The sequence below is a fragment of the Acomys minous genome, assembly GCF_964271855.1.
Source record: "Acomys minous genome assembly, chromosome: 9".
In the NCBI taxonomy this organism is placed as follows: domain Eukaryota; kingdom Metazoa; phylum Chordata; class Mammalia; order Rodentia; family Muridae; genus Acomys; species Acomys minous.
Window position 1 is genome coordinate 69,288,663 of NC_140490.1, and position 61,271 is coordinate 69,349,933.

Here is a 61,271-nt window from a genome sequence, read left to right on the forward strand (position 1 = left end):
AATAGCATCTGATAGGATCTAGAGACTATCGGGATGGCTACAGAAGGAAAACCTTTAAATTGGGAAATTAAAGGTTATTGTTAAAGAAAACATAGGCCAACATTTGAAACATGGAAATGCACCAAAAGTAAAGCAAACAAAATTTACAAACACCAGTGACACTCTTGAAGTCACAATGCTGGCATGCATGATAGCTAAAAAATAAGAATTTTTTTTCTTTTGTCTTGTTATTTTTGAGACACCGTCTCCAATGTGTAAACAGGGCTAGCCTGGAACAATTATCTTGCTCCAGTCTGTCTTGTGCAGATGTTTCAGGACTGTATTCTTATGCTTGTCTCAAACTTTTATAAACATCTAAAAATCTATATCTTACTGATTCCTTCAAAAAAGGCAAGGAGGTAACCTCAGGCAAAGACCTGCCCAGAGCTCTGTCATGATACTCCACCCTGAGGATGGCAGCGATGCCTCAGCATTTCTGTTCTCTTTCCCTATCTCCAGAAAGGAGTCTCTGAGCTCTGCAGGGCCAGGTAATAGCTTTGTCAGGGTCAGAAGGAACATGAGGGACCCAAGGCTCACAGAGCCTCTCAACTACTCCCTGGCTTAGGCAGAGAGAGACTTCAGCTCTAATGAAACTCTCCATGGCACAGCTGAGGGGATGAAGATTTTACTTCCATGGACGCACTTGAAACTCTGTAGTACAGACAGGCTCTGGGGATGCTTTGGGAAGGTGACAGATGCCAGGTCGTATTTGTACTGTCTGGATTTGTGGGGCTCTTGGTGCCAACAGGTATTGCAGATGTCAAGTTTCATGTTGTCACAGTGTCAGGGGAAGCAAGGGCTCTGCAGGGCCTCAGTCCCTGAAGCACAGCTTCCCTCTCTCCCCACAGTTACTACATCTGTTTTGCTCAGAAGTTATTTCAAGTTTCATTAGGGTTTAATTACTCTGAGAGGAAGGATGTGAGGTGAGAAGATAAACAACTAATCAAGTTTCTGTGTACTGAGCATCCTGCATCTCCTAAGGACCTCCTGTTTATGCAGTTAGGCCCTGTGGTTGCTGGTTGAATCCCTGTGAGCTCATATGGACCTTGCTTAGTTCATTCTGAGTGTCTTGTTTTCCTCATGCCCCTTATTCCCTCTGGTTCTTATTCTAAAATATAATCTATCCTTGCATAAAACTTCAAGAACACTTCTCAATTTTGTGCCCAGGAGTGGTCCTTTTACATACTTTCTATTGTACTTTCTTGAAGGCCTTTCCTACCTGGATACAATATAATGTAAACAAATCTGTGTGAATGCCTCAGATTAAGAGCAACAGTCCCATCATTTTGATTTTGGATGCAAAAGGACCATTGGGTCATCATAGGAGATGGGGTTGAGGTCACTTGTATTCCTAGATGTCCTGTGTGTGATTGTATCTCCTTACATGCAGGTGTAGATGAAACATAATAGAAGCATGAGGGTCATGAAGCCATGGGATCCAAATATGGAAATGAGACTAGGTTCATGCAGGTCACATGAGAGATCATCAGGACACAGCCATTTAAGGCAATCCTATGAGTAACAGGAAGGAGAGCAAGGAACAGAACATTCTAAGTCCTCAGTACACACATGAACACATGAAGTCACTGAAATATACAGATTCCCCTTATTCTAGAAAAGGTGGCCAAAGATTATTATAAGTCCTTGAGAAGTGAGAATAGAGATCCCAAACATGAACAATAACATCCTACCCAGGTCTACGTTCTGGAATCAGCTTAGAATGAAGTACAAGAAAGCAGCCTGCCTAACCAACAGCTTTGAGGAAACGTGGGCTGCAAAGCCAACTGACATACCTGCTGCTCAAAGGGCCCTGCCGAGTAAAGGCCACCATGAACTCGAGAATTTCTGCTCACACCAAAAAGCCTCACTGTGCTACATTACACATAGTTGATACTGAGAGCTCATAGCTCATAAACATTTGTATGGAGTGAAGTCACAGATTCACCAACATAAGAACTTTTAAAACATTAAGCTCTAGAAATGGAACTTATAAGTTTTAAAGCCAAACAAATCTAGAAATTGTTGTACCGATCAAGATACAAATAAGAAGGGAGTCCCAGGTTCTAGGAGTTAGGTGAGGAAATATGATGAAATAGAGTGGGAAACAGAGGAAAAATTTTGGTTGGAAATTTTTGAGTTCAATTCAGCTGTACTGAGTGTTAACAATGATATTCCAGGCATGCAGACAGACAGAAAGAGAGACAGACAGAAAGAGAGGCAGACAGAAAAAGAGACAGAAAAAGAGACAGACATACACACAGACACACACACATAGACACAGACACAGACACAGACACACACATACACACACACACACACACACACACACACACACACTTGAACAAGTCAATTTTGCTAGTGTAGAGCTAAAAGGTGCTCCCTTTAAAACTCTATGTTTGAATACCAGTTACCAAACTCATCTGTCATAGCATACAATAGCACAAAGTCCATAGGTAAGAGGAAGAGTTTCAGGGACCTAATCTGCAACACCACATGTGTCCACCATTGCCTCTTGAATACCTGAAAATGCTATTATGCAAAATATATTTTTCAGATATTTGTTTGTCATAACTAATGCTTTCTTGAAAAAGTGGCTGAATACAGGATTTAAGGTTTTCTATCCAAGAAGGAAGAAATGATTTTGAAATTTATTAAGGAAGTAATTTTCCTTTTCATAACTGTGCTTGGCATTCTGGGGAGCATGTTTGTTTCTGTGAATTACATGTTCAGTTGGTGGGGAGGCCCTGAGAAGAAACCCATACACCTTATTCTCATCCACTTGATTTTTACAAACATCAGAATCCTTCTTGCAAGAGGATTGACAAGCACAATAGCAGCTCTTGGTTTGAAAAACTTCCTAGATGACATAGGCTGTAAGATCTTCATTTATCTTGAGAGCGTGGCCGTGGCCTCTCCATCTGCACCAGCAGTCTCCTCACTGTGGTCCAGGCCATCATCACCAGTCCCAGAGCATCTGGGTGGAGGAGGCTCAGGCCAACGTCTGCATGGCACATCCTTCCATTCTTCTCATTCTTCTGGGCACTCAGTTCTTTAATAAGTGTGAACCTAATCCATTCCATAAAAAGTACAAGTCTCAATATATCACAATGTATGGATGATGAGAATTATTGTTATTTTATGCTAGAAAGTCAGACAAAAAGATGGGTTGTTCTCCCTCTCATGGTCCTGAGAGATGCAGTGTTCCAGGGCGCCATGGGAGGGGCCAGTGGCTACATGGTGTTTCTTCTTCACAAGCACCATCACAAGCATGTTCTCTACCTTCAGAACTCCAAGCTTCTCTACAGAACTCCCCCTGAGCTGAGACCTGCTCAGAGTGTCCTCCTTCTGATACTCTGTTTTGTTTTCTTCTACTGGACAGATTGTGCCCTTTCTCTGTTTTAAGTCTCTCTTCAACAGACAATACTTTGATGGCACTCAATTTTGTGTGCCATACTCATGGATTTCTGTCCCTTAGTTATGCAACTTTCAGCCCCCTTGTGCTGATTCAGAGGAATGGACTTCTGACCAAATGTTGGCACACTCAGTGAGAGAAACTGAGAAGATGTCTCTCTTTATCTTTCAATAGATGTGAAAGAACTCCCAGCTCTGCAACATTGTGGGTAAGAAAATATCCCACCAATCAGGTTAGCATATCTTTATTATTATATACTCTTCCTAGTGAGTCTCAGTCTTGAGCTGAGAGAGAAAGATACTTGCAAATTACAATGATATAGAAACCTCATTCTCCATTTTGCCATTCTTTTGAAAGGATTTAAAACAAAACTATTTTTTAAAAAAATATTTGTACTCATTTATTTTGTATGTATAGTTCCCTTTATGTCTGTGTGGCAAGTGAATGCCTAGTGCCTGCAGAGCAGGTGGAGAGATCACCAAACACTCTGTGATGACTGGAGTTAGATTGTTGTGAACTAAATGTGGCTGCTAGGAATTGAACCTGGGTCCTCTGGAAGACCAGATAGTGCTCTTAATGGCTGAACCACGTCTCCAGCACTGAGAAAAGGGTCTTAATTGTGTTTTGGAAAATCTGTTTTACTACTACCATGACAGGAATCACACAGATGAATTTGGAAAATTTTTATCAATTTCATAATTATTTGTGTAGGTTAGTCTAAGAAACTCCATATCCTGTACCTGAAGCTGTTCTTGTTAAATGTTAGTAACATGAGACTGTTTCAGATTCTTCCAAGTGTGTGTGTGTTTTCATATGTTGAAAATTTTTCACAAATTTGTGAAAATTATATGTACTGTGCATTCAGTTTATAGAAGCCCAATACAGCAGTCATAGAAGTTAAATGCATCGAAACATTTCGTTTTTGTTATTTTCATGAAGGCTCTCTGCAGGAATAAACACTGGAGATATGGACTAACCTTCAACACAAACAAACAGTAAAGTTTCATTATACATCTGTCTATAGTTCCTATGTGGATTTCCTCTTTTCCAAGCTGAGCCAGTGAGTGTGACTGAGGCAGACTAAGGCTTGTGTGCAGCTGTCCTTTGTTGATACCCGGTGCTTTCCAGAGCACCATCAGTTCTTTATCACCAAAGAGCTGCAAAAGGATCTAATTATACAATCATTAAATGCAAGATTTGCAGCTTAATTTCTTTTTTTGAAACTGCCAGTTCAACTTTTTAAAAATTTAATTTGTTCAGATCACGCCTCAGTTGTTATCCCCTCACTGTTCCTCCCTCCCTCCCGCTTTCACCCTATTCCCCTCCCCTAGGTCTGTCACCAAAGGAAACCTCCACCCCTACCATATGGTCATAGGCTATCAAGTCTCATTTTGGTAGCTTGCATTTCCTTTCTCTGAGTGCCACCAGGCCTCACCACCAAGGGGAAGTGGTCAAATATGGGGCACCAGAGTTCATGTCAGAGTCAGTCCCCACTCTACACATGACTGTGGAGAATGTCCTGTCATTGGCTAGATCTGAGCAGGGGTTCAATGTTTACTGCATGTACTGTCCTTGTTTGGTATAGTAGTTTGAGCAGATGCCCCTGGGTCCAGATCTGCCCATCATGATGTTCTTTTTGTAGGTTTCTAGGACCCTCTGGATCCTTCTATTTCCCTATTCTCCCATACTTCTCTTACCTAGAGTCCCAATAGGAAGTCCTTACATCTATCCCAATCTCCTGTAAGTGAAGACTTTCATGGGACATCCCTTTTGGGCTAGTGTCCAATTATAAGTGAGGATATACCATGTGAGTCTTCTGCATCTAGGTTAACTCACTCAGTACGATCATTTCTAGTTCCATTCATTTGTTCACAAATTTCAAGGTTTCCTTGTTTTTTAATAGCTGAGTAGTATTCCACAGTGTAAGTGTACCACAGTTTCTTATCCATTCTTCAACTGAGGGACATTTAGGTTGTTTCCAGGTTCTGGCTATTACAAATAAGGCTGCTATGAACATGGTTGAGCATATGTCCTTGTTGTGTGGGGAAGCATCTTATGAGTATATTCCAAGGAGTGGAATAACTGGGTCTTGAGGTAGCCCTCTTCCCAGTTTTCTGAGAAAATGCCAGATTGATTTCCAAAGTGATTTTACAAGTTTGCATTCCCACCAGCAATGAAGGAGTGTTCCCCTTTCTCCACATCCTTGCCAGCATGTGGTGTTGCTTGAATTTTTGATCTTAGCCATTCTGATGGGTGTAAGATGGAATTTCAGAGTAGCTTTTATTTGCATTTCTCTGATGGCTAAGGAGGTTGAGCATTTCTTTAAGTGTTTCTCAGCCATTCAATATTCCTTGGTTGAGAATTCTCTGTTTAATTCTGAGCCCCATTTCTCTATTGGGTTATTTGGTGTGGTGGTGTTTAGTTTGTTGAGTTCTTTTTATATTTTGGATATTAGACTTTGTCAGATGTAGGATTGGTGAAAATCTTTTCCCAGTCTGTAGGCTGTCGCTTTGTTCTGTTGCCAGTGTCTTCTGCCTTACAGAAGAATCTCAGCCTTATGAGTTTATTAATTGTTCACATTAAGGCCTGGGCTTTGGAGTTCTGTTCAGAATGGAAGTTGTCTCCTGTGCCAATATGTTCCAGGCTCTTCCCCACTTTTTCCTCTACCTGCTTTGTTGTTTCTGGTTTTATGTTGAGGTTTTTAATCCACTTGGCTTGAGTTTTGTGCATGGTGATAAGTACTTGCATTTTTCTACATGTAGACATCCAGTTAGACCAGCATCATTTGTTGAATATGCTATCCTTTTTCCATTGAATAGATTTGGCTTCTTTGTAAAAAATCAAGTGTCCATATGTATGTGGATTCATTTCTGGGTTTTCAATTAGATTCTATTGATTAACTAGCCTATTGCTGTGCCAGTACCATACTGTTTTAATTACTATTTCTCTATAGTACAGTTTGAGATCAGGTATGGAGATTCCTCTGGAGGATCTTTTATTGTACATGATTGGTTTTGCTCTTCTGTTTTCTTTTTGTTCCATAATTACTTGAGAATTGATCTTTCAATGTCTTTAAAAATTGTGTAGGTATTTTTTTCATGGGGATTACATTGAATCTATAAATTGCTTTTAGTAAGATGGCCATTTTCAATGTTAATTATCCCAGTCCACAAACAAGGAAGATCTTCCTATCTTCTGATGTCATCTTCATCTCCTTCTTCAGAGCTTTGAAGTTTTTATCAAACATGTCCTTCACTTGCTTAGTTAAAGTTACTCCTAGATATTTTATATTTCCTGTGGCTATCATCAAGGGGGTAGTTTCCCTAATCTCTTCCTCTGCACGGTTGTCATTTGTATATAGGAAAGCTACTGACTTTTTTGAGTTAATTTTGTATCCAGCCATTTTGCTGAATGTATTTATCAGCTCCAGGAGTTCTCTGGTGGAATTTTGGGGGTCATTTATATAAGTATTATATCATCTGCAAATAGGGATAATTTGACTTCCTCCTTTCCCATTTGGATCCCCTTTTGTTGTCTTATTGCTCTGGCTAGAACTTCAAGAACTATATTGAAGATATATGGCGCGAGTGGGCAGCCTTGCCTGGTCCCTGATTTTAGAGGAATTTCCTTGAGTATCTCTCCATTTAATTTGATGTTGGCTATTGGCTTGCTGTATATAGCCTTTATTATATTTAGGTATGTGCCTTGTATTCCTATTCTCTCCAAAACTTTAAACATGAATGGGTGTTGGAGTTTGTCAACTGCTTTTTATGCCTGTAAAGAGATGATCGTGTGGTTTTTGTCTTTTAGTTTGTTTACATGGTGGATTACATTGATGGAGTCTGTATATTAACCATCCCTGCATGCCTGGAATGAAGCTTATTTGGTCATGGTGAATTATATCTTTGATATGTTCTTGTATTCAGTTTGGGAGTATTTTATTGAGTATTTTTGCAGCAATATTCATAAGAGAAATTGTTCTGAAATTCTCTTTCTTTGTTGGATCTTTGTGAGGTTTAGGTATCAAAGTGAATGTGGCCTCAGAAAATGAGTTTGGTAATGTTACATCCATTTCTATCTTTTGGAGTAGCTTAAAGAATATTGGGATTAGCTCCTCTTTGAAAGTCTGATAGAATTCTGCAGTGAAACCATCTGGATCTGGTTTTTTTTGGTTGGGAGACTATTAATGACTGCTTCTATTTCTGTAGGAGAAATAGGACTATTTAATTTGTTTATCTGCACTTGAGTCAATTTTGGCAAGTGGAATTGATCAAGAAAATTGTCCATTTCCCTTAGATTTTCAAATTTTGTGGCATATATGCCTTTGAATTAGGGTCTTATGATTGTTGTAATGTCTCCCTTTTCATTTCTGACTTTGTCAACTAATCTGCCTTTTAGTTAGTTTGGCTAATGGTTTGTCTATCTTGTTGATTTTCTCAAAGAACCAGGTTTTGTTGACTCCTTGAATTGTTCTCTTTGTTTCTAATTGATTGATTTCAGCCCTGAGTTTGATTACTTCCAGACATCTACTCCTCTTGAGTGTTCTGCTTCTTTTTTCCCTAAGACTTCCAGATGTTTCATTAAGTTGTTTATGTGGCATGTTTCCAATTTCTTTATGAAGGCACTTAGTGCTATGAATTTTACTCTTTGCAATGCTTTCAATGTGCCCCACAAATTTGGGTATGTTGTTCCTTCATTTTCATTGAATTTCAGAAAGTCCTTAATTTCTTTCTTTTTTCTTCCCTGACCCAGGTGTCATTAAGTACAGAGTTGTTTAGTTTCCACATATGTTGTTCTTGAAGTCTAGCCTTAGACCATGCTGATCTGATAGGAAACAAAGCATTATTTCAATCTTCTTGTATCTGTTGATTCTTGCTTTGTGACATACTATGTGATTAATTTTGGAGAAGGTTCCATGGGGTGCTGAGAAGAATGTATAATCCTTTGTGTTATGGTGAAAATTTTTGTGGATATCTGTTAGATCCATTTGATTCATGACATTGGTTAATGTTGCTATTTCTCAGCTTAGTTTATGTTTCAATGACTAATCTTTCTGTGAAAGTGGGGGTGTTGAAGTCTCCCGCTCTTAATATGTGGGGATTGATGTGTGGTTTAAGCTTTGTTAATAGTTCTTTTACAAATGTGTGTGCCCTTGTATTGGGAGCGTAGATATTTAGAATTGTGATGCCCTCTTGGTTGACTTTAGCTTTGAAGAGTATGAAGTGACATTCTTCATCTTTTTTGATGAATTTTGGTTAGAAGTCTATTTTATTAGATATTAAAATGGCTATACCATCTTTCTTCTTGTGTCTGTCTTCTTGGAATACCTTTTTCCAGCCTTTTACCTTGAGGTAATGTCTATCCTTGTTGTTGAAACTTATTTCTTGAATGCAGAAGAATGTTGGGTCTTGTTTTGCATCCATTCAGTTAGTCTGTGTCTCTTTATTGGAGAATTGAGACCATTGATATTGAGAGATATTAGTGACCAGTGACTCTTAAGTCCCTTGATTTTGATGTTGGTTGTGGTAGAGTGGTTGTGTGGTTATATTTTTGCAACTGTGCAGTTATCTTTTTCCCATGTAATTTTGCTTATAGCTTGTCACTTTGGTTTAGAGATTTCCTTATAGTAGCTTCTGGAAGGCTGGCTTGTGGATAGGTACTGTTTGAATTTGTTTTTGTCATGGAATATCTTGTTTTCTCCAGCAATCACTATTGATAGTTTTGCTAGGTATAGTAGTCTGGCCTGGCTTCTGTGGTCTCTTAGGCTTTGCAGGACCTCTGTCCAGGCCCTTCTGGCTTTTGTGGTCTCTGCTGAGAAGTCGGGTGTAATTCTAATAGGTTTGCCATTATATGTTACTTGGCCCTTTACCCTTGCTGATTTTAATATTTTTCTTTGTTCTGCACACTTTGTGTTTTGATTATTATGTGGCAGAAAGATTATTTTCATGTGTATTCTATTTGGTGCTCTGTAGGTCTCGTGTATGTTTATATGCATCTTCTTTATATTGGGGAAATTTTCTTCTATGATTTTGTTGAAGATATTTTCTGGGCCTTGGAGTTGGATGTCTTTCTTTTCCTCAATGCCCACCATCCTCATGTTCCATCTTTTCAAGGTGTCCTTGATTTATTGGCATTTTTCAGATTTAGCACTTTCTTTGATGGTTGCTTCAAGTTCTACAATTGTATCTTCTAGTCCTGAAATTTATTCCTCCATCTCTTGGATTCTGTTAGAAAAGCTCACCTCTGTGTTGCTTGCTTTCTTCTCTAGATTCTCTCATTCCCATTTTTCTTCTTTCTGTGCCTTTATCATTGTTTCCATTCTCATCTTCAGATCTTGAACTGTTTTATTGATTCCCTTCATCTGATTACTTGTATATTCCTGATTTTCTTTCAGTGCTTCTTTATAGGCCTTCAGATCTTGAACTGTTTTTATTGATTTCCTCATCTGACTGTCTTTTCCTGAATTTCTTCCAGTGCCTCTCTATAGGCATCTTTTATGTCTTCAACCTGTTTGGCTGTGTCTTCTTGCAGTTGTTTACAGATTTTATTCATTTCTTCCATTACCATCTTCATTACTAAGGATCTGAGGTCGTTTTCTTGTATTTTGATTGTGTTTGAGTTCTCAGGGTTGCTTTATTTGGGATAGCTGGCATCTGGAGATGCCATATTGGTTTGGCTTTTGTTGTTTGCATTCTCATGCTGGCCTTTAATCATCTTGCTATCTCTGGTATTGTGAGGTAGCTTCTGGTGTCCTTCACTGGTTTTGAGAGCAGATTTTTGGTGAGTGATTATAGATTGAGGGTCTTGCCTGTGGAGATCAGGGAGTTCTTTTCAGGAACTGGCAGGTGACCTTGTTTCAGCTCCAGGAGGCTTTGTGCCACAGTTAGGCTCTCCTCTCTACCTCAGCAGAGGTAGGCTTCTGCCTGGTCCAGTTCCGATCATGCAACTGTGGTGATTCAGTCCCCACTGCATTGGGGCTGCTGGTTAGTTTTCTGTTTCAACTCCTCAGGGCTGCTCGGCCTCTCCCAAGGGCATGGGAGACCCTGCTGGGCTGTGGAGCCTGCCTAGGCCAGGTTAGATCTCACCAATTGTGCAGGAACAGTCCACTGTGGTAGCTAGCTAGGTTCCTGCTGGGTCGCATTCAGACTGAGATGCTGTTGCTGGGTAAGGTGTCCAAGATACCTGGGCTTCTGTGTGCCACCTGAGGCTTTCTGTGGACTGGAATGGGGTGGATGGGTGGGGTCTGAGGGCAAATCCACCTGTTTCCCTGAGATTTCCCCAGGCCAGGAGCTCTGGCACTTCACTGCCTGCAGTTCAGTCCCATATACCAAGTTCAGGTTATAAAGCCTGGCTGCAATTTGCAGGTGGGTTCTGGCCCAGAGTCTGGGGACTCGGCTCCCATCCTCTGTAGGCTGTTGGTTGCCTTGCCGCCAGGCCGCCTGTGGTCTGCACTGTGCTGGACCCCACTCACTTAGTGTTCTCCAGTTCTTGAAGTCTGTGGTTCCCAGTCAGGTCTTTGGTCTCCATACAGTAGATCAGATACAGTGCATGATAGGTGCCACCATCTTGGAATCTAGCTTAATTTCTTAAACTGGGCTTGTACAATAAAATATTGATGTGGTTCTAAAATTCTGATGGACATATTCTGAAAAATATTTATTGATCTCATCATAGAAAATAAAATTGTAGAATTGTTAGGGATAGGTTTATGCTTTGTTTAAAAATTATTTGTGATATCTAACTAGAATTCCTGCAAACATTTGGCACATCATGGCTCTACTTAACAATGATGCTGGGCAATTACATTTTGCTTGGTTGTATTGTATATACAAAACAGTTAAGCAAAAAACATTTAAGCAAATGATGTGTGTTGTACTGTGCTATAGACTATTGGATACCATTGTTTAAAAATATGAATATTTATTTTTATTTATGTGTATGTGTTTGTGTAAATGTATGCTGCATTTCTGCAGATGGCCACTCAAGCCAGAAGAGTGATTGCATTGAACCCCAGGCTGTCATGCATCCTATGATATGGGTGCTGGGTAAGGAGCCAGTGTCCTCTGCAAGAGGAGCAGGTCTCTTCACCACCCCTCCAGCTCCTTGTCTTTCTCTTACAGATGTGACCTGTTTATTGATGGAATCATTGCTCATGTTACTCTCACAGCTCTCATGTTAAAGCCTTTTTCTAGTACCTGGCATAAAGAACCAGACCAATCTATGGTAGAAATGAGGACATTTTGCCCAGTGGCTTGTTTGCCACATTTGAAGGCATATCAGGTAATCAAGTTTATTCCTTATCTCTGGTCCAAGTCTCTGATGGAGCTGCAGACCAGGTATCTTAGTTTTACAATTAAACTTAGGTTTTTTTTGTCTAGATAGATGCTTTAAGTAGATAATGACAAGATGTGATGGAGATTGATTTACATTCAGAATTTTAGATGCACCAAGATAGGAAAGATGTTTTCTTCAAGGCTGTCAAATACAAATAGCCAAAAACACTAAGAATATAACATTTATGTAATTTCTGATTGTGTCATGGTTCTTCTTCCTATAGGCAGTTTATTGTATATACATGTAATAATATAAATGTGTATATAAAAAAGATCCAGACAAATCAAGCATCTTCTAAATCAGTCTGTGAAAACTGACACAAAATGAAATGATGTGAGAACATGGAGAAGGGACAAAGAAAGATGTGTTTAATCTGAATGACGATGAGTTTGTTCAGCATTAAGAATAGAGAGGGGATGGAGAGATGACTCAGTGAGTAAAAGCACCTGCTGACACCCAGACAACCTGATCTGTCTCTGAAGAAGAAAACTCCCACCTGCTGTCCTCTGACCTCATATGCATGCTGAGACACATACAAACACACACAGGGACACACACAATACACTTTAAAATTATTTAAAATTTTTAGAAAGGTGGACAGAGATGTACATCTATTGACAAGTCTTGCCCTTGGATGGACTGAACTTGAGTGGCACATGGAGATGCTACTGTCAATTTCTCTCTAAAAGAGTTGATTGGGAAGAAATAAAATAAAAGCTTAGTTAGCACATAATTTAAAAATCTTAATACATGATGCAAGTTATGAATAAGTAGATGATAGTTAAGACAACCTGGAAATGGGATTCAATTATGCCCTTTAGATAATGCATAACTGATTCGACAGATGGTTAAGTATAAACAACTTCATCATTTCCTTATGCTGGATGCACTGCTTGTCACTAGGACAGACCTGTGGGACATTATCCTAAATGAAGTAAGTCAGCTGCATGCAGATAAATAGTGTATGATTTTACCAATAAGTGGAATATAAACAGAAAAAAAAATACAGGCATCAGTGTGTGTTACACTGCCTACAGCCCTCAGAAAGGATCTCCATTATGAACACTGCTGGTGGCTGGTCCCCCAAACAATCAAAGATATGAAGCTGTGGCTACTCAGAGCTTTGCCAGACTTCACCTTCCAAATTCTCTTGTCATGTGACTTTTCTTAGGAAGTCGTTAAAAAAAATCTGTTCACCCCAGTTAGAGTAAACGCTTGACAAAGAACTGGCTCCATCCAAGTTGATTTGAGTGAACCTGTTGGAGGTTGGTCTAATATATTTTGATGCTAATTACTGCTTGCTGTCTCTGTGACCCACCAGTACCTTGCCTAGAGCCTAACCTATTTGACCAATAAAAGGTCATCACACCTGGGCAAGGCAAATGGGATAGGCATGGCTAAGGTTCCTGGGCTTGCGGAGACAGGGAGAATCTTGGGAAGAAGAGAGACTGGAGGAGAGGAGAGGAGAAGAGAAGAAGGAGGCAGCACCATCATGGGTTAGGTGGAGAAGAAGCACATGTGGATGTGGATGGAGACTTGGCCCAGAAGTTGATAATGAGCAAGTATTTGGGATTATGCATGGGAGGTAGCTTGATAGAAATTATTAGAACCAGATGGCATAGGATTGGGACAGGTATTCCATACCTGCCCCATTATGGGAAGTCGTTTAGGGAATTAATATCTGCACTGCCCCAGGTTAACTAAGGCTGTTTTAAAATGTAACAGGTGTCTGTGTCTTGATTGCTAGCAGGTTAGAAAATATTGTTGTAATAATAATAGGCCTAATGATGTTATTAGGCCACAGTAGTAAATTAACCACAACAAATTGATGCCCAACAAAGTTCAAGTACCTACACCCTTAAAAATCATATTTTGTCATAGTCTGGCAGGGGGAATTGCTCCCAGAGTGTTTTCATGGATCACCTGAATACATCGTTTGTAGGAGCAGGGGGAATTGCTCCCAGAGTGTTTTCATGGATCACCTGAATACATCGTTTGTAGGAGCATGAAAGACTCAAACACAGCTCCATGACCAGTCTGTCCTCAATATGGATGACAATGCAAAACCTCAGTCAAGATTCTATCTCTTGTGTATACCCCAGGTCAATATGCAGCTATGGCAAGAAGAAATGGAGACAGGAATATTGAATGAAGCTGGGAAAATAGGCTCTGAATCCCCATGGAACTGTAACTGTCTCATTACCAAGACCACAGGGCAGGCTATCACCCTACTGCTCCACTTACCTCACTGCAGTGACCTTAGCTGAAGTCATTCTGTGAGAAATATTGTCACTGGTTCATGGTGGCATCTGGTCATGTGCTGGCTAGTTTTATGTCAACTTGAAGAGTGCTGGAGTTGTCTGGAAGGAGGGGACCTGAATTGAGAGGATGCCTCCATAAGATCCAGGTGTAGGGCATTTTCTTAATTAGTGATTGATGGGGATTTCCCAACCCACTGTGAGAAGTGCCATTCTTGGGCAGATGGTCCCACATTCTATACAAAAACAGGCTGAGTAGCCATGATGAAGAAGACAGTAAGCAGCACCTCTCCATGGCCTCTGCATCAGCTTGTCTCCACGTTCCTGCCCTGTGTGAGTTACTGTCCTGACATCCTTCGAGGATGAACAGTGATGTGGAGGTGTAAGCAAATTAACCATTTCCTCCATGTCAGAACATGGCCCAGAGATGGTGTGGTTTGAGGAGAATTCTGACTGCTTGTGGAAATATGCCAAGAAAACAGGGGAAAAAACCTTGCGTCGCAGTTTCTTTAAAACACAGACATTTTCTTGGAATATGTTTTTGTACTCCACAAAAGGGAGCAGTAGTTTTATTTCAGATTAGTTATTAGTTATTAGTTATTGGTTATTTTGGATAATCAGTTCAATGTTTTAAAAGTTCCCCGTGTGCTTCTGTAAACATGTTTTTCCATGCTCAGCCTGTCTTTGTCAGTGTATAGTGCTTGAACTGATATAAACTTTCTTACCCTCAGAGTATAAATTGTTCACTGCTCTGAATGATGGTGACAGTTGTGTGAGACTTTAGTCCACCCCATTTCCCAGCTTTATTCTCCCAGGTCACTCCACCTCTAGAGTGGTGACAGGTGGTGCCGTAAAAGGAACTTGCAGTTGGCTGTGAAATCAGAGTGGGAACTTGCACTGAGGGAACTGAGTGAGAATAACGGGTGCAGATCGAGCCCGTCCCCCACACTAAGGCTCTGCAACATGGCTGGGCCTACACCCAAAACAATTGCATCTGTGCCGGCTTCACATTGTAGCCAATCTATGTGTTTATCACAATCTGCTGCTCAAGAGAATGCTGTTATCGATATTCCTTGCCCTAAAGAGATTGCCATTTTCCCTCTTCAATGCCCCTTTAAATTATACATAGGACATTCGGCTCTGTACTGATGGTCACAGTTGTACCAGAGAAATTGTAATCAGGATCATAGTTCCCACTGATTGTCAATTTAGGGCAAGAGAAAAAAATTCCAATTATTATTATTGCCTGATAGAGAATGAGCACATAGAACATTCTTTTACTCCATGGTATTCTGTTTTAAAAATAATCTGGCAGGTGGAGAACATTAGTTGACTTATGCAATGTTAGTGCCACCATGTGGCCAATGGCATCTTTACAGACTGGTTTACCTACACCCAACCCTGGTCCTAAAGATTGACTTTAATAGTTTTGGATTTAAAAGACTGCTTTTATACTAAGCATACTCATCCTGATGATAAGGTGTTCTCCTTTCTTCACATCATTGCCAGCATGTGTTGTCATTTGAGATTTTGATCTTAGCCATTCGGATAGGTGTAAGGTAGAATCTCAGAGTTGTTTTGATTTGCATTTCCCTGATGACTAAGGACATTGAACATTTCTTTTTTAAAATATTTATTTCCTTTTCACAGATACATTTATATTATTCCACATATATACAATAAACTACCTATAGCAAGAATAACCACGACACAATCAGGAATTATATAAATGTTACATTCTTAGTGTTTTGGCTCTTTGTATTTGACAGCCTTGAAGAAACGTCTTTCTTATCATGGTGCATCTAAAATTCTGAATGTAAATCAATCTCCATCACATCTTGTCATTATCAACTTAAAACATCTATCTAGATCTAAAAACATCTGAACTCCTAAACAATTAAGCTTCATTGTAAAACTAGGCTACCTGGTCTTCAACTCCATCAGAGACTTGAGAAGGAATAAACTTGATTACTTGAGTATGATGAGAGTGCAGATTAGTAGCTTTCCAAACGAGAAGACGACAGAGACAGTTTTCTACCTGAAGAGTCATCTATGTTGGAGCATCTTCTTCAGCTTTCTGGTCCAATATATCCGACAGCCATATTTGTGAGATAGGAACTGTTGAGGACTTGCTTACTTTGTCTTGGCAGAGTTTGGCCGTTGACTCTGCCCGCATCCAAGCTTCCTCTTTTTAAGGCAGAATTCTGCCTGTGGTAGAAATGAGGACATTTTTCTCAGTGGCCTGTTTGCCACATTTGAAGCCAACTCCATAAGGAGATTCTTTGATGCTCATCATCCTCTTTGAGGTAGGATGGGTGTTGCCAGGATTTAACTAGTCTCATTGTTAGTGAATTTTTAAAATAATAAAAACATTTTAAAATGCCATATTCTGCATGTCTCTGAGGTTTTTGAAGACCTTAACTATCCTAACTCATCTTTCTATAGAATCATATATATCTACCACACATAAGATGTATATTCTTCTGATAAAAGTAGACTAGTGATTTACATGACCATTATTTGATCAGCTAACAATCAACTTGTATAACTTATTATCCTAAGCAGCCTGCAATAGCATTTTCAAAGTATTGGAAGTAAACCTTGTATAATACTTGAGTTATATGGGTACAATACCTAATATTAGAGTAGAAACATATGTCTATATAATGTGTGTGAAGAATAAACTTACATTTGAATTCTATACCACTGTATCTAGAGTTAAACTTATTTTGCATCTATATACAAATTTGTATACTAGTGAATTAAAAATAACCTGTGACAATTGAGGCATTAAGTCGAGGAGTAGATTCACTAATTGACTTTTTGTTCTGTCTTTCCTAGATATTTCTATATCCCCCCTTCTTTCTTTTCAACCCCTATCTCCAAATCTAAGAATGTAAGATAAGGGAAAAGAGAGACAAGGTTGCATCTAACTTTATTTTTTTTCTAAGTAAGACCAATAATAACTTGTAATCAACTCCCATTGATAATAACCCTCTATTGCACAAGAGAGAGAGAGAGAGAGAGAGAGAGAGAGAGAGAGAGAGAGAGAGAGAGAGAGAAACCCTACTCGACCACACTTAAAGGAAATGGAGTATCATTCTCTTGAGATTTCTTCTGGCTGATTTGGGACAAATAATATCTTTGTAAGGGCCCAGATAAAATGGAGAAAATGGTTAAACAAGCTAGCAATTGCATTTGTGGTCCGGTTTCTAAATGTTGAGAAGTGCCAGGCTTAATTAGAATCCTGTGTAGAACAGTCTGAAATGCTGGACCAATTGGGATTGGAAGCTTTCTTTGAAAGTGTCCTGGGAGCTGTCCTGTTCTGATGAGGAACAGCAATTGAAGCATTTGGTGCTGGAACATGAAGGATACAGGATGTCAGTGTCCAGCATGATGAGAAGAATGAATCCTGTCAGGTCTGATCCAATGTCAGTGTCTGGTTCTTTTGTTCTGAAAGCATATAATTTCTCACAAGCATTATACAGTCCTAAAATGATAAGTGTATAAGGTGGGCATGATGCACGGAACAATTAAGGCTGGTTTTCTGCTTTTTGTATGGGCATTGAGCATTGAGCATTTCTTTAAGTGTTTCTCAGTTTTTCAAGATTCATCTGCTGAAAATTCTCTGTATCCCATTTTTAGTTGGATTATTTGGTTTGAGGCATACACTGTAAGTCAGAGCAGTTTTCAGTTCATCAGCAGTTTTTTTTTCCAGAAGACAATACTTTACAACATAAATGTAGCCAGCTCTTCTGGGGCCTCCCTTTTCTCCACAGTGAGTCCCGTGTGGCTACTGTCAGGATGACAGGCTCCTCACTAGACACCCCCTCCATCTCATTCAATGGACTCTCTCATGCACCACCGCAGCTCTGCTCTCCAAAGCCCTTGCTTCACCACGTGGTCCAATCCCAGTCTTTGATTCCAAACTTTCCCCCCTACTCCATGGCTGGAATCCAAGGCCCATGGCCCATCCTCTATCCCAAAACTATCATGTCATTCACCTCCAACTAGAGATTATGGGGCTACGAGTGTCTCTAGGCCACCAGAGACCTTGATTCTTCGAAGATGTCACTCACCAGCACCAAGTGCACCTTCCCCCACATCTTGTCCTTCTGATCATGTGCCCTGTTCTCCATCGATGCCAGATCACAACATGGCTTCTCCTCAGTGTAACAGGGAAACACCAGTGGGGACCTCACACCCCACACCTCTGACAGGTTTGCCTTCTCCTATTCCAACCACCCACTCAAGAAGGCCCGTGTCAGGCCCCTCATGGTACCAGGTAGCTGCCGAAACCTGGTGCCACTCCAGCTCATCACGGGGTGAGTCCCTGCAAGAGCATCTTTGTCTCAGCCTCTGAAGGGCCTCGTTCTGGGCAAACCCCACATACAGACATCTAGAGGCTGGGGAGCCCTCCTTCATCAACCCTGTTGTCCAGGAGATGCAGGAACTTCAGATTAGGAAGAGGCTTTGAACTCAAAGTTTGGAAGGGGAAAAGAAAGGCTTGAGCATCCTGTGAGCTGCACAGGCAGGATGCTGCAGGCCTGTGGCAGCGAGCCGGCCACTGCCACCCCACGCCCATTCTGGAGCAGACACAGCAAGTCAGAGCAGTGTTCAGGTCATCAGCAGCTTTTTTTTGAGAAGGCAACAATTTACAACATAAATGTAGCCAGCTTTTCCGGGGCCTCCCTTTTGTCCACAGTGAGTCCCTTGTGGCTACTGTCAGGATGATATGCTCCCCACTACATGCCCCCTCCATCTTATTAAATGGACTCACATACAAGTTCAGACTAATGCACCACCACATCTCTTGTCTCCAAAACCCTTGCTTCACCAATCCAAATCTTTGACTTCAAATTTATCCCCGACTTTGTGAGCAGCTGTGGTACCAGGTAGGTAGCAGCCAGCAGGTGATTTATGCAACTTGCAAACAGAATCCACAGTGGCCATGAGGCAAGTGTTGCTACAGCACAAAGCACTACTGCAACATGAGCAACAACCGTTTTTCACTTGGAGACCAAGGAACCAGGCCAATGACTTAGCATCATCCATTCAAAGACACATTCAAGGCCTTAATGTGGGCTTTCAGTGTGACATGAGGTTTGTCACATCAGAGATGAGCATACATTTTGTCCTGATAACAGCATTTTTTACATACAACATAAAGGTAGAGGCCTCCAGAAATGGACTTGAAAATAAGTGATTACTAGGGAATTGTCACAATCTGCACCATCCACAAAACACCACCACTGGCATCTTCCCATAGACACCATGATGGAAGCTGCTGGTGAGGAAAGGGGGTAACCTTGGAGCATACCACACACTGGCCAACAGGATGAGTCCATGTGCCATTCCTGGAACTGACAGCAAAGTGACAGGACCAGGCGGCCATTGTGACACCAAAGTGTTTTCTTTAGCCCATTCAGGGCATAACCAGGGCATAACCAGTAACAGAACAGACTCACAGAATCAAGGTAATGAGTTAGGAAGGCCAGAGACTCCCCACGTTGTGACATGAGCTAGCTGACCCATCAGCTTGTGGACAAGACACTGGAGCCCTCACTGGGTTGCCCAACACCTGGGGCTTAAGGCATTCTGTACCTACAGCTCTGCTCACCTCTCAGCTCTGGCAGTGGCTCATCTGGGTGCAGCTTGCACAGAGTCAGTCTTTGGGGAATCTGCCAGAGGCTCCCGGTGTGCATAAGTTACAGTCGTGTGGAGCTGTTCAATGTTTATGTTTCTACAAGGGCTTCAGCCCAACTGGGCACAATGGGTATCAATCCTGCCGCCTGGGGGTTATGTGGCAGATGAGTGGCATATCACATTGTGCTATCAGGACTAACATCATGGTCTGCGAGATGAGTGCCCTGGTCATTGAGAACCTGCCTGGCACCCATATGACATTAGCCCCACACCTTTGAGTCTTGTTAGCAGATGGCAAAGAGGGGATAAAAATCTATCTTTGAAGGTAGGTTCTGTCTGTCTCTTGTTTTCCCGCGCTTGAGTAGAGAGCCATGTATCAGAAAATGCAAGTGCAGAAGCCAAACAGAGAGGCTGCTGGGAAGGCAATCAGACTAGGGGATACTGTCCAGGTTCTACACTTGGAATGAAGCTGTCCATGGATGATGCTCAGAGAGCGGGATGGAGTCGGGAGTAGAGCCATGCTGCCTGAATTTGGAGGAAGGACAAACTGTTTCACTTCCCTTAGACCTACTCCTCTTTCAAATGACTTCTTCTTACCCACGAAGGGACTTTGGAAGCCACAGAGTCTGATGGAGGAAGCATCCTACAAATGATGGGACCATCAAACCTTTGCAATCACTGTCACTGGTTTGAGTCCCAGGTCACAGGTGCTGGGGCTCCATAGACAATGCTTTCCTGGGCTCCTCTAAAGAACACTGTCCTGCCATGCTGTGGGCCTGGCCTCTGTCTGGTCCCTGAATCCAGCCTGTAGCCATGGCTGTAGTAAAAGAGACCCAGAACCTCCCTTTAACTATGCAAATACAAGGAACTTGCCACGCATCTGCCTAACTCTCACCAGGATCTGTGATGCAACCCCAAGGCCTGGGCCCTACCTTCTAGGGAAAGATAAGATATGGTGAGCTAGGAAATGGTGCATAAGACAGGAGGGTGGTCTGAGATCAGGGCAGTTGTGGGCCTATGAGCAATAGGTGATGACCCTGTTCTGCCCACTAGGCTTCCTATTCCCACCTACCCCTGGCTGAGGACTGCACCTCCATGTTTTCTAAAGCCACCACAAAAGCTCATTACTGGGCCCCAAGTGAGTTTACTGTCCCCTTCTGCAGCATGAAACAGAAAAGCAACTCCCCAGTTCTCAGCAGCCATCTCCCCCCAAGAGCTTGGAGGGTCACTTGGAACAGAAATGCATCCGGTGCTGCTATGCTGTGTGGTGCCTGCTCAGCCAGTCGCTGCTGGCTATGGCCTGCCTCTAGAGACTCTTCCTTTGCATGCCCTAGGGTGGCTGTACTCCAGTCTCTCATTGTTTCCACCTCAACATCAGGCTCCATGACCTCCATTGCTCTCCCAGTGCTGCCACACAGTGAGGCCAACCACAACTGATGGCCTATGGCCAATGTCCAGACTCAGGCCAAACTCCTATACTCTCAGCAAAAACCAGAACCTTCTGCATCCTAGACTAGTCTGCTTAATAACTGCCTTCCATATCAGCATAAGGTGCCAAATAGATGAGCTGTCCTCTCTGGGGATACTGAAATGGACAAAGGTAGGAAGTATCAAGATAAAACCACTGGGCAACCAGGCCACTCAGACCTCCACGTCTGTCTCTGTCATTCTTGCAGATTCCATGATCATCAATGAAGGAGCAGCACAGTCAGGAGAGCAGTCACAGATATGAACAACCGCAGGGTCCCTGTTTCAGATGGAGCAGGCTGCATGGGGGAAGGATAAATGCACAAGGAAGCTTCCATGTCAGGGAGAGACAAGTCGATGCTTGCTTGTGAAGGATGTGCTGACAGCGAGGTCCATGAGCTCTGTAGGAGCCTCTAAGACGGGTCCATGAGGTGAAACAAAACAATGAAAGGAAGAGGCTGGAGGGAGAGGGTGGAAGCAAAGATCTACCTGGGACTGAAGCAAGGGGGCTGAGGTGATAAGAAAGGTTCAGGTTGTACCTGGCGAGGCCTGGCAAGTGTCACTCCAGAATGCTCCTGTCTAGGGACTCGAGCAAGAAACATCTTTAGATCATCTTGCACGTTGGTTATGCCAGGAAGTTGGAGCAGGACACTCAGGGTGATCCCCCATGTGCGTGCTGATCATGGCCTGCTGTTGACCATGCTTACCTCAAGCCCAGCATCCTGACGAGCTTGGCATCTTATGAAAACACAAGGAAGGAGCTTTCTTTCCTTGACCTGGGACCTCACCTAAGGTGCAAACAGACACCCAGCATCTTGTGAGGCTTAGGTGGGGCCCACATCTTTTGAGGCCCTGAAGACAATGGAACCCACACTGAGAAACATCCCAGCCTCATCCCTTCCCTGGCCTACCTTTCCCACCTCTGCCATCTGTGCTTCTTGCTAAGGTTGCCCCGTTCCTGGAAAAACTTCATCAAAAGGTCTAAGAGAGGTGATAAGATCAATGTCAGCTGTCATTTTGCAGAATCCTCTCTTCCTAGTCACCTGCAGGGGGCTTCAGCAGCCTCAGAGAAGGACCTTATTTGCTACTGCCATGGGCCATACAATTGCTAGACAGAACCTGGCAGAGCAAGGCTATCCAGGGAAGTCAGAGAGTTGGCCTGCAGTCAAGTTCAAGCCTTACAAAGATGGTGGGTGACACAGAACAGGTGGGTGAGTCTGTGGTCCCAGAAGACACTGAAAAAGTGTGACCCCCATGAAAGCTGAAATAAAGTTCCTGTCATCAGTGACCAAACCAACACGTCCATGGAGTCACACGGGGTGTGGCAGTGATGTCACTGCTGAGAGCAAATTAACCATGCAGGACAGAAGGGCATCCCTGAATTATCAATGAATCAAAGGAGGTCAGGTTCCACAGAGAGCAGGAAAAGCCCTTCCTCCCCACTATAATGTAGGTATCCGGGCCTAAAAGCACAATAGTGACAGGTATACACTTAACGACATAGTCTCAAGAACAGTCCCCTGGTCTTCCTGCCCCCACACTGCACTCCCCACCTCAGCCATCCTGCCCTCTGCATGGCTCTGATCATCTTTCAGAGCATATCTAGAAGCAACAGGGACACTTTGGTGAACCACCATGCCCTGAATGAGCTGGGGGTACAGCTACGAGGAGCTGGTTGCCAAAGAGAAGATTTCAGAAAGAGTCCCCCAGCAGGACACTTCTACAACCATGGAGAGAGGCAGCCATGGGAAGCCCAGAGGAGGACAGCAAGAAAAAAGCTTGCAGGGATGAAGGCCTCCCAGGCTGTGAGCTGAGCCCTTGCTCAGGTCAGGAAAATAGGCAGGTGCTGTTGGAAGCAAGCCCGCCCCTAACCCTATCAAAGAAGTGACAGTCTCCCCCAGAAAGGCATTTCAAGAGAAGGATTAGGAAATGTTCTGCACTGTGTGACTGTCTAGAGGAGGGAACGCTCTCGGCTCAGTGTGAAGTCGCTGAAGCTGCTGCCCAGAGTGGGGCCCAAGTCCACAGGAATCTCTTCCTATACATGGGGCAATAGGGTGATCCTGCCATCATTAGAGACATCCTGCTGCAGAAGATGCCAAACCCTCTGAGGGCAGCTACCGCTGTCACCAGCAGGGGTCACTATGACCTAGAGCAAAGTAGAGACATGAGCTGCCATCACACCAGCCCACGGGCCACATCCATGCAGTGGAGAACTAGTGGGTAACAGAAAGGGACAGAAGTCAGGTCTTGCTGCCCAGAAAGTCTGTTCCCAGGACATGCCTCCCCCAATAGTCCACAGGGCACAGCTTCTGGGTTACCTTAACCATGTCCATCAGGAGTCATTCAGTAAGATGGCTTGTCTGATCAACCCAATGTTTCTCATGCATGATGGCAGAGAAAAGAACTTTCAGTAAAAATCCATCCCATAAAGGAAAAGCTTTCCTTATGCTCACACACCCATGGTTCACTAAGGGCTGTCTCTTCCCAGGATGAGGACTGCTTCCTGGTGTGTCTCTCTTTCCGTGGAGTGGCTTCTGTCTGCACTGAGCCGGGCACAAGACAGGGTCTGCATTTCATTGTCCTTGAAGCAGCTTCTAGAAGTGAAGGGCACACAGAGACATGACAGTAACACTGAGACTCACACTCATCCATAGTCCCTAGCTGCACCATGAAGCTCGCTATCCCAGCACCTACTAAAGTAGAAAGTAGAATGCCTTCACATATGTGGAGATTCACCAATCCTCCAGCACCCTACTCAGAGTGCTGTTCAACCTGCCCCTCTGGCTGTGGCCTACATTAGGGCAGGTGAAGGTATGGGTGTGCAGAGGCAGGACAAAGCCCAGTATCTTACATGTCACACAGGGGCTTCAGGAATGCTGGGGCTGTGGTGGTCTTGAGCTAAAAGTTAGGAGACTCCTGCACCCTGGGTTTCCTGGGAAGAAATAAAATCCACAGGAGAGACACCCTTGTTCTCTCTGATGGAGCCTTGGGAACCCAGCCCTGCATCCCTTTAGCTCAGCCTGGGTAACGATGTAGTGTCATCCTCCCCAGTCCTTGCTTTTTCTTCCTCCACACCCGCCCTCTTGGAGGTACCATACTGAAGCTGCATCCCTGCAGTGTGGTGGCTGCAGGATGGCATTTAAGGGTGTGCCACCCTGGCCAGGGCTCTCCTGCCTTTTCCTCTGCTCAGGCCTGTGTGTGCAGTCATGGTTGCCATGGTCAGGAAGCCTCTGCTCTCACGTGACATAGCACTAACTGTAGAAAAGAGACCTCTGGCTCTGAGCCACTCTCTCTCTGACTTAGGCTTTTCTCTGGGCAGCAGCTGCAGGGACTTGACACTGACCAGGGACCCTTGCTCTGGCCCTAACCACAAGCCTGGACAGATAGACCCTTCACCTCCATCACAGACTTCCTGCAAGCAGGGAATACTATTTTCAAAGAGTATAGCTGACTACCTTGCCTGTTCTCGCCTCAACTCCAGAAAGAATGAGTCGCTAATTGATGTGAAAGCCAGACCTCTGGATTCTGAATGTGACTCATACTGTGGTGACCTTCATGCACACACATGGCTCTCCCACTGCACTCAGGGCAGAGGAGGGGACCTAACGTGCTCAAGAACATGACCTGAGATCACACAGCAGGGCATTCTGGGTTCCAGCCCTTGTCTTCTCATGAGCCCAGGTTAGCCTACAGAACTGGCTCACACAAAGGAAGGGACCTGTTCAAATTCACTGAACAGGCCAGGAAGGGTCCTGATTGGGCCTCAGTCAACTTCCAGCCAGCCTTCAAGAGCAGCCATTTATTCAAAGTCTTCGACAGCCTTCACTATGAGAACACCATGGACACCTTTTCCCTAGCTGTGTGTGTGTGTGTGTGTGTGTGTGTGTGTGTGTGTTTCTGTCTTTCTGTCTGGCTGTCTATATGTGCACCATACACTTGCAGAGTGAGTGAGTGTGTGTGTGTGTGTGTGTGTGTGTGTGTGTGTGTGTGTGTGTGTGTTTGTCTGTCTATATGTGCACCACACACCTGTATTGACTTTAGAGGTGTCCAATCCCTGAAACTGGAGTTCCAGGCAGTTATGGACCACTTCATCTGAGTGCGGCAAACCAAACCCAGGTCTTCAGTGAGTGCTCTTAACTGATAAGCCATCTCCCCAACCTTTCCATGTTCATCTTTACAGACTCCTATGGTAAAGACCCAAAAGATAAACACCCAAGGTTCCCCTCAGACAGGCCCACCCTAGACTTTTACATTCCCTACACAGCAACCCCAGAAGTTTCCCTTAGACTCTCCCACCTTGACATTTAGGGCCACCCACACAGAGAACCCCAAAGACCCACCTCAAACCCTCTCTTCCATAGACCTTCACAGAGCCTTCCATAAAGTCCTGTGAAGGTCCACACAGACCTTCACAGACACCTCCACAGAGAGCCCCCAGAACTCCCATGGCCTTTTATAAACATCCTCACAGTCACTCCTAACAAGCCCCCATAGACTGGCCACAGACCTCCATAGAAACGCAGAGAATTGTGCCTCACTCCCACTAAGAGAACACAGAGATTTCTTATCAACACAGAAACATCATGCAGTAATACCTGAAGCACCCAGAAGTAGCACTTGAGCTCAAGTCCATGGAGACGTCACAGATACACTTACATACCACCCACAGACACCCCTGACAGAGACATTCTGCAAGACACCTCAGAGACAATACTTCTTCCAGAGTGGCTTCTAAGTGACTCACAGTCCCAAAATGGCATGTTCAGGTCACCATGACAGCCACACTACAGGAGCACTGGAACATGCTAGCATGTCCTTTAGGAAAGGTGGCCAATGGGGCCTCTTGATTCTGAGTTCACTTGGCTTCAGCAATTCGCCTTCATCTGCCATGATGACTCCTGAAGCACTTGCTCCCTTAGTTCAACAACTGGACTCCCCATTACCTCCTCACTGATGCCTTAAAGAGCTTTATCATCCCTTAGCAATGATCACATGACCCCAAGATGCCCCTCAACTTGAGGATCCTTCTGAAGTTTCATTAAAACCTGATGGTAACCGAATGCTAGGACCATTTTACATACCATTTCCAACACCACGGAGAGATCAGAGAGAAGCAGGCTCTGGTTTTGTGCACTGTGATCTGTGGAATGAGGCAAACTTCGCTACGTGTCTTGAAACTTCCCTTTCTTCAGCTACAAAATGGGAAATGAGTGTTAATACTGCATGACGGGAAATGAGTGAAGGTAAAACGCACTGGATTGTATCATAGGGATCACTTTCCAAATTTATTTTATGTGCATAGACTGTGCCTGCATGGCTGCACATACATTACCATGTGCATGCCAGGTGTCTGGGGGGTACGGAGCAGGGACAAGTGTCTGAGGCACCAGTACTGGAGCTAGGAATGGCCATGAGCCACCATGTGGGTGCTAGGAACTGAACCTGGGTCTTCTGCAAGAACAGCCAGTGCTCGTAACATCTGAGCCATCTCTCCAGACCTCAGTTCTTTTTTCTATCATTGCTTTAATTTCTTATGACACTCTCTCTAATGTGATTTTCACTTTGCTAAACTGTACACAATAAAGTCTCCCTGCCTTCCCCCATGCCCAATAAAATCAAGCAATGCCATTTTTAGCACAAAAGTTAGCATAGGTAGTAGAGATTCACAGTCCACATGACAAATAATCTGGATTACTCTTTCAGGTCATTTTTTGAGTCGTTTCCTGGTACATGCCATGCAGAGGGCTTCTGTAATGTCCTCTGGTGGTAAGGGCCTCTTCTGCAGCCCCAAAGCCATTGCAGGTTTGACCATGAAAGCATGGACCTCATGGAGTTTGGTTCCTCCAAACTATCTTTCTTCAGGCAGTCTGTACACATCTGCCCCTCAGGTGGAGTCCAGGGGTCCCCTGACTTACCTGCTGACATCCAAGTAAGGAAAAGTCAGCTGCCAGGACCAGGATCTTACTGCACTGACAACACCACGCCAATTCCAAAATGGCTGAAGGGCCCTGAGGCGCTGAAAGGAAAATGTCTTCCCTGTCCAGAAGTGAATCTTGAAACCTTAGCCTGGCTGGCAGCAGCCGCACACTGCTCCATTCGCTGCCCTGGTATAGCTCACTCTTTCTCCAGACAGGTTCCCTGACCAGGGCCTCCTGCCACCTTGGGATGAAGAGGAAGAGAAGTTGGAGGCCTGGACCTTTCCTGGAGCCCACAGTAGGCAGTGTAGAGCGTGAGTTCCCAGGGGACCCTTCAGTTTTCCCTGCCCCTTTCAGGTCTTGCTCCCCCACTACCCTAGCAACCTTCTCCCTTTTCCTGTTCCCACACTCCCCGTCCAGCACTCCCTTGTGTTGAACTTTGCTGTCACAAGTCTCCGCGACGACCCCCCCCCCCAGCCCCCAATGCCAGGTGTTGCAGGGCTCTCAGGCTGGGCCATATTTACCAATGCGACCTTCAGTGGGAGGCCAGTGGCCCCCGATTCTGCGGCTTTATTATTACCAGGCACTTCAGCTTCCCACCTCTGAATATCCCCCGCCCCCCAAATGCCATGGAGGACACAGAAAGGTTCTCTGCTGGTTCCTGGGTGGAAAGCCTTATAGGAAAGCTGACATCAGCTACAGTAACAAGGTCTCACCGGTTCTACCCGCAGCGGCACTGGGGATACAGCAGTTAAACTGCCAAAGAGCTGCAAACCGGTCAGAAACCGCCCATGTGATCTGTTGCTAGCCTGTGATTGGCTGAGGCTTCAATGCTGTGATTGACGGAACTGATGGTTTGGTTACAAGGTTATCCTGAAATATTAAGCAGAAGTTTATATATTAAGTGAGGTTACAGTTCACTCTGTGTGGTGACCATGTGGATACAAACTTTATCAGCCAGAAAATGGATAAAGGTACAGGCCAAACAAGTTAGAATAATAGCCTCCTTTTGATCATCTTTTTTCCAGGCTTGAGAGACTGATGCAAATCATGGGTTTGGGCAGTGACACCTTCTGCAATGGTCACAATAAATCTCCCCTTGTAGACTTCATGATTCACGTTGTGAACTTACCCTTTCGTTACTCTGAAATAAAAAGCCCCTTCAATAGACAAGGGTACTGGTGTAGAACTGTTTAAATTTGGAAAGAACTTGAACAAAAGTGTCATTCTAAAATCAACTGCTTTGCAGGAAGAAGAAACACTAGTGCTTTTGTTTGTTTGTTAAAAATCTTTGGCATGACTACTAGATAATATAATGTGGAGGAAACATTTTTCACAGAAGCCACCATGAGGCAGTTCAAGCAAAGCACCAGCAGGAGGGTCAGGTCTCAGAGGCAGCTCAGCAGTCTGTGGATGGATGGTGGTGAAGACTGAGAACAAGGCAACATGGCTGGAGAGATGGCTCAGCAGCTAGGAGCTCTTGCCGCCCTTGCAAAGAACCCAGGTTCAGTTCCTGACATCCACATTGCAGTTCACAAGCATTTCTAACTCCAGTTCCAGAGAATCCTGCACCCTCTTCTAGACAAAACATATATACATATACATATACATATACATATACATACATACATACATACATACATACATACATACATACATCCAGCATAGGCTGCAGAGTATCTGTCTTAGTCACTGATCTATTGCTGTGAAGAGACACTATGACCAAGGCAACTCCTAAAAAAGAAATCATTAAATTGGGGCTTTCTTACAGTTTGAAAGCCTTAGTCCATTATCATGGAAAACAGCATGGTGGCAGACAAGCAGGTGTGGTGCTGGAGAAGCAGAGCTCTATCTTGATCTATAATGGAGGGGGGTAAAGGGAGGTGGTAGGGGGTAGGGGTAGGGTGGGAGGGGGGAAAATGGCACTGGCCCACCCCCAGTGCTACACGTGCTCCAACATGGCCACGCCTCCTAATCCTTCTAATCTTTTCAAGAGGTTCTGCTCCCTCGTAACTAAGCATTCAAAATATGAGCCTATGGGGGTTGGGGGGCATGGCATTCTCATTCAACCCGCCATAGTACCTGACCTTGAGAGGTTCTCATTCCTGCAGGCCACCTGGTGAAATCTTCCATAGTGATCTGCAGACCAAGAGACTTGAGGGTTTGGAGCCCCTGGCACAGCCAGGCTTCCATGTCCATGTTATACACTCCGAATTGGATAACAAGTAGCCATCCCACCAACACCTCACAAGCAGAAAATATGAAGGGTTTATGAGGCTGTACATCAAAGAAAAGGGGAGAATACAGAAAAAGAAAGCATTTGTGTTGCCTTCCTGCCTGTTCTTCTTCATCTCTCACACAGGAACATATAACATTCGAGGAACTGATGCAAGCCACACACTCTAGTGGAAGTGGGAAGATATTTGTGGACACAAAGGAAAATCATTTTCTACTTCTGTGAAGTACTTAATCCAGGAACAAAAGTAAAACTCCAACAATGGAGTGGGCCCAAACCTACCATGCTCAGCAAAGCTCTTCTAGGACTCTCCACCCTGTGCCTTTTCATCCTCCAGGGTACTGTGGCCACATAAAGCCCTCAAGCACACCACATCATGTGGGGCAGGTGACAGAAATGAACCATGGCCCCTGCATCTGCATCAAGCATTTCAGCAAATCTAGATGGAGGGAATGGCACACGTCACATGAGGTCTACAAGATATCTTCCTCACCAACAACTCAACATCCTCCTCCAAGTCCTCCACATGGAAGTCAGAATGAGAGTTTCCCCTAGTTACAATGACCCTAGTTTTGCCTGTGCCACACAGCCCGGAATGGTTCTGGGCCCTGGGGACCTCCTATGGCCTCAGTCTATCCAGCCCTCCTTTGGTATACTCTAGCAATGCTGGAGTTTTCCCTTAAGTATTCAGGATGCCTTCCCTTCCAGGAACCCAGCACTGCCATCCTGTCTGGGAAGGCATCTCTACTGATGGCTATGGCTCCTTTACCCTTCAATAAGCTCCTTCCTGAGTCTTCATCCAAATATTTTCCTGTGGCCTCCAGGTGAATTGGCTCTGTTCCTCTTTCTGCTACAGTGCCTACTTGACCCTATTCAACATTGGTTGTGTATTCATTATCAACAGCAGTAGGGGACTGGGAAACTGTGTCCCTAATCAGGAACTTGATGTCTGATCATACAAAGTACATGGGAGCTGGAACTCTGGACAGACCTGACCTGCAGTTGTCCCTGGAAAGCAGGGAGAATGTAGAGCCAGTCCTAGAAGCCTTATCCCTAACCCAGAACCCTCCTCTCCTCTCCTAGCCTGATGCTGGCCCTGGAGGCAGGAGGGTCACATTTCCAGTAGCAGATTTGGAAGGTGCCTTTGCAGAGGCAGGCGAATGTGGGGATCCTGTGTGACTCTCAGATGCACCTTGGAGCATGGGAGGAAATCCTGAGAGCTAAAGGAACTGAATGTCTGGTTTATGCTCAGGAGCCAGGATCCCCACGTCCAGGGGCTAACACCCCACCTTCCCAGCTGAAGCCTCACTAGCCCTCTAGCCCTCTGCATTCCTGTCTTCGTTGTCTGGAGCTCAGAGTCTGTGGGGGGTAGCCTGGAGTCTATTGGGGGCAAGCCTTCCATTGTCCAGGGAATGGGGAAGGACCTAGAGCCTGTCCCGACACAGGACCACTCATGGTAGCCTAAGATCTGGGTGCAAGAGGCCTGTAGTCTTAGGGAAAGACAGGGGTAATGAGGTCAAGGGCATCAGATCTCAGGATATTGCTGCATCAGTCCCACACAGGACTCTGCTGAGTTCCTAGAGCCCTACTTGACTGTCCAACAGTGGCCTGAGCTCTTACCCTGTGCCCTTCTACACTCAATGGCCTGCTCCAGCCCACTGTCTCCCAGCAAGATAAAGGCTGCTCTACCCCAAGGATGCTTCCCAGGGCTGACTTGTTTTAGTCCTGACCTTTCCCATGGAAGTAAACAGAGGATCCAGAGGTGGCCCTGCAGGATTCCTTCCCACCAGACACCAAACCTATAAACATCAAATTCATCTGTGTATGGATTGTGTTATAATGTTTAGTGTCTTTAGGTTTTGTGTTTGTGCTTTTAAGATGGAATTTATCTATTATGTACCTCAGGCTGTCCTGGAACTTGCTATGTAAATCAGGCTGGCATCACAGACATCAGCCCACTTGTACCTCCAGGGTGTTGGAATTAAAGGTGTACACACCATGCCTAGAAATGTTTAGTGTCTTTAAAATGCTGGTTGAGTTGCTCACAAGAGTTTCTTTTTTTCTTTTTTTAAAATTAATTTTGGTACTGAATTTCTGTCAACTTCTGGTTTGACACTAAGCATAGTTCTGCCAAGCTTGTACTCCATGTGTGTGTAGGAAGTTGTATTTTTAACATTGACAATAGTAAAATCTAAATATTTATCAATGCTAAAAAAAAAAAAGGAAAAAAAAACCAGTGAAGATGTTTTAAGTCACAGAGAATTCTCAACACAGGAATATCAAAGGGCTGAGAAACACTTAAAGAAATGCTCAACCTCCTTAGTCATCAGGGAAATGCAAATCAAAACAACTCTGAGATTCCATCTTACACACATCAGAATGGCTAAAATAAAAAATTCAAGTGACACCACATGCTGGTGAGGATGTGGGGAGAGAGGAACACTCCTTCATTGCTGGTGGGAATGCAAACTAGTACAGCCACTTTGGTGCTATCTCAGAAAACTGGGAATAGGGCTTTCTCAAGACCCAGCTATTCCACTCCTTGGAATATACCCAGAAGATGCTCCAGCACACAAGAAGAACATTTGCTCAACCATGTTCATAGCAGCCTTATTCATAATAGCCAGAACATGGAAACAGCCTAAGTGTCCCTCAATAGAAGAATGGATAAAGAAACTGTGGTACATATACACTATGGAATACTACTCAGCTATTAAAAACAAGGAATTCCTGAAATTTGTGGACAAATGGATGGAGCTAGAAATGATCATAATGAGTGAGTTAAGCCAGAAGCAGAAAGACTCAAATGGTATATACTCACTTATATCTGCATACTAGCCCAAGGGGCATGTCCCATGAAAGTCTTCACTTACCAGGAAACTGGGACAGAGGGGAGGACATCCCGTTGAGACTCTGGATGAGAGAAGCATGGGAGAATAGCAAAGTAGAAGGATCCAGAGGGTCCTAGAAACCTACAAGTAGAACATTATGGTAGGCAGATTTGGGCCCAGGGGTCCTGCTCAAACTAAGGCACCATCCAAGGACAATACAGGTGGTAAACTTTAAACCCCTACCCAGATCTAGCCAATGGTCAGAACAGTCTCCACAATTGAGTGGAGAGTGGGATATTACTTTCTCATGTACTCTGGTGCCTCACATTTGACCATGTCCCTTGGAGGGGGAGATCTGGTGGCACTCAGAGGAAGGACAGCAGGTTACCGAGAAGAGACTTGATACCCTATGAGCATATACAGGGGGAGGTAATCCCCCTCAGGAACAGTCATAGGGTAGGGGAATAAGGGGAAAATGGGAGGGAGGGAAGAATGGGAGGATACAAGGGATGGGATAACCATTGAGATGTAACAAGAATAAATAATAAAAAAAGATGTTTTAAGTCCTGTAGTGTCATACACTCAACCCAGACTTAGTTTCATTTGTGTGTTTATTTTATAAACCCATGTTCCTAGAGTTACACAAACTTTTCTTGGAGCAAAAAGAGATCATGAGTAGAAGATGTATAAGAAGCCTTCTTTGGGTTGTGGGACTTCTCCAGACCGTTGGTGAGACTGACACCTCACCAGCTGCCTTCCAATGATGTGCTTGTGAGAAAGGAGAAGCATCCTCCTGTGAGAGTCTTCGCTCGCATCCAGCTGCCCTCAGACTAGGCATGAGATTAGCCCCAGAAACCCCCACTGAATTAAAACATAGGGGTGGTCCCATTGCTTAAAAAAAGGGACAGCATTTGAATGTCATCAATATAACCCTGTACCCTCTACAGCTTCTCTAGATTAACTGTGACATGGAAGCCTGTGTTTTCTAGGTGAGAAGGCAGATGGGCAGTCTGCACATATTCAGCTTTGAGCATGGTGGGCAGCAGCTCTCCACTCAGCTATATTCCCAGTCCATTTTAAAAGCCGTTTTTCTTGAGGCAGGGTCTCTCTGACTTGATTATACTGGCCTTGAACTTGGAGTTCTGCTGATTCTGCGTCAGCATGGCTTCTCTTTCCCTGAGCATCAGCCCTCTGTGGTGTTCGTGTCCTCGTTCCCTTTTAAGGACACTGGCCACCTCACTGGAGACTTCCTTTTCACCAAATTCATCTTTCAAAGTCCTTGTCTCTGAATGAAATCATGGCCTGAAGCACCGGAGGGTTAGGACATCCAAGAATTGTGAAAAACCCAATTCAGTTTGTGATTATGAGCTCACATACAATTTATTAGGCTTAAAGTCTGTCCACTCCCTGGGGACAGTAGAAGTCCACTAATGTCTCTCCTTGACACAGATTTGAACTTCCATGAGGAAAACTTGTTGGGAGGCTCATGGGAGTCATGGTTAACTCCAACACTTCTTGTGAATTCATGACCGTGCCTCCCTTTCCAGACAGCATACATCCTCTACTGGCTACCTCCTACTCCCAAAGTCTGAGCTCACTGAGGAGGGAGCCTTACTGCTTTCTCAACTGCTGGGTTCTCAGAGCCTGGCATGTAGAAGCTTCTCAGCAAACACTGTCAGATAAATAAGTGACATTACCTGTCAGTCTCTCTCGGTCTCTGTCTCTGTCTTTGTCTCTTTCTCTGTCTCTTTCTCACTTTCATTCACACACACACACACACACACACACACACACACACACACACACACACACAGAGTGCAGATGGCATGAGCTTTCTTTTCAAACCTGACTAATTTCCTACATAATGTCCTCATGTGACTTTGGCTATCTGTAATACAGACACTGACAAAATATCTTCAAGGCATCCAGAACCTTAGAAAGGAAGTCATAGTTGGCTTTTTTTTTTGCCTCATCTTGACCCATGACCTCTGCCCCACTTGACAAGCCTGTGCACAGGTCACTTCCTGTCTGGAGTGCCCTTTCTTCCCCTCCGCTCTGCCATCCACTGAAGCTAAGGTCTTATAGGCATTTGGGTAGTTCATGATTTATGTCTGTTTCCCCTGAATGTGATCTTCTACCTTTGGATTGTTTTTACAGTCCTTGTCAATAGTTTTAAATGAATATATACAATTTTTAAACTATGGCAAGTGAACACTAATGTTTCTGTAAGACAATGTGCTTATGAATAGAAACAGAAATCCTTTGAAAACATCTCAGGTCATGCACACCAAAGTGTGTGCAGTGTCTGCTGCGGAGGGGAGTTAGCTGGACATGTGGGTTAACATGGGTTTTCTTCTGTCCCTCATTACACAGCCTTGAGTCTGTCACATGGAGGACGCATGTGATAGTTAAGACAATGGACGTGGCCCCAGAAACAAAGGTGCGCATGCTGTCCCTGCTTCATCACGGCCACAGTGCTCATCTCCCATTCCGTGGAGGGAGGCATCTTAGGGTCATTCTTACTACCTGTTCATTCTCTTGAGTTCCAGAAACCTTGGAATTCCTGTCACCGTAACAATGGTTTAGATTGAAAACAAACAACCCACCTCTTAATCTAACTAGAAATTCAGTTCCAGGATTTAAATCCCCATTTGATTAAGACACAAACTCCTTGATGCTGTTAGGCAAGCCTTCTGTTAGGAAATCCGTGTCAAACAACTGCAGCAAAGAAGAGCGTGGTGTGGCCAAACCTGTCCTGGTCCTGTAGCCCCAGATGTTCTTACAGAAGCCGGCACTTGGTTCTGACAGAGACTTGAGAGGGCCTGTGAGGCTCCTGGGTTTCCTTGTTGTCTTCACTTCCTCCCTTATGCTTGACGAAGGACTCGCTTCCCACACACTTGAGCACTTGGACTCAAGAGATAATGGTAATTAGTAATGGCCCACTAAATGTGACATTAAAAACATGTCCCTGTGAGGGCTTGAGTTTCCAAACACAGAGACTGACAAGAGTTTCAGGTTAAAAAATCTAATTTAGGGGCAGGGGAGATGGCTCAGTGGATAACGGTCTTGTTGAAAGAGCATGAATACTTGGGTTTAGATACCTAGCAACCACATAAAAGATCTAGGTGTGCTGGTACATGTATCCATAACCCCAGTCCTGAAGGGTAGAAGGCGGGCCGATCCTAGCGCTCACTGGCCAGCCAGTGTAGCCAAACTGGCCAGCTACAGAGCCTGAGAAAGACTCTGTCAAAACATATGATGGGAAAGCAATGGAAGGAGACACTCTAATGTCAATCTATGGCCACCACGTGTACCCACTAGGGTGAGCACTCTTGCACACATACACATGCAAACACCAAACGTATAAAATGCAGCTTGATCCAAATCAGTCTAGACTTTGGGTAAAGAATGGATTTCTTGGCTCCATCAGGGAATGGCTAGAACTTGTGCGTGCAGTACTGGGTGAGGACTCGGGGAGGGCATGGTGAGCTTAGCACAGTGGACTCTCTCTTGTTCAGCCTTACCCCCTCTTCTTTGAGCCTTCAGGTCTCTGCCCACTGACGCAGCAATAAGGCAACTTACGATACGCCCTTATTTGTCTTCTTCCTTTGGCACCCCTGACTGCGTGGGCTGCCTCTCTCCAGGGAGGTTCATTTCTTTTTAACCAACCTGAAGCCTTGTCACCAGAGATGGTGATGTCTAAATGGTGAGCCAGAGTAGGCTGTCTTAGGACGCACCTGTCAGAGTCCCTTGGTTCATACTCCAGGAAAGTAAGGTCAAGAGAGGTCGCTTGACTCACCTGGAAGCACCAAGGGCTAAAACAGCAGACAGGGAGGGCAGGACCTAAAGGGTTCTCTGATGAACATCTGTCATGTCACGGTGAACTGTGCCAAAGTTTGCAAGACTTCTCATTAAGGGTGGACTGTTGTTGTGCGTGAAGAAGGGAGCCGAAATCCTCAGTTTATTTTGGATTCCTTTTGTCTCACCAGTGGTGGCCATGTTTGCTCAGGCTAAATGAGAATGCTTCCATCATCTTGAATGACCCAAATGAAGTCATCAAAGGCAAGCCATGCGCTCTCACTACTGGGGATCGTGTTGTGTCAGCAGGAAGGACTCTCCCCAGAACCAGTGACATGTTGAGCTGTCAGGTTGACAAGGAGTGGGCTTGTAGGGGTTAATGTGCATTTCCAATTGGACTGGATTTAGCATTTCCTACTGCACACACCAGAGGGCATCTCTAAGAGCATTTCCGGAGAGGTTTAAGTGAGGCAGAAAGAGCCACCATGAGTGTGGGCAACACTATTCTGTTGGCTGGGATCCTGGACTGAATAGAAAAGAATAAAGGAGAAAGCAAACTGAGCATCAGCTTTTATCTGTTTCCCGGCTGTAGACACAGTGTTGCCAGCCACTTCACACTCCTGTGGCCATGCTCTGCTCTGCTCTGCACCTGGAGAATATCCCTTCAAACTGTGAGCCAAGATAAGCCCTTTTTTTCCTCAAACTACTTCTGCCACATTCTTAGTCACAGCAAGGCGAAAAGTAACTAGCAAACTTCACCCAGGGCTGGGGGAGAGTAGTTTAGAAAAGCAGAGTAATTGGGAATTAATGTAGTCATTCTTTTGCCTACAATTTGTTATAAACATACAACTTTTTGAAAGACTTTTAAAGACTAGTCAAAGGGTTTGGGTGGTTTGATTTAGCTGTATAAGACAATATGAGACACCAAGGCCGGTCTTTGAGAATGCTGGTCTACTTGACAGCTGAGCTAGGCTGCTGTATCCTGTAGAACTTGTCTGTGGTTTCTAACTTAGGTGCTGCTCAGTACGCCAGTCACTAGTGCCACATGACAGTAGGCACTGGCAATTAATTTGTTATTGCATTTTAATGTAAATGCCAGTGACCAGATGACTAGTGGGCACATACTGGGCCACACAGATCTAAAACCTGGAGAACATGCTGTGAGCGAGCAGTTTGATCCCTGTGCATAGAGAGCTCATGTTAATTGAAAGTGAATTTCACTTCTTTTACTGATGTTCCAAAAGTTGATCCTTACTGGAACAGGTAATAATAATACTCCAGGGAGTTCTTTATGAAGAATATCCGAGAGAGAACATATTTGATTTTCCTATTCTATAACGAGGTCCAGTTTTAGGGTAGTTATAGCTACTAAACCATTCAAATTGATTTTTTTTAAAAAAAGAAATGAATAATTTTCTGTACAATATGGCTACCTACTCCATAAAAGGGACCAACACAGACTTGGGAGAATTCTTTTGCATCACATTTCCAAGGGAGAGAGGAAAAAACAAAACACAGCTGGTATTTATGATTATTCAAGTAATTCCTTGACTAGTAGTTTTTCATCTAAGGTAATTTCTTTGCGGGGTTGCCTGTTTATTGAGTTCAACAGATGTTTGCCTGCTGTCATCCAATTATTGAGAAAAGCATGCTTATCTGGAGTTATTTCTAAATTAATTTTGTATAAAAGTGGTCAGCAAAAATGTTAAGTCATCTTAAAGAAAGATTTCTGTTCTTGTTTTTGGTTTCTGTGTATTTTGTAGAATTTGAGGTTTGAATAGTATACTCAAAGAATAAAGATATGTGTGTGTGTGTGTGTGCGTGTGTGCGTGTGTGTGTGTGTGTGTGTGTGTGTTGTGTGTGTGTGCGTGTGTGTGTGTGCGTGTGTGTGTGTGTCTGTGTGTGTGTGTCTTGTAAGCTACAGGAAATCCATCTCTCAGGTCAAATAGAATCCAGATAAGTACTATCAATCCAAAGCCTAAGTTTCTCACCTATCACCTACCTCTAAGGGTGGGATTCCTCCCCTTTCTCACTGGTTTTGGGACTCTCCTCACCTAATTACCTGATTGCCACCTTTCTGCACCCAAGACCAGCTAAATTCCCCCTTCCTAGCTGCATAAATGTTTCCCTTTGTTCAAGAGACTTTGACACCTCTCTGGTTCACTGGGAGTGAAGGTACCCAACTCCAAATCTCTTCCCTGACCTACAACTAGGTTTATTACCATTGGGTGAGCTTTCACATGTAGCTTCCTTCCCACAGCTGTCATTGCCATCCATAGCCGCTGTCCAAATCCCTCCGCACTGGGTAGCTATGTCTCTGGGCCAGCTCAATTCACTGCCAAGCTGTGCTCCTGGTTGCTGGTCAAGGATGACAAGCCACTGACCAGTCTGTACCTGTCCCTTAGGTAGATACCCATTTGGAGGACACCCTAATGGTTACTGACCTCACCTCACCAATGAAAAATGTCCAGATGCCTGTTCCTCTTAGCATTCCTTTTGGATGTCTTTTAGAAAATCTCAAATCCCTACTCCCACATTAAGGGCTTCTAAGCTTACATGCCTCTGCAACCAAACTTGGACAGATCCGAAAGTAAACTGTCTTAATTATTGCCCGCAACTGGGTAAAATGAAAGGAAGCTCCCTCTACCCAGACCTTTTCTTTGCTCTCCCATGTTCAAGCCTTTCCTAGGGTAAAATAGAAGCTCCCTCTATCCAAACCTTTTCTTTGCTCTCCCAGAATTTTCAATCATTGTCAGCATTGTCTCTTTCCTTGTTTTCATGCCTTTTCTCTTTGCTCTGCCAAGAGTTTCAAAAGTACACCTAAAGGGAATTTTCTCCCTAACCTACTGACTTTGTCTTCTTCCCACATATATGTTCCAGTATCCTGCCAGACTTCCTACATCTGGGACATCTTCAAAGCAGCTACCCATAAGTGCTCCTGTCCAACCTTAGGACCCGTGCCAGCTGGACCTGCATTATTCCTCCTAGCTGGACCTGCATTGTCCTTCCCAGTTGTAAATGTTCTCAGACCCTGGACAGCAAATCAACAGTCTGTTTTTCCAGAATCTGGCTAACATTTCAGCCTTTTAAAGCCCCTGTTGCCACCCTATTGTCAGCAGGAAGTAGTTAAGATGATTACTTCACTTTTTATCCATTTGCAAAAGGCTGAAATGGTGTGCTCCAGGCCCGGGACAAGCAGCTCCAGGTTCTCCCAGGACTCCTCGGCAGAACTTTTCCTTTCCCTTCACTATATAATCTGGACCTTTTGTTGCTATTACCTTTTCTTTCTCTCTTGTCTCCTTACATGGCAGACAAAAGCTGCTTCCAATGAACTTACATTTATATATTTTAACTTACCTTATATAAAAACAATCCAACATTCCTCATTATTTAATTATAGGAAGATAGGAATGTTAGGATTCTGCTTCAGTCTGCCTACCTGTGATGTCATTGCTTACCTGCCACAGGGGCGTGGCCCTGCCCAGGGCCATATAAAAGAACAGACCGTCCATGAGGTCTCTCTCTACTCTTTCTTCCTCTTCCTCTTCCTCTCTCTGTCTCTGTCTTTCTCTGGGGCACCCCTACCCCTTTTCCTTCTCACCCCCCATGCTCATTTAATAAAGTCCTCTACAACATAATATCTGGTACCTGGTACATTACTACCTTATTATTATCTTATTGTCTTATATCATATATTAAACATAAAATTAATTTAAATAGTATGGCCTTAAAAAGCTTATTATTAGGCCTATAATTATTATGGCAGTATTTTCTAACCCACTATCAATCAACGAGAACATAAACATCTGTTATATTTTAAAATAGCCTTCCTTCACTTGGGGCAGGGCAGATATTAATCTCCCCAAACTTCCCATATATCTCTGGCCCTATCCCATGCCAACTGCTTCTACTAATTTCTTCTGAACTACCTCCCATCCATAATCCCAAATACTTGCTAATGTTCTTCATCTGAGCTGAATCTTCCAACCATGCCGGCCATGTGTTTCTTCTCCACCTCACCTGTCACAGCTGCCTCCTTCCTTCTCTTCTTCCTCTCCTGTCTGTCCCAAGATCCTCTCTGTCCTCAAAGCCCTTGGCCTTTAACCATACCCATCCCATTTGCCCTGCCCAGGTGTACTGGCTTTTTATTGGTCAAACATGAATAAGTTTTTAGGTAAGGTTACAAACATCATTTCGGGCTATGTGAGTCTGCTCATTTGGGCAGCAGCCAGACCAGTCCCTAACAGTGAAAGATTAGGAGGTATAGCCTTGTTGGAGGAATTGTGTCACTCTCTCTTTTCTCCTCTCCTCTCCCCCCTCTCTCTAACTCCTCTCCTCTCCTGTCTTGTTTGTACATCAGGCAGCTCTCAGCTCCCAATTCAGTGCCAAGCTTCCCTGCCTGCTGCCATGTCTGAATTACTTCCCATCCATAATCCCAAACACTTGCTAATGCTCTTCATATGAGCTGAATATGGGCTTTTTATTCACTTTACCCATCTCTGGAGCCATGTCACCCCAAAATAAATGCTTTCTTTTATAAGTTGCCTTGGTTATGGGGTATGTTAACAGCAGTAGAAAAGTAACTAAGACAGAAATTGGTACCAGAAGTGGGGTATTTATGATATAGGCCTGGCCATGCTGGGTCTTTTATTTTTTTCTTTTCTTTTGTGTTTGTTTGTGTTTATTTGTTTTGAGGAATGTAGAAGACTTGGGACTTTGGACTAGTAAAGTGGCTGAATGCTGTAAACAAGGCTAATAGGGCAGTCCTAGTAGGGGCTTAGGGGATAGTAATATTGAGAGCAATGTGGACTACTGAGGCCTAGCTCAACAGACTCCAGAGAGGAGCAATATTAAAAACTAGGCTTAAGAAACAATTCTTATAATTTTTTAGGAAAGGATTTGTCTCTGTGTTCATCTAAAGAATCTTCTTGAAGCTAAGCTGAAGAATTTTAGATTAATTTTTATAGATTTAGGTAGGCAGAGATTTCAAGATAGTTTAATATTGACTCTGGTGTGTGGTTATTAGAGATCACTGTTAACAGATCACTGTAGAATGAAAAAGAACAAACAGGGGGAAAAGAAATATAAAATGTACAGTTTGAAGAGAAAAGAGCACAGGGAATTTAATGCTGTAGCCTTATTAGTACTGAAAAGGATAAAGATAAGTGGAATAAAGGGGTGGTACCCTCAGAGAGAGACCAAACCCAAACTAATCCTGCAACTTGAAAGAAAAGGCCAAAGGAACTATCTGTTCCTAGAGAGCAAGAGCAAATCAAAGCTTATACAAGTGCAATTCAAGAAGGGCCCAGGCTCCATCCCAAGCATGTGGAAGAAGATGGCAGCACTGGCCATGTGGTTCTGGCTTTAGAATCATGAAGAATAAATGAGTAGAGGGGTCATGGACTCATCTTTTGAGGTTAAACAAGCTGCTGAGGCCAGGCCTGTGACAGGGGAGTCCCTGCGTGGAAGCAGGGAGGGTTATGCCTGGGTTGTGCTGGAGACCACAAGAGTTGAAGGCACCAGAGTCATGGGACACTTGCCAAGGAGAGCTTCAGACAGGGTACAGAATCAGTCCAAAAGAGAGAATTGTGTTGCAATCAACAAAACTGGAAGGAGTAGGAGATCTGATAAACCTTTTGACATCACACATGGAGATGCAGAGCTTGGCATTCTCCCTGCTAGGTTCTGCTATTGCTTTGGCCCAGTATTTCCTATGTCTTCTTTCCTCCCATTTGAAATGGGAATATGTATTCTGTGCCACTGTAGGCTGAAACACGCAATTTTGCTTTTATATGGGTTACAATTAAGAGACTGAGTCTCAGAAGAGACTTTGGACTTTGAAATAGTGGTGAGACTATGAAAGTCTATGAGGAGTTTTGACATTTGACTAAGTGCATTTTGCTCTTGTGATTTGATTACAAGACAATGGAGGGCCAGAAAGTAAAATGCGGTGATTTGAATAAACCCCAAAGACTCATTTATTTGAGTGCTTGGTCTCTAGTTGGTGGAACTGTTTGGGAAGGATTGGGAGGTGTGGCCTTTTGGAGGAGGTATGTCGCTAGAGGTGGCTTTGAGGTTTCAAAAGCCTACAGAACATACATATACCTCTTTCTGGATGAACAGAAACTTGGCAACACTCTATTTCTGACAAGGTGAGCACGCAGAACTGCAAACAGACACAAGAAAGGCTGTGGAGGACAGTGGACTTGAGGAGGATGGATGGAGGACGGAGAGAGATTGTTTTGTCACCTTTTCTTATACCCCTCCCCCACACTCAGGAGCCCTTTGTGACAGGGAGCCAGGAGCTCTTGTGATGCAGGCCTGGTCCCAGCTGCCACCTCTCAGAGACAACTCTCAGTGTTCAGTTGCCTGAGATCAGGCTTGCAATTCAGATGGAGAACCATCTCTCTCTACTGTAAAATGTTTATACTGCATGGCTGAAGCCCCACTTCAATACTCGGGCAATGGACATGATCTTTGTCTTTGTGTGTGGACTGGGGCTCTTCCAGATACTCCTATACTTTCAACTCATCCTCATGTCCACCACAGAAAACCACAACCACCAAAATGGTAAGAATTCCTTAGCCCAAACCAACAGAGACTAGAAATCAGATAGGGAGGTGGCTGATGGGGGTTGGGGGTGGATCTCAGCAGAGAGCACAACACTCTCTGCTTGAGATCTGACAGGTAGGGCAGACAGAAGAGTGGGCTCCATGATGTCAGCTCTCAGACCATTTATACCAAGGAGAAGCACTGTGTCTCAGTGGTCAGAGACCGTGGTCCTGGAATGGCTAGGGACTTCTGAGAAAGGAAGAGTTCTGAGCACTGGTTCCTTTGTCCTCCTCTAATATTCATACTTTCATTGGTCAGTTGAGCTGATGTGAAGGGGGTGCTGAGCTTCAGGACTTGGGTCTCCTCTGGCCTCAGGACACTGGCAGTTCAGAGCTAAGCCTCTCGTTTCTGAGCAGAAAAACAGCAACCAATGACATCCATGGTGGATCTCACAGCGACATTCCTCATTTGGGTCTTCTAAGGAGGAAAAGAATACATATTTACCCACAGGTAGATGAGTGAATGGGGCTGAAGGTACTATTTCTCTCTGTCAGGTAGTGAAGGGAGAGCATAGCAAGGCCAGGAAGAGAATCAGGACCATGAAAAGTAGGGTCCTTCCTTCCCCTCATCTCCTCTGTCCCTGAGCGATAACACCAAATGAGCTGCAGAATGCTGAAGGAGGCGGCTCCTGGGAAGGAACCCAGGATTGAAGATGTCCCAGTTTCTGGGCTCAGAAAGAAGCTATGGGTGGCCAGTGTTGGGTGCTACCTGGAGGGGTGGTGTGGGAAGGAGTGGAATCATGCTACCTGGATTTGGAGGCAAATTGATTGTTTCACTTCTCTAAGACATTTTGCTCTTTTAGAACCCTGGTCCTCCCATTTCTTCCACAGGGAGGTTCCAAAGCCCATGGATGTTGGTAGAAGTGGAAGCTCCTGGTCCATGGCACTGTCCTGCCCCATATGTGCCTTGCTGTCAATGCATTCGGGCATGTGGCCTTGTTCACTGATGCCTGACCTCCCATTTAATTTTTCATTTTTATTGAAGGGACATTTCATTCTGTCTCTCGTAAGATCTGTGGGTACCTCCTTTACCCACTATAACCCAGTCTCCAATTCCAGCTTACAGAGGCAGAAGCAGGAAGAAACAGAGGGAGAGCAAGTTACTGCTTTCATTTTTGCACAGGTGAGAACTCTCTAGCTTTTTCTGGCTCCTCACTCCTTTGCGTGTTGTGTGCTCACCCCCGACCCTGCCAGCACATAGGCTTATCATGGGAATAGGAGCCCTCTGAATGGATGGGGCCTGAGGACAGTCCTAGAAGTTAAGATAACAAGGTCATGTAAACCTGTCTCCTGCAGCATGGTCGAGAAGCTTATTGACACCATCAGCTTTTGTCAGCTCTTAAGAGGAGATGCCTCTGGTGACATGTCTAAGCCAGAAACTGCCAACGACCATAAGCCAACTAGGCAGTCCACAGAGGAGTCTGTGGCCTTCAATTTGTCCCAAGTGGCCTCCTCAGCCCCTCTCAAGGAACACATGCTGCCTGAAGATTCTACCATGTCACCTGTCTTACAGAATTCACTGGCTTTTGTTGTGTCACAGTCATCTATGAGTGCCTCAGGCCACCAGAGACCTTGATTCTTCGAAGATGTCACTCACCAGCACCAAGTGCACTTTCCCCCACATCTTGTCCTTCTGATCATGTGCCCTGTTCTCCATCCATGCCAGATCACAACATGGCTTCTCCTCAGTGTAACAGGGAAACACCAGTGTGGACCTCACACACCACACCTCTGACAGATTTGCCTTCTCTTATTCCAACCACTCCAGGCCTCGGTGACTCAAGAAGGCCTGTGTCAGGCCCTTCATGGTACCAGGTAGCTGCCAAAACCTGGTGCCACTCCAGCTCATCACGGGGTGAGTCCCTGCAAGAGCATCTTTGTCTCAGCCTCCGAGGGGCCTCGTTCTGGACAAAGCCCACATACAGACAGCTAAAGGCTCCTTCATCAACCCTGTTGTCTAGGAGATGCAGGAACTTCAGATTAGGAAGAGGCTTTGAACTCAAAGTTTGGAAGGGGAAAGGAAAGGAAAGGCTTGATGGCACTGTGAGCTGCACAGGCAGGATGCTGTAGGCCTGAGGCAGCGAGCTGGCCACTGCCACCCCACACCCATTCTGGAGCGGACACAGCAAGTCAGAGCAGTGTTCAGGTCACCAGCAGCTTTTCTGGAGAAGACAACAATTTACAACATAAATGTAGCCAGCTTTTCCAGGGCCTCTCTTTTCTCCACAGTGAGTCCCGTGTGGCTACTGTCAAGATGACAGGCTCCCCACTAGACACCCCATCCATCTCATTCAATGGACTCTCTAATGCACCACCGCAGCTCTGCTCTCCAAAGCCCTTACTTTACCACATAGTTCAATCCCAACCATTGACTCCAAACTTATCCCTGCCAGTGGCTGGAATTCAAACCCAACCCTGTGGCCCATCCTCTATCCCAAAACCACCATGTCATTCACCTCCAACTAGAGATTGTGGGGCTTTTGGTCCCACAGCTTCAAGATCACAGTTCATTGTCCCACCTGCCATTCAGCACCTAGAGTGACATTTTTTGAAGAGTCACCAAGAAATGAACAATTTCCCACCATGGCTAAAAAGCCACAGGAAGCCTTTAATCAACTCACTTCTAACAGTCACGCCTCCCAGGGCCAGGGGTCTGTAGTCCACGTCCCAGGGGAGTTCATTAATCCTCAGCTCCGGGAGCAGCTGGAACAACACTTTAAAAAGAGGTTTATGCAGCACCAGAGTCAATAGCCTCACAAGATCCAGTTGTCTCTGGATCTGATAAAGTCTCAACCCAAACTTTCAGGGATGGGCCAGGCAGCTGACAATCACAGGACTTCGTGTTTCTCTGCACTGGTAGATGAGGGCAACCAGCATCTACAGAGTGTCACGTCAAGGGGTCCAGAGATATTCCAGATATAGAAGGACCCGAGCAAGGATATGACAAACTCTCTAGGATAGTCTTTGAAAGATCTGCACAGTACGCCAGAGGGTTACCTAGACAAAGTTCTAGAGTTCATCTCTGAGACAGAGATGGAAAGTGGCCATGTGAAACTCCCAAGAAGTGACTCACAAAGTCCCCAGTTAGTGGGACCAGGGAAGAAGCCCTTAGAAAGGATATTGAAAAATGCCTTCCATGGCAAGTGGGGGCACACAATTGACAGTAAGGTGCCTGTGGGCATTTGTTGTGGAATTCCCATAAGCTACACATTGTCCCCTCCTGACAACTCAGAGACAAAGAGGGAACTCTGAAGAAACCGTCCTTGAATGCTTAGATCACCTGTGAGAATACTGCTAATGGGCTTTATTCCTAGATCCTGGCTCTCGGAAGGTGCTGGAAACACATCTTACAAAGAACCACTCCAGGCTCCAGTGGGTAGGCATGTCTGTAACCACAGGAGTTCTACTGATGAGGGAAACAAAGTGGAAGGAAACATTATCTGTGTTTACCAAGACAGGCCTAAGCTACAAGGCCAACCTTCCACAGCTCAAGGAAACACTATCTGTGTTCACCAAGCCAGGCCCAAGCTACAAGGCCAACCTTTCACAAATAAATGGATGTGCTATAACAACCAGACCCAGCTGTCCAGAGAGGGTGAGTCCCAAGCCAATCACATCAGCAGAGGGCCCAGGTACTACATGTACCAGGGAACCCTTTCCACTGACCTTGGCATTGTCTCTGCAGAAGCGTGCTATCTGGAAAAGCAAGTGCTTTCCCACACCTACCCCGATAGGAAATTTCCCCATTAAAATTAAACATTCTTTTCTTCGAAGATTAAAATGTGGTCTTTGCTAATAACATATCTTTTGTTAATTGTACATTAAAAGGGCTTTAATAATGTTTTCATTTGTGTGTAGAGTGTGCCTTGAACTTTAACCTCACTTTACCTGTCTTATTCTCCTGACATCATCTTCTTCTTCCCAATGTGATTGATAAAAACTGAGTGTTTTTCTTTACTCAGCATATTTCTCAAGTTCTATCCACTTCTCCACTGGATGCTATGTTGATTTGAAATTTTCATCAGCCAAACAAATTTTTCCTCCACTTTTGAATTCAGCCTCACTCAAAACAGTAGTATACCAGCATAGTGTAGACAGGTTCTCTACCAGAGTGCTAATGTAAATGGCTTTCAGTTAGATTTCTGAGAAAGCTCTTTTCTTTCCTGGAGTCCCATGAACACAGCCTTAATTTCTCTCAGAATTTTAGTCTTCCACTCTCTTTACCGGATCACATATTAAGCTCTGTTTGAGGCATTTGAGGATGCCTCTGGTCTATGTAGGTACAAACTCTTCCTTTTTCATTCCTCCGCCAAAACACTTCAAATGTGCCCTTAGCCATCGGTCTAGGTTTACCACAGCAACAACATCCCTTCCCCATACAACATTAAACTCTCATGGTTCTGAGAAATACCTGACAGGGGAATATATTTTCACTCAGTCTATCATGGTGGACAAATCATGGCAGCTGGGCTGCACTTGGTCTGTGGCAGTGAAACACTGCACCTAGTTACATTGTGATGGCAGACAGGAACCAAAGAGGAACTTGCAAGTACTAGATCAAGACTACAGGATGTCAGGTCTACCCTGAAGCAAACCACTTCCTTCAGTTGGGCTTCGTATTCTAAAAGTCCTACAACCTCCCAAAACAGCATTACTGGCTGAGACTAAGTTCCCAAACATGGGAGCCTGTGATGGACATTTCACATTCAAGGCATGACACGTAGGGGAGAGAGAGTAACGAGGGGGTAGGGGGTGAAGGTGCAGAAGTAAGAAGGAGGTCATCGCCATGACGATAGTGAGCCCCCTCTTCCTCCAGAGTGGCGGCATCGCCAGGATCCAGAGGCTCATCAGCAGTTTCAGAGAGAAGAATGGCAGGGAGTTCCTTGGGTTGAGTTGGGGGAAATAACGATGGAGCAGGGGACGGAGGTTTAAAGGATGGGGGTTTAGATGGGGACGACAGGGGCACAGAATGGTGAACACCCGCATTCCATAGTTGAGATAGGATCCTCATAGGCGGGAGGAAGTGAAGGGTAAAGACGGCGGGAGGCCGTGGAAGAATCAGAAACGGGAGCAGGGGAAGGATTTTCTGAAGATTTCGAGGATGCAGGAGGAACAGAGTCGGGGGGCATGTCAATGAGCGTAAAAGAGGAACCCTGCAAAGAGGAACAAGAAGGAGCACGAGAAGGAGGAAGAGATTTGCGCAGGCAGAGTTCAGCCACGGATAGGAGTTGTCTCTGTCTGCTTTCGTTTTTGCCGGACTCAATTATGTCCCGTATAAGGCCCCAATAAGAAAAAAATACTGTCCGCCACCGCTGCATTACCATCCTTTTGGATAATTGCATTAAGTTCACGCCCCACCGTTTGCCACTTTTTAGAATGAATAGTAGGTCCATCAATCATGAACCAGGGACAGGTCTGGTCAATAAAAACAAAAAACTCAATCAAATGTTTTTTCTTTACCCTAATACCCCTCTCTCTGAGTATGTTCTTTAAGCCTCTTTGCTTCTTTGGACAGTGAATGGCCCATTCTTGAGATTTGCAAACGGATGACTCACCTAATGATGAGGCCGGCCGGGTGAGCTCGGCTGGTCATGAAAAGTCCAGTGGACCGGTCCCTTAATCCGTTCGGGGAGGAACTCGTGCCTCGAGCCTCACGTCTGGGCACCACTTGACCAGTCCGGCTGGTCAGTTAATGGGGGGCCGAGGAGGGTCGCAACCTGTGAATAGAGAACGGGCGAGAGAAAGGCAGGGCCCAAGGAAACTGTAGCTTGTCAAGAGCCGTTTATTGAAGGTGAGGGCAGGCTTTTTAAAACCTGCTTTAGGGAGGGCGGGGGTAAGCGAGGAGGGTAATGGAAAAGTACAGAATCTTCTGGGGTTGGGCCCCGGGAACATCTGCAGGGGGAGGGGTTTTCCTAGTTCAGGGCAAAGCAGGATGTCTCTGTGGTTATCTCAGGGTTGGATCGTTCTCTTCTCAGGGCTAAGCCGGATGCCTTGTGGGCCTAGTGAGTGGCCAAGCAGGATGTTTGCTGCAGGTGCTGAATGGGTGGGGGTCGGCCACGGGCCGTTTGGTTCCTGGCACGTAGGAACCAATTTTTACACACTTGTATACTGAATACAGATATCTACCACACACAGACAGCATGGGTGAGGTGATTTTATATAATTATATTGGATTTAAAAATCTTCAGCTAGTGACATTGCAAAACAACACATTATTTTTCTATGATAATGTTGTGGTCAAAAATCAAGTGCTGGAGATCATATTAGGTAGTATACCTAATACCTGGCAGAAAATGACCACATTACTGATTCATGTATTTAAAATACTTTATTTTGAGCATATCTCTAATTATTAATAAAAAATAATTGTAAACTATTTATTGTGTTTTGGTGGCAGCAGCCCCATCTGTGTTACCATGTTTCTTCTTTGCCTCAACATGTCATAACAAATGCTGGTTTTAAGTGATGTAACCTGAATATTCTCAAAGCAGTGACAAAAAATGCCTACTGACATGTCTCTCAAAATCTATCCCCCAAAGTCGAGTCTCTTCACCCCTCCTTTCCTCCTCTCCCCATCTCTGTCCTTCTGTGCATGGACAGACACACAATCAAAACGCAGTTGTGTTTGTCTGGAAAGGGATGGCAAATATCGTGTGTTGCCAAGAGTGGTCCTACAGTAACAGATTTCTCAGTTGGTTCTGGGTTTCTGGAATCTGCACTGTGACTTTGTATAAAGCATTCAAAACAAGTCATTATGGAAAAGACACAAGAAATAGCAAGAAATAAAGGCACACAAACATGCCTAGGAGATAAACATTATCCCTAGCTTTGGCGGTTATGGATGCCTCCCTAATGTCTATCATTGTTATTTTTTCCTCCACATCTGTATCTGTAAACAATGCACTATTTCCTTTTTTTGATTGTCCTAAATTGTTTATTGGGCATGAATTTTACAAATGTTATAAGTATTAGCAGTGATGGTGGAGCTGGAGAGTATTGGGTCTTCTCCAGGCTTCATAGCGAGAGCCACCAATAATGTGGGGGAAATTGTGGCCCTTTCCAAGGCCACGTCTCTTGCAGCCAGCAGACATCAGTGCATGCATATCTCTGTTTGTGGACTGGTTTGGTGATCCACTGGGTGTCAGGATTTCTTCTGATAGCTTTATGGGATGGGTCAATGAAGATAACCTCAAACAATTTATATATGCAATCTTCACCAACCCAGTAGGAATTCAGGACTCTCAAAGCCCACAATGGCATCCAGCTCTCTCCTCAGCAGCAGACTGAAGGCTTCCTGCAAATTTTAGCTGGTTAACACCATGGTAGACAGGCTTGCTGTAAGTTGCACCCTTAAAATATGGGCTTTTGCGTCCACCATGGCTGACATGAATCCTGTAAGTGACATAACCATGCTTGGCCTTGTATCCCAGTCTTCCCTCCTTATCAGGCTGGGTGGGGTGGGGAGCCCTATGCAGCACAGAGAGCTGTCGGTATTGCCAGCAGTGGACCCTCAGAAGGAAGAGCATCATGTCGGACTGCTTCTTCCTCTATAGCTCCTGGATGTATTTGTATGCACCCATCTTGGCTCACCTGATGGCTGCAGCCAGAGGAAAGGAGAAAAAGAACAATGCACTATTTCATTCTTTAGCATTCTGGACTGTTGTACTGCCTGTGCCACTTTGCTTTCCTTGACTCCACAGTGAGAGTCCACTTGGCTGTGCTGACTTCACCATATACAGAGAGAGCACTTGCTTCCTGACTTGATTGGGGCATCGCCTGTCTCCCATTTGTGTTAAAACACAATGCAAAGGACTGGTCAGGTATTCCATACTGCAGCGCGTTATCTATCAGGGAGCTTCACTCAAGCAGGAGTGAGTTACGCGGGAATGTGTTCCAAGCTGACACTGCCCATAGCTCCACCATAGTCAGAGCTACAGTAGATTTCCTATTTACACAACTCCTCAACGGTGACCCACTGTTTAAATTTTAATCAATTACTAAGTTAGAAATACTTTCCCATTTTCATTTTAAGTGTATTCCAAATTAAGACATGAAGATAACTTTTAGGTAGTCAACTGTCAATAAAGTGGGCAAAAGTGTTCTTGAACTGGGAGGCCCACTGCAAAGGCTCCTTTGAGCTATGTGTGATCAGAGTGGTGGGGGAAGGGAGAGAAGGAGAGAGGTCTGGTTCTATAGTCATCACCTTCCCCCTCTCCAGATCATTTCTTTGAACTACTGAACCATATACATATGCTTCTAGACTCAAAATGGGGTCACATGCCAAGACCCCTGATTTCAAGTGGAATGAACAGACTTATCAACCATCATAGCTCAGCCCTGCCTATCTTGTGTTCAAAACCATTTAACTGCACCTAGGCAAAGCCATGCCACACAAAGCCTTATTTATAATTAAATGCTCAATATTGTAAATTTGTTTCTTGGTTTTTTGAGACAGGGTCTCTGTGTAGCCCTGGTTGTCCTGGACTCCCTTTGTAGATCAGGTTGGCCTCAAATTCACAGCGATCTGCCTGTCTCTGCCTCCCGAGTGCTGGGATTAAAGACATGTGCCACAATGCCCTGCTTCAATATTGTTATTTATTAAATGTGGTACTGAAAGAAATTGAAGGGTTGATGGTTGTGTACCCACCTCACTGGAAAGTAGAAAACATGTGCACGGGACCATATAAACCAATCTTAAGTGTAGTGTGTCTGATACCCTGACCCTAACCCTGAGTGGGCTGTAGTGGATGTAAACATGTTTTTGTTTTGATCATAAGTGTGGGATGTGAAACAGACTTGTGTAAGTGTGGGAGACATGGACAGTAGAATCAAGAGAGAACATCAAACATTAGCTGTGGAAAGGGTAAACTGGAAGCCTGGGTATGGTGGCATTATAACCTGCAACATGGATTGAAACTAATTTGTGATGCTCAGAACACAGAACTACACCAAACCAAACCTGAGGACACACATTGCACGTAGTCCCCAGATTCTGCCCTGAGAAGTTATGTTTAAGTTCCTTAAAATGTGGTATTGAATACCAAGGCTATGGACTTTTAAGAACATGTTCTAGCCAAACTGGAGCTCTTCCAGCCCTCATGGTGAAGCTTCCATTTTATCTCTTGGGGATTCTTTGTAGACCCACCAGTGCATGAACAGCAGCCAGAGGCCACGGGTGGAAGAATAACAGGTCACAACAGATCTAGGGTTGTACAGGGCACTGTTTCTTGGGGGACTTACAGAATCACAGGCCTGGGTGATGGCAGCAGTGAGCTGCCCACAGTCTGGGCCACAAGGGGTCTATGTAGGTAAGGACAGGAGGCTCTCCATCCCTGTGTATATTTTATTAAAAACATGATATTTATATATATTTAAAGCCCTGCTAATAGAATGTAGGTATGTATCATGAAGGGTACCCACAATGAACAAGTCAGCATTATCATGGAGATGCAGGAATGGTTCAACATGTATAAGTCAATAACTGCAAAAATCTTATAGATGGACAAAAATATCACATGATCATCTCATTAGATGTAGAAAAAGCCTTGGACAAAATCCAACATGCCTTCATGGTAAAAGTCCTAGAGAGAGCAGGACTGGAGGGAACAGGCCTCCACACAATAAAGCCTCTATATAATGCAGCCAACACCATCAGCTTAGAAGCTGACTCATCAAAAATAGGTGGGGATACATGCATGAATATATACAAAAGTCAAGTATAAACTCCAATGTGAAGCTTCAGAGCTTTGTCTCTGAATGTCCAAGTGCATAGAAGAGCATCGATTTGTAGTCTTTGGGTCTGTTTAATTTTGGTGTCTTAGTCAGTGTTCTATTGCTGTGAAGTGAATCCATAAACACACCAACTCTTGTATAAAAAGCATTTAAGGGGCTGGCTTCCACTTCAGAGGCTTAGTCCATCATCATCATTGAGGGAGTCATGGTCCTAGAGAGGTAACTGAGAGTTCTACATCTGGATCCACAGACAGCAGGAAGAGAGAGAGAGAGACACTGGGCCTGGCTTGACAATTTGAAACGCTAAAGGCCACATTCAGTGATGTATTTCCTCCATCAAGTCCACACCTTCTCCAACAAGGCCACACATCTTCTGACAAGGCCACATCTCTTCTAGAAGGCTACACCTCCTAATCCTTTCAATTAGTAGACATAAATTTCACACTCTTTGGGATGAGCAGAGTTTTTAAAATGTCTTTATAGGAAAAGTTATATCAGGTGAATCAGAGTAAAGGCTGGCAAACTCTGAGTAGCTAAAGCTTGGTATTTCTTGATATATGGAGTAGTCAACCAAACGGAGAGTTCACAAATGGAGGAGTCTCTGATGGCTATAGGTTACATATCACACCTTGGAGCCTCTATTTTCTTTGTATTTACATTCTACCTATTAACCAAATCACGTGGTATTTGTCTACATGTAGCTTATTTATTTCATTTAGCATAAAGTCCTACAGGTCAATGCTAGTGATGTGCAATGTGTCCAAAATAAAGAAATGATCAAGTTTGAGGTGATGTTTATATTAATCCAACTGTCAAATATTTTGTGTGTTTCCTGAAGGGCATAATTGAGTCCCTTTCCAGGTTGCCTTCACTATCCTTTACGTATTAAGAATCATGACCATTTCTACCATGTACTAACATTTGAAGTTATGTTCTAATCAGTTTTATCTTATTTCATTCAATGCTTTGAGATAGAAATTTTAATAGCTGCTCTATGTGCCACTGTACTGTGTCAAAGATTACATACTTCCTGTCTATCATTTTTAAAATTTAAAAATTAAATATAAAGCTTATTTCCTGTGTACCTGGTTGTGCTCATTGTGTGTGTCATCATGCATATGGAGGCCAGATTTCTTCTTCAGAGGCAGATCAGGTTGTCTGGGTGTCTGCAGGTGCTCTTACTCACAGAGTCATCTCTCCAGCCTCTGCATAATATATTAAATGACCTCTTCATCATTCAGGTTAAACACATTTTTCTTCACTCCTTCTCCATGTTCTCACATCACTTCCTTTTGAATGAAATCACACAGACTGATTTATAAGGTGCTTGATTGGTCTGGGTCTTTATGTCAAATACTTAGAAAAGGGCTTTAACAAAGAAACTCTAAGAATAACATGAGTAATGATGTCATCTACAAACAAATCACATTTACATCAGAAACAGAAGGACCTGGAGAGATAGTTAAGGGACCTGTTCCTTTTGCAGAGGACCCTGGTTGTCTACCTAACACCCATGTCACAGGACTCAGGACAGCCTATAGCTGTAATTTCCTGGGACCCAATGTCCTCTTCTGGACTGTGTGGGCATCTGTACAAATGTGGTAAACACTCACATACCACATTCACACAAAGAAAATAAATCCTTATATTAGAAAACCAGACAATTAAGCTATAGCACAATATAGTACAAATCACTCACTTAAAAGTTTTGTATAAAATGTGCAGGCTTGCAAGAAATAAATACATGTTCATATTGTCAAGTAGATCTATGGTACACTCAAAATGTTTACAAGGGTTCTAGTCAGATATGACAGGTAATTAATAAATAAAATGTATGCATATATCTAACCATATTACAATGTCATGTTTCATAATATATCAATAAGTAGTTTTCAGAATGTTTCCATCAGGTTCTTAGAACAATGTCAATAACTCTTTATAGTTTAAAATTTTTTATATATACATTTATATTATTACAACTATATACAATAAATGACCCATAGCAAGAAGAAACATGACACAATCAGGAATTATATGTATGTTACATTCTTAGTATTTTGGTTATTTGTATTTCATGGCCTTGAAGAAAACATCTTTCCTATCTTGGTGCATCTAAATTTCAGAATGTAAATCAGTGTCTTTCATATCTTGTCAGTATCAACTTAAAACATCTATCTAGACCTAAAAACATCTTAACCTCTAAACTAAAGTTAATTGTAAAACAAAAAAATGGTCTTCAATTCCATCAGAGACTTGAGAAGGAATAAAACTTAATTACCTGATTAAACTGGTAGTGCATGTTAGCAGCTTCCAAAATGAAAAAAAAAATGACAGAGACAGTTTGCTACCTGAACAGTAACCCAACAGTCTCTGTAACAATGGAGCATCATATTCAACCTTCTGGATCAATATATCTGACAGACATATTTGTAAGGCAGGAACTATTGAGGACTTGCTTACTCTGTCTTGGCAGAATTTGGCCGTTGACTTGGCCTGCATCCAAACTTGCTCTTTTTAAGGCAGAATTCTGTCTGTGGTAGAAACTAGGACATTTTGCCCAGTGGCCTGTTTTCTGAATTTGAATCCGTCTCCAGAAGGAGGTTCTTTGATGCTCATCATGTTCTTTGAGGTAGGCTGGTTGTTGCCAGGAACTCACCCTGTCTCATTGTCAGTGAATCTTTAAAATAATAAAAACATATTAAATGCCATATTCTGTATGTCTCTGAGGTTTTTGAAGACCTTATGTATTTTACCTTATCTTTCTATAGGATCTGTTGCACTTAAGATGTACATTCTTTTGGTAAAAATAGACTAATAATTGATATGACTATGATTTGATTAACTAATAATTAACTTTTATAACTTATTTATCATAAATAGCCTGCAATAGCACTTTCAAAGTATTGGAAGTAAACCTTGCATTATAATTGAGTTATATGTGTACAATACCTTATATTAGAGTACAGATATATATGTGTGAAGAATAATCTTATTTTGGAATTCTGTACCAATGTATATAAAATTAAACTTATTTTGCATCTATGTACAAAATCCTATACCAGTGAATTATAAATAAACTTGTAAGTGACAATTGAGGCATTAAGTTGAAGAATAGATTCAATAATCTACTTTTTGTTCTATCTTCCCTATACTTTTCTATAATCCCCCTTCTTTATTTTCAACTCCTATCTCCAAGCCTAAGAATGGAAGAAAAAGGTAAGACACATCCCTGAGTCCAACCTTGTTTTTTCTCTAAATAAGACCAATAATAATTTGTAACCAACTTTATTGAAAATAAAGCTCTGTAGCCCAAAAAAGCAACAGAAAACCTACAAATCCCCTTAAAGGAAATGGGGCATCTTATTGTATGGATCCACTTAAGAAATTAAGCAGTGAGCTCTCCATTTAAATGAATATAGCATCAGACCCTTCTGTGGCTCTTTGGTGATTAAGAGCTGGTGCTGCTGTGGGAAGCACCCTGGTGTTAATAAAAGGAAGCTGCATACAAGCATTAGTCTGCTTCAGTCACACTCACTGGTTCATCTTGAAAAAAAAAAAAAAACCAAAAAACCAAAAACCAAATCCACATCTTTCAATCATCAGAGAACTATAGACAGACATAAAATGAACTTTATTGTGTATTCATTATCTGGTTTATTCCACATCCTTTTTTCCTGCACAGAACCATGACATATATAACAGCAACGAAATGTTTCCGTGTATTGAAGGACAGTAGCTGTTGCATTGGACTCCTATTGGCTTAATGCACAGTACATGTCATTCTTTCACAATTCCATAAAATCTTTTCTACAGATGGATACTTACAGACACTTGTAAGTGTAAGTAATAGCCCCATAGTACTAACATTTAGCAAGCACAATATCAGAGAAAAGATAACTAAATTTTTGGGATAAACTGATTATATCGGTATGAGTCTTAATGAAATTTATGAACTTTATCTTCATGCTTCCAGCCATGGTATTAACAACCAATTTTACAAATCCTAGTGAAAGGCATTTTCTCAGCGCTGGAGAGATGGCTCCTGGAGCCTGGAGAGATGGTACTAAGAGCACAGGCTGGACTGCCAGAGGACCCAGGTTCAATTCACAGCATTTACACATTGGCTCAGAACCAGCTGTCAAATCCAGTTAGTCACAGGCCTCATGTGTACATGTGATGCAGAGTCATAAATACAGGCAACACATTTACTTATTCATACACAGTAAATTAATACAAAAGGTAAAAAATTAAAGTTCTGTTAAAAAAGTGGCCAATGGAGAAAGTGTTTTCTTTATCATTGTAATTTGTTAAGATTACTCTTAATGAAAGACTTAAAGTCAGCAATATTATTGTTTAAGAATACAAACATACTTAACCAGGTGTGTGGAATTTTGTCTCCCCATAATATTGAAGAGCTAAGAGTTTTTCCTTACTTGTTGAACAAATAACTGGGAGAGATATTGTCTCAATTTTTCCCACTGAGGATGCCAACACTCTGCAAGAAGCTCATCTCTCTGGATCAGGACAAGGGGGCTGAAAGTTGCATAACCAAGGGACAGAAATTCTCGTGCATTTACCATCAAGGTATTGTCTCCTGATGAAAGACTTAAGTATAGAGAAAAGGCACAATCTGTCCAGTAGAAGAAAACAAAACAGAGCATCAGAAGGAGGACACTTTGAGCAGCTCTCAGCTCAGGGGGAGTTCTGTAGAGAAGCTTGGAGCTCTGAAGGTAGAGGACATGCTGGTGGTGCCTGTGGAGAAGAAACACCATGTAGCCACTGGCCCCTCCCATGGTGCCCTGGAACACTGCGTCTCTCAGGACCATGAGAGGGAGAACAACCCATTTTATATTCTGACTTTCTAGCATAAAATAACAATAATTCTCATCACCCATAAGCTGTGATATATTCAGACCTGTACTAGTGATGGAATGGATAAGGTTCACACCTATTAGAGCATTGAGCATCCAAAAGACTGAGAAGAACGGAAGGATGTGCCATGCAGACATTGGCCTGAGCCTCCTCCACCCAGATGCTCTGGGACTGATGATGATGGCCTGGACCACAGTGAGGAGACTGCTGGTACAGATGGAGACACCACGGGCCACCCTCTCCATGTAAACAATGATCTTACAGCCTATATCATCTAGGAAGTTTCTCAAACCAAAAACTTCTATTGTATTTGGCAATCCTTTTGCAAGAAGAATTAAGATGTTTGTAAAAGCCAAGTGGATGAGAATAATGTATATGGGTTTCTTTTCACGGCCTCCCCACCAACTGAACATATACTTCACAGAAACAGTGATGTTTCCCAGAATGCCTAGCAGAGTCATGAAGAGAAAAATTATTTTCTTAATGAGCTTCAAAACCATTTCTTCCTTCCTTGTATACAGGATGCAAATACATTTAAAAGAAAGTGTCAGTAATGCTAGACATGGATCTCAAGAACACATTTTGCATAATAGCATATTTCTGGTCTTCAAGAGGAGGTGGTAGTCGACACAGGTAATGCTGCAGATTACATCACTGAAACTCCCATGTCTTCTTGTGGATTATGGGTTAGTGTGTGTGCTCTGACAGTTGTTTGTAACTAGTATTCAAATCTAAAAAATTTATAGGCTATCTTTATTTTTAATCTATACACTAGCAAAACTGACTTGTTCAAGTTTGTGTGTATGTATGTGTATGTAATTCTGTCTGTCAGTCTGTCCATCTGTCTACATTTATGTGTTATCCTCGTTATTTTTCAGCATAGTTAAATTTAACTCTAAAAGTCCCCAATCAATATTTCATCCTTCACTTCTCATTATTTTCCTACAAAAATTCTAAAGCTGGAGGCTCATGTTTAACATGTCTGTTTTCCCCGTGTCACACAGATACTGGAATACTCTGCTGGTCAACACCTGTGACATCTCTCAGATCTAGTTACTTTACCTTCCACATCTTTCCTCCTTTGTTTGATATTATTTTCTTATTCGATTCTTGATTATCATAACTTCTGGACTTGACTTTAGCTTAAAAGCTTTATATTTTCAGTCTCTGCATCTTAATATTTGAAAAGTCTTTACAGTGACCATTCTGTGATTTCACCCCATATAAATGTTCACTAGATATTTCTTAAGGTATTCTATAAACTGTATAACCCTTCCAGACAAGGCCAAGCAGTTAAACGTGAATCATCAGAAGAAATTCAGAAAATTTCATGTATCCACTAGGTTTCACTAAAGGTGGAAGTGGTAGTGGAGGTGGTGGTGCTGGTACTGGTGCTGGTGATGGTGGTGGACGTGGTGGTGGTGATGGTGGTGGTGGTGGTGGTGGTGGACGTGGTGGTGGTGATGGTGGTGGTGGTGGTGGGTATCTAGAGGATTCCTGGTAGCTTCCTAGGAGAGAAGGTATCAGAGAGCTGTGATCCCACAAGTTAGCTAAAGCATCTGTGACCCTCGTAGGTGACATTAGTGCCTCTAAGGGAGGATGGAGCAGCCATGGACCAGGGGATGATGATGAGGTGGATGGAAGATGGGGATTGATGAGGTGTGAGGGCTGCACTCACAGGTGACATGAGTGCGTTTATGAGTTATGAGCCCTTTAGTGTGGGCTGCATGCAGCACAGTAGTTAGGGGCATGCACAGTGAGCACGGATTCCGTCATCTAAGAGGACATGGTGGCATTTGCCTCTGCAGGGGCTTGTGAGCAGCAGCTATGTCACTTTGCTTTGCAGCCTGCTTCTCCTCCTGTTTCTTTCCAACCTGTTTGTCAGGCGGGTTCCTCTGTTCTACATCAGTCCAAGCTGATTCCAGAGCTGAGACCTCGGCAGGATGTTGTTACTCATGTCTGGGAGCTCCATCTCATTCCTCAGGGGTCTATGGTAAGCATTGGGCACCATTTCTAAAATAAGAGAAACCGGGATACTTCAGTGGCTGCATGGGCTGTGTGTCTTCTGAATACTTGGGATGCCTCTGATCACTGCTCTCCTTCCTGCAAAACTCATAGGATTATGTAAATTTTTTGTCTTGATAACCTCACAGGTGACATACACAAACCTGAGGTTTTTTCCCTCAGATGTGTGTCCAGGTGGCTTCATGACTCTAAAAGTCAACCGTTGTCTTTCCTCTGATGCTCTACTGCAGGCTAGAAATCACAATACCATTCTAAGTATCTGAACACAACAAATAATTCTCCAGACATTAACACCAAGCACATCAACTTCTATTAACATATTGACAATGAAAATTAAGCATTTAGTCAGTGATTGGAATTTGTAAAAAATTCTTGCTATTAATTTACCCTGTCATGATGAAAATATTATTTTTTGTTTTTCTCATGCTTGCTTTCCTGGTTACCCTGTCTTTTTTAGTCATCCCTTCCCTTTTCAAACCTTGAAATCATATTTGAGATCAGCTTTTAACCTTTTAATGATCAATTCCTTCTACTGAAGTGGACTGTGAACAGAAGGAGAGGTGATTCGTGTCCCACATTATCTTCAGAAGTGCTAGCAAATTGATTTAAAACATGGGGCATTCTTGTCTTTAGATCGACGATGACACCATGTCTGGTATTAACCCCCAAGATACACATCCACCCACCCTGGTTTTCTAAAAGAAGCAAACAGAAACAGAAACAGATCATTGTTCTTTGCTGCTTAGTACTGGGATGAAGCTAAAGTGAGCTGTTTCAGGATGTGCTAGTTTACAGCCTGGACCCTTCACAGCAGGGATGCTCAAGATGGTGATGGTAACTGTTACACTTAATGGTTCACAGTTCTCTACATACACTAGGCATACAGGCATACAGTGACTGCAGTTGTGATATGTATGGATCATATTGTGTGATAGAATTGAGGGACTGTAAGATTGGATATTGAAGGAAAACCTTTAAATTAGGAAGTCAAAGTTATTGTTAAGGAAAACATATGCCAATGTTTGAAAGGTGAAAATCATCAGAAACAAACAACCCCCCCCAATTTTACAAATGCTAGTGACACTTTCGAAGTCACAGTTCTGGCAAGCATTGAGGTGTAAAAATAAGAATTTTTGTTTATTTGGGTTTTTTTGTCTTGTTATTTTTAGACAGAGTCTCTCTATGTAAGTCAGGCCAGCCTTGAACAATTATGTTACCTCGGTCTCTTTAGTGATAATACAGCAGTGTTTCATTATTGTCTCAAATTTTTGATAGACATCTGAAAGGCTTTTATAACTTATTGGTTCCTTTACAGAAGCAAGGAGGTAACCTCAGGCAAAGACCCACCCAGAGCTCTGTCATGGTACTCCAGCCTGAGGACGGACAGCGATGCCTCAGCACTTCTGTTCCATTTCTATCTCCAGGAACTAGTCTCTCAGCTCTCCAGAGCCAGGTAATAGCCTTGTCACAATCAGAAGGAAAGTGGGGAACCTAAGGCTCACAGAGCCTCTCAACTACTCCCTGGCTTAGTCAGAGAGAGACTTCAGCTTTCATGAATCTCTCCATGGCACAGCTGAGGGGATGGAAGATCTTACCTCCATGCACTCACCTGGACCTCTGTGGTGCAGACAGGCTCTGGGGCTGCTCTGGGAAGGTGACAGATGCCAGGTCATATTTATACTATGTGGATCTGTGGGGCTCTTGGTGCCATCAGGTATTGCAGACTTCAAGTCTCATGTTGTCACAGTGTCAGGGGCAAGCAAGGGCTCTGCAGGGCCTCAGTCCCTTAAGCACAGCTTCCCTCTCTCCCCACAGTTACTACATCTGTTTTGCTCAGAAGTTATTTCAGGTTTAATTAGTGTTTAATTGCTTTGAGAGGAAGGATGTGAGGTGAGACAAGGAACAACTACCCAAATTTCTATGTACTGAGCTTCCTGCATCTCCAGAGGACCTCCTGTGTAATCATTTTGGCCCTGTGCTTGTTGGCTCAGTCTCTGTGAGCTCATCCGCACCTTACTTAGGTCATTCAGAGGACCGTGTGTTTCAGGTGTCCTTCATCCTCTGCAGCTACTGTGCCAAAAGCAATGTTTGCTTG

General features: G+C 43.6%; 1 protein-coding gene, 1 long non-coding RNA gene and 2 pseudogenes across 4 annotated transcripts; 2 read left to right on the forward strand and 2 right to left on the reverse strand.

The window, feature by feature from the left end:
- Positions 1 to 2,674: 2,674 nt before the first annotated feature.
- Positions 2,675 to 3,514, forward strand: LOC311605868 (putative vomeronasal receptor-like protein 4; annotated as a pseudogene). Its single transcript has one exon. The product of its transcript is annotated as a putative vomeronasal receptor-like protein 4 (transcript).
- Positions 3,515 to 21,872: 18,358 nt separating this feature from the next.
- On the reverse strand, positions 21,873 to 27,811 carry LOC311606155. Its single transcript, XR_014782229.1, has 4 exons — positions 27,596 to 27,811; positions 27,072 to 27,315; positions 26,238 to 26,348; positions 21,873 to 23,750 (listed from the first exon to the last, which is right to left on the reverse strand). It is a non-coding gene; the product is annotated as an uncharacterized lncRNA (long non-coding RNA).
- Positions 27,812 to 42,309: 14,498 nt separating this feature from the next.
- On the forward strand, positions 42,310 to 44,123 carry LOC311606148 (uncharacterized protein; the record flags this gene model as incomplete). Its single annotated transcript, XM_084797226.1, has 3 exons — positions 42,310 to 42,506; positions 43,607 to 43,670; positions 43,844 to 44,123. The coding sequence occupies exons 1-3, from the start codon at positions 42,401 to 42,403 to the stop codon at positions 44,121 to 44,123; spliced, it is 450 nt and encodes a 149-aa protein (XP_084653352.1). The 5' UTR covers positions 42,310 to 42,400.
- Positions 44,124 to 56,650: 12,527 nt separating this feature from the next.
- LOC311605869 (vomeronasal type-1 receptor 4-like) lies at positions 56,651 to 57,714 on the reverse strand (annotated as a pseudogene). The gene has a single exon. The product of its transcript is annotated as a vomeronasal type-1 receptor 4-like (transcript).
- Positions 57,715 to 61,271: the final 3,557 nt, after the last annotated feature.